The sequence below is a fragment of the Leptosomus discolor genome, chromosome 12 (genome assembly GCF_034619465.1).
Source record: "Leptosomus discolor isolate bLepDis1 chromosome 12, bLepDis1.hap2, whole genome shotgun sequence".
Lineage (NCBI taxonomy): Eukaryota > Metazoa > Chordata > Aves > Leptosomiformes > Leptosomidae > Leptosomus > Leptosomus discolor.
In genome coordinates, this window is record NC_141402.1 from 19,572,293 (window position 1) to 19,644,381 (window position 72,089).

At 41.0% G+C, this 72,089-nt stretch overlaps 1 protein-coding gene across 1 annotated transcript; it reads left to right on the forward strand.

The window, feature by feature from the left end:
• The first annotated feature begins 11,145 nt into the window (after positions 1-11,145).
• RCN1 (reticulocalbin 1) lies at positions 11,146-23,012 on the forward strand. The gene is made up of 6 exons (XM_086472130.1): positions 11,146-11,372; positions 16,397-16,590; positions 18,188-18,366; positions 18,906-18,966; positions 21,827-22,026; positions 22,905-23,012. The coding sequence occupies exons 1-6, from the start codon at positions 11,149-11,151 to the stop codon at positions 23,010-23,012; spliced, it is 966 nt and encodes a 321-aa protein (XP_086328256.1). The 5' UTR covers positions 11,146-11,148.
• The last annotated feature ends 49,077 nt before the right edge of the window (positions 23,013-72,089 follow it).

The following is a 72,089-nucleotide window of genomic DNA, read 5'->3' on the forward strand; positions in this document are numbered from 1 at the left end:
CTCTGTTTTCTTTCTAACAAGAAAGGACTTTCACTTCCCTCTGAACCACAGTAAGCACACATCAGGAAACGAGCATTTGCAAGGCTGAAATCTCAGCATCGAGCATTATTTAAATTTGTAGGGCTATTTAATGTTCATCACACACTTGATCCTAACAGTGCAAGTGCTTTTCTATCAGAACATTTTTTTTCCACTTCAACAAGGAAAACTGCCCCTCCAAATATAAGCACTGCTTGTTATTTTGAGGCAGTGAGGCAAAACATACAGCACATAGACCACATTTGGCTTGCTTAGCAGATGTCTACAGATCACTTGATGTTAATTTCAACATAAAAGCTATTATATTTCTGGCCTTGCCCTATTAGTTGTTAAATAATTATTTATGCTTGGCAGATAAATTCTAGGAACCTTGAATAAAGCCCATCAACCCTACTAAACTAACCATATTTGACACAAGAGTTTTCACTCATAGAAGACCCTAGATGTACTGTTGTTGCCTACATGATCCTGTTTCACGACCTAAAAGGTAATCCCATATTTATATTTAAAAATAAACTGCACATAATATGCGTTCCAACATTACTTCACAGGCAAAGAACTAAGTTGTCTGGTTCACTGACATTTACAACTGTGTACTATAGCTAGTTTCAGTTCATAACTCAGTTTATCTAAATAATCTCCTACTCACTTCAGAATTCTGGCACTAGTTAACATATTTTTCCATAGATGTTTTGGCTTTGCCCATCTAGTTTGCTATACTTGCGATCAGTTAGGATCTGGTGTGCTGCGGCCTTCATGGCTACCAAACAATAATTGGAAATGTAGACTTCTCTTAATTAACATATTGAAGCAGCAAACTCTTCCTACACGATTGCTATTTATACACACTCAAAACTGCAATTGTTGTGCATTCTGGTTGAACGGTTTGTAAATTCCAAATAGCCAATGTACAGCAAAACTCAGAAAAGGTATTGAGTGCAAGGCCGTGGATGAAAGTCTTTCAACCAAGTCTTTAGGCATTCATGTATTGTTGTCTGAAGAAATTTATTTGATGTGTTGTCCTTTGTGAGCATATTTAAGTGTAATTACACTTTTGTATCCTTAACAGACAAGTTAGAATTTAAAGATTCGGAAAAATAAGGAATTTGAATGTTTCACTGAGGAGAACTCATTCAATATGCCTATTTCTATTTCATCTGGCTGGTTAAAAGAGCACAGCTTCTCTATTATCGCAGTGATGTACATTATGTCTGCATTTAAGGTCGTGTGCAGTTTATGATTCGTTCGTGTGATAAGCTTAAATAAAAATTAGTGATTCAAAAAAGAGAAAAAGGAATTCATATTGCTTACAGTATACTGCACTTCCCGTCCCAAAAGCTGGGCAGTGTTGTTTTGTAATGTTGACAATTAAACCAAATTCACTAAAGTTACTAAAATGCTTTCAGCTCATTTCAGTGGACATTGGACAGACCTGTCTTGCAGTTGGCATGCCTCTATTTAAAGGTAGTTTAATTTCAGCAGGTAATTGTGCTAAATATTGTCCATAACAAAATGTCTAAGCTTAGAGGCAGTTTCCCCCTTTAACTTCCAAGCCAGCCCTGTTCTGCTTCTCCCAGGAAGCCAAACTGCCTGTTGAGGGCTGAGCGCTCATGTTTCTTCCCACTTACTTACACCCTAAACCACAGAGGTGTCAGCCTGCAGCACGTCTGCTGCAGCTTACTTTAGAAAGTAACTGCAAGCTATTTTCTCAGGCCCCAGTATTTGTCAAAACAAGTACCTTAATCCAGGCAGGAAAGCCACTGTCGGGTCTGAAGGCTGGGAGACAGAAGGAATCAGGAGGCAGCCACTGGAACACACATCGCACAGCCACGGTTGCTCTTGGCCATACCAACCTTTCAGAAATCTCCGCGGGAGTAACCAAGGAATCCACGTGGGTCTCAGGAAGTGAACTGTTACCAGGGCTTCTTGTGCCATTTCTCCCCTGGCACAACAGACACAAAATGGTCAGCCTTAATCAGAAGCTTGCCGGTTAATGACACCCTAAGAAAGAGCTAGGAAAGAAAGCTGAGTTTCCCCGTTCCCCTGGATACCTACTTTTCCAGGCTGCTCTGCAGCTACAGCCTTTATGCATCTCTCAGCCCTGTGATACATCTCATCTACACTTGACCTTCGCACATGGAGTTTTTAACCCTGGGTTAAAAATGATCAACAGATGAGAGCTGGGGATGCTGTTTCACTTCTGCACTCACGAAGCAGAGGTGGTGGCTAAAAGCAGCGTTTATTGTAGGGTTCTGTTTACAATTATTATTAATGACAAGCCAATTTCTCTCTGTTGATGTCTGCTGCATGTGATAACGCAACATTTCCTTGAACATCGTGTCATAAACTAGCGAAGGTGAGCAACTGGTGAGGCGGAAAAAGTGAGGAGAAGAGACAGTAAATAAAATCATGCACATCAAATATTATTTGTTAAACACACACGCTTTTTTGACATATGAATTTAATATTATTTCTTTTGCTTTCTGATAAAATATATCCACTGGTTAAATACAAAGTGCACAGCTGGCTAATACAGTAGTTTTTCACATGCTGGCCGGTTCCCTTAGTTTTGTCAGCTACAAACAAATAACATGGAGACTACGTAGCGCAGGGAGGAAGGCAACACCTGTGCTAGAGCAGGGAACCAGAATCATTAAACCCAACGTTAACCACACATGTAGCATTAAACCTAGGCAAATCTTTTCTCACGCACACATTTTTCCCTGTGTCGGAATGATACTGCAGCTCTGAGGGAAGCTTTGCTATGTCAGCAGTTTCTGTGATGAACTTTTAAGATCTTCAACTGAACGCCTGTGCTACGAATTTCATTAAGAACTGACACTGTTTCTAAGACATCCCTAGGTTACTTACAGCCTCTTCATTTTTAATCCAGTGTTAATAATACCTCGCTCTGTGAATAGAAATAATAAATCAAAACCATGGAGACGTACGCTTTAACAACAAGACCACAGGGAAATAAAAAAATATGCCAGTGATGATCCCCACTGCTCCCTGAACTTATTTAGGAAGAGGTCAGTTCAGCCCTGAAGAAGACATCCTAGCTGTGGAAAACGGAGGCTTTCTGGAGAATAACAGTCAAGTGTTTTGACTGGTTGTGATATTGGTCAGTCAAAGAAAGTGGCCTATAAACAGGGTTTCAGGAGCTCTAGCACTGCTGTTACTACAAATTTTATTTTGAAGAGAGTGTGTTTTTAACTTGCCAGGACCTCAGTTTGGTTATTCCTATAATTCCAAGGCATCTACTGTTCCCTTCAATGTGATATGGAGTCTAAGGAGAGGCCATCCTCAGGCAATCACATGCCGAATACAGAAATGACAAAGAAATGTCCATTGTATGTAAAGCAGGCAGACAGGCAAAAACTCCAGCAGACAATTAGGCTCAATAGTGTCTGGCAGATTATAAAAAGCCTGAGTTTATATATTTTTTCTGGTGCAGTTTGTTTTTCTTAGGTAGGCATGCTAGCAGATGTTTTTTTTAAAAACTCCCGTGTAAATCAAGGATGTCTGTAGCTCCAAGGGCTGTTGCAAGGTTCAACAACAAACTGGATTGCCTGCACATGGGTACCTTTCAAATTCCACTGCCACCAACAGCAACTCTTGGCAGCCTGGCACGGCTGAAAAGCGCTATCAGTGCTACCATTGGGTAAAGTATTGAATTGCCAATTCACAGAGAATTTAGAGGGGGAAAGACTAAACCTTACAATATGGGATTTGTAAGCAGACCTGTAAGAGTGGCAAACACCCCTGTACAGATACCTAGGGATACAGATTGGCAGCATTTTAATCTCCGATTAATTAACACTCTCCACATCTACTACCTCTAGCACAAATAAAGTTGCTCGGTGACTTCAATAATTTTGTTTCCTCTCCTGATCATGGTTCTGTTTGAGAAAGACCATGTTTTGACGATGAAGACAGTTCAGTGCTGGCCTAATGAGCAGCTCGAGTCGTGTTGGGAACGTTTTCCTTACAAACTGGGATCTGACTACATATGTGCCTTTGGCTGCCTGCACAGTCTTTCTCTGACTCTCTGCAAATCTCCAGCCTGTTTAATCAGGGTATTTCCTCTTTTAACGGCTGGGGCAGTGCAGCCTTCAGTAATCAGTAACTTCAGCACCGATTGCAGGACTAACACCCACAGTCCCACTATTTAACCACAAAGCAAAAAAAAACAGCAACAATTTCATTCTTTACCAGAAAAGCAAAACCTTTACTTAACCATTTTTTACCTGCTTTTTTTAATCTTTAACAAAAGACTCTAGTTACAGGTTAGAGGCTTATCTTATTTTCATACCTCCAGGGTTCCAAGGTTACGCAAGGACTAGTGTACATGCAGACCAGCATTCATACAGATGCTTTGGTTTCTTTTGCTTATGACCAAACAAGGGATAACTGTTACCAGCTTCCTCTCTGCTATTTCTTCATTTCAGTAACAATGCACTGGCCTCGATAAGTATTCAGCTACAGCATGTCTGCTTTGAAAAACAAAGCTGCTCTCCCATATCCTCTGTAAATGATTTGAGGAGGTTTATACCTCAGTCTAAATATCTGTGGCTACAATTCCACCCCCACATACTCACACTCTGTGTTTACAAATGCAAGAACTCGGGTTTAAGCACAACACGGCCCTGCAGTGTGTCCAAGTCTCTAGACTTTTATGCCCTACATACACTGTGGAATTTCCACTGTGCGTACAAAATTATTCATGACAGAGACACTGAAGGACCACTCTCCCCCTCCCTCTATGTGAATACCGATGAGAAAAATAGCAAGATGTTTTCTTTTCCTTCCTGATCATAGCGAGGAAAGGAAATGTAAAACCAACGCATATGGGGGAGGGGAAGGGAGAGTTGCTGCAAAATGTTGAAGACCAGGGGCGCGAGTACATACTTGTATTAACATCTTCCATCCCTGGAGCTGCAGTAATTTGCATGACATTATCTACCTGGGATGTTGCTATGGTTATCACCATACATAAGTAATTACCAGGGCAAATTGCACATACAGCGCACAGATTCATGCTGTCAGAAGCAAAGGATCTTTTTATACACTTCAAAATGTAAATGTCTGAAAAAACACTAATCACAAAGATTCCTGATAAAAGAAAAACTTTAAGACTGCTCTCAAGTGATCTAAAATTGTTGTTAACTACGCTTATTGACAATAGTACCTTAAGGGCCAACTCAGACTATGCCCAGGTGAGCCAGACACTGCACAGGCTCAGTAGAAAACAGGTAGAAACAGTAACCACTCGTAGTAACCAGAAACTCATCGGTAGAAACAGTAGAAAATCCCTGCCCAAAAGGTTTACAGCGCAATCAGATGAGAAAGGTAGAGAGCAAGAAAAGCGGTTTATCACACAGAGCAAACAAGGTTGTCAACCTCATGGTATTGGCATTATTATTTTGGGTAGATTATGTCAAGAAACTTGCTTTGGGCAAGCTAGGCACAAACAGATGAAAAGAAGAGAAGGAGGAGGTGTGACGCAGACCACGCTCATGCAAAAAAGAAGAAAAGGGACATGGTGTTGGGATGAAGCAGCTATTCAGGCCAGGCCAAAACAAAGTCTAATCAATGGCATTCTCTGAAAGTTCCCCCATTTCCCCTCCCGCAATGTTTCTGATGCTATTTGCAGGTGGGGATCTGACTGTGCTCTGATCTCCTCACTTCTAGTTTCCCACAGGAGCTGAGACAAAAGTTACCATCCCTCTACAGTTGTACACCCAAGCTGAAGACAGCAACTAACACCTAGCAGAATTTGGCTGAAAATACAAATACAGGGTATCTAATGCTAGATCATCCAAAATAAGTTAGACTAGAAAGCTCATTCTGAAATACTGCTACAACTACGTTTCCAATAAAATAGAGCAGCACTGTATACAAACAGCTTCTATTGGTGTCAGTGGAAATTTTTCAACAACTTTGATGAAGGTGCTCTGTGCCCTCAGGAAAAGACAAGGTTTTAAAAAGCAGTGCTGCTGCTATGATCTGAATAAAGCACATTAGGCTAACTGGAATGTAAACTATAAATCTGGAAAATATAAAATATATTTCTATAATTTAACTTGAGGTGACATACATTAGTCTTATATCCATCCAAACAAATCATTTGTTCCATGTACAGAGAAATACTATAATTTAGTTATTCTGGATTTACAGAGTATAGTAGAATTGAGGAGGATAAAAACCGTTCTGTCTTCCACTTGTAGCTTCTCTGAACAACAAGTTCTTGCAGACATTCATCTTTACCTCCTAATAACAAGAGTTCTCATCAAAGATCATCATTTTCCCTAACTGAGCTGCAGAATACATCTTTTCAGTGCTGAACTAGGCTCTAGTCCCAGACCCAGCCTTTCACAGTTCTCCCTGGGAAGCCGGTCAGCCTGCCATGCTGCCCCTAAGAACGATGGTACTTCTCTACACTTGCCACTGGTAAGTTCAGCTCACTTGTTTCAGCATCCAGCCCCAGAAAACCATCAGTCCCTGATAACGAAGTGCCACCATAAGAGCCTGGACTGCTGAGTTAAATCTACTCTCTCATTCCTCCAGGTTGCCTCAGGGGACTATTAATCATAGCTACAGGAAACTCTGAAATGTACTCGATTTGTTGATGAGGAACCCAGTGAGTGTATCAGTGCTTTACCTAGTTACGTAGGGATCTCTGTGTAAACGGAGCCAAGCTCCATGAGGTACTGCTTGTAAGCAGGAAATAAACAAATTAATTTTGCAAAGGAAAGAACAAGAAAAGTATCAATGCCAGGACAAGTGTGTCTTTGCGTGATGGTCAAGAATGCTGCACAGTTCGTAAAGATTTAGACAAGGAAGATTTCAAGCAGTTTTGCAGGATGACTTTTTAACCGAGGATATATTTGCACTCTAAGAACTGTTAGACGCTACATCACTCATACTTTCAGTATATCCTTTCAGTCCAAACTATGACCCAGTCTTTAGGCCTGAATCTCATTGTAGTTTCAATATGGACTTCAAATGTAAGTAAGATTACACAAAGGTCCTTACTTGGAAAGCTACACTATTACACCATCAAGTATTTTGACTATTTTAGCGGATGAGACTTGAAAAAACGTACTGATAGAGATAATATGCTCTGAGAAGAGTTTTGCTACTGAAAGCACGATGAGAACATGTACAAGCCAGCAGGCAATCAGAAAACATGGCATCCCTTAGGGATCATTTACATGGCCTCAGGAAAGGCACAGTTAATGATATCCAGAAATACTGACTAAAGATGCAAGATATAAGTGTACCCTCGTTAGGATAAATGCAGACTGAAGACAAAGTAGGATGTGAAACAAATTGTCTCGAGCTTTGTCCAGGTAACTACACCCACGTGATAACAGGCATATTGTAGCTCTAAGTATGTTTCAAACAAAATAGTTTGTTGACTGTAAGTTTATCAGTGAAAGGGAAAGTAAATATGTGAAGAGCAAAACGCAAGACAGAAAAAGTGAGATAAATATTGTTAGATTCAGGGGAAAAATGCTATAAACAGTAAGCAAAGCTCTTTGATTTGCACTGTTTTCCAGCCCATAAAACCCTAATATCTGCCAGCATTTCATTAAAAGCTTATAAACTACCCAGCATGCCTGCTGCTGCATAAATGTATTGCTAAAAAACATTATCGATGTTGCAGACCTGGTATTTTGCAATGTTTCAAAGAAACCTTATGTATATGAAACTCAGAGGCATTGCTGTAAGAAGTGTGGATTACAAAACCAGCACCTAAAATTCTAAACCTAATTAATATTAACCATTCACTAGCAGTAGGTTTCTCTCAGCAGAGGTGTTCATAGTAATACTAATAAAACAGAAAATACCAACATTTCAGAGAAAATTATTCAGTATTTTAAGAAACAAGTGTTGTGGATAAAGGATTTAAGAGGAAACTTCTACCATTTTGTGAATTGAGTAAAAGGAGCTGAAGGCATGACTTTCCACAGAGAATTGAGAGTTCAAGGTGTTTGATGAGTTCACGATAGCCCAACAGCAAAATCTGTAAACGTTAATCTGAGTGATACAAAAATATGGCAACAGTAAGACTGACCAGATCAACAACTGTTTTGACTGAACATGCAGTCTATTCTCAGCATTAAAATCTAACACTTCAGCTCTCTAAGCACAAGTAATTGCAATATCTTTCCTTTTCCACAAAAAGTCACATTGGATTAATCAAATTTTTATTGTTATTACCAATGGTCTCAAACCAAGTCTGGAGGGATCAGAACATTCGTAATTTCCCATCTTTCATAAGATCATCACATTTCAGGGCTCGCTCACACTTGGACCCAAACACAGGGCAAAATTAAAATGTTCCGATGGCCAGAACCCACATCCCCGAGGCAAGACCTCCCAACGCCTGGAGCTTTCAAATGAACGCTGACGGATGCACTTAGCCCACTCTGCATTACTCTTACACTGCAGCTTTTCTCACAGAAGCAACTCCAAATTGTTCTGACAACAGAACACATAGATTCATTTCCCACATCCCTCAAATAACTTCATATTCCTCTGCTACTAAGATCAAACACCAAGCTGATGTTTGATTACAACGCTGATGGGGTGAACGGAGAGTAAAACATACCTGTTACCCATGCAAATGACTTGACCTCTTAACTAGCAGCACACTCCAGCACCATGCGGATCGAGAAGTGGTGTGGTTTAACCCCAGGCAGCAACTAAGCCACACACAGCCGCTCACTCACTGTCCCCCGGTGGGATGGGGGAGAGAATCAGAAGAGTAAAAGCAAGAAAACTCATGGGCTCAGATAAAGACACTTTAATAAGCAAAAGCCGTGTGCCCAAGCAAAGCAAAGCAAGGAATTCATTCACCACTTCCCCTCGGCAGGCAGGGGTGCAGCCAGCCCCAGGAAAGCAGGGCTCCACCACGTGTGACGGTTACTTGGGAAGACGAACGCCATCACTGTGAATGTCCCTCCTTCCTCCTTCTCCCCCCAGCTTTCCATGCTGAGCATGACATCACGTGGTATGGAATATCCCTCTGGTCAGTTGGGGTCAGCTGTCCCTGCTGTGTTCCCCCCTCAACTTCTTGTGCACCCCCAGTCTGCTCGCGGTTGGGGTGGGGTGAGCAGCAGAAAAGGCCTTGGCTCTGGGCAAGCCCTGCTCAGCAGTAACTAAAACATCCCCGAGTTATCAACACCGTTTCCAGCACAAATCCAAAACATAGCCCCATACAAGCTACTAGGAAGAAAATTAACTCTACCCCAGCCAATACCGGCCTGAGAAGGTAAAAATTCACACCTCAGCACAGCCTCACCTCACCTCTGGAATAATATTATAGATGTAGCAATCAGGGACAGGAACATTAGAAGACTGAGACACAAAAGAGAGCTGTATCTGAGTTAGTGCATAAATAACAAGATTCCTGAATATGCAAAGGAAAACTCTGGTTTACAGGTATATGCTTAATACAAAAAACCCCAAACAATAAGAGCATTGCATCTCACTAGCTTTGTAAACTCAAACGCAGCTGGCATGATCAGCTGAACCATTTTCAAGCTGCCGTATGCATATCGCAGCTCTCACCAAAACAGCACTGACGCGCACCTAGAGGACAGTCTATCCAGGCCTAGAGCAAAGGGCAGCTCGTGTGACTGAAGGGAAAAGGGCTCAGTGTTTCATGCTGTCTAAACTCAAGTAACAAACCAACATATAGACTGTTTAAATGTTTGAAATCTGCTGCTGTCGCCAATGGTTCTGAAGCAAAAACACCCCTAGCCCTGCATGGCCCTTGTTCACGCTTTGTGTGAGTCACAGAAGGCAGGAAACAGCAACCGTGGAAGTCTCTGACACCACCTTTTTGCTGTCATTACAGCCAAGCCCTGTGCCAAGCACGGTTCAGCTACACATGAGGTTTAGGTCAAAAGGATGTCTACCAGGATACCAACAGTGGAAGGGAGGTAGTGGTCTGGTTCAGCGTCTTGCACGTCAGCAATTGTGGTACAGCCAAAGGCCACATCATAAATGCGGTTTATATACTCTGTGGGCCGGGCTGACAAATCAGGCACTGCAATTTGAAGCTAGCAGTACCCTCAGGTCCAAAGCGATGACAGAGAGACAAGCCCTGGTGGTGACACTTACCTGCATGGTCCGGCCATACAGTTTAAAACAGGGCCCCTCAGGAGTGGGATCATTAATGTATAACATGTTGCACACAACGATGGTCCTCCCTAGCAGTGAATTAAGGATATAACGGAGAAAAAGGGGTTATACTAGGTGCATGTTTCATTGAAAATGGCTAGAGGATTTTACAAACTTCAGCAAAACAAATTGTAACTTAAGGAAAAACTGAAACCTTTCTCCCTGCTAAATGTTTTGGGCTCGCTCTCCTGCAATTTTCAGGATCCTGAGTGCGCTTCCCGTGCAGCGATAGCGATGCTGTTATGATAAATATCCCCTGCGGGAGCGCTGACAACCTTTTGTTTCTACATTTGTTGGGTAACGCTCAAGACAGAGCCACAGGGTTTGTTTTTTTCCCACTTGTAGCCTTATTGTTACTTGCCTCGAAAAGAAAAAAAAAAAACAAACCCACAAACCATGGCTTTGTCCTTTCCTAACCAGCCTGGGAGGTCAGCGGGAACCACGAGCCCCGATGCGCGGGACGGACAAACCACACGGACCGAGAGAGGCAGAAACGAGCCGCTGTTCTGCGCTGACGCGGCTCCCAGCCGAGCGGGCTCGGCACGTCGGGGTGACGAGCGAGCGGCAGCGGGCTGGGAGCGCCCCGCTCCGCTCCCCGCTCCGCTCCCCGCTCCGCTCCCCGCTCCGCTCCCCGCTCCGCTCCCCGCTCCGCTCCCCGCTCCGCTCCCCGCTCCGCTCCCCGCGGGCCCCCGCCGCCCTCCCGCGGCCCTCGCCGCTCTGCAGACGTGGCGCCGGGCCGGGCCGCGCTGCCCAATCGCGTCCGCCCCCCGTGACCGGCCGGGGGAGGAGCGGGGCCGGGCCGGCCGCGGGTGCGAGGGGCGGGTGCGGGGTGCGGGGCCCGGCGCCGGGCAGCGGAGGGGTGCGGGTCGCCGCCGCCGCGTCGGGACTCTGGGAGCGGGGCGCCGGCGGGGCATGGCGGGCGGCGGGGCGGCGTGGTGCCTGGCGCTGGCGCTGGCGCTGCTGCCGCTGCCGGGCGGCCTGGGCAAGCCGACGGCGCGGCAGGAGCGGGCGCGGCCCGGCGCCGCGCAGCACGAGGACCGGCCGGGCTTCCAGTACGACCACGAAGCTTTCCTGGGCAAGGAGGAGGCGCGGAGCTTCGACCAGCTCAGCCCGGAGGAGAGCCGGGAAAGGCTGGGGTAAGGGGGGGGGGGGGGGGCGCTGCGCCCGGTCGCGACAGCTCGGCGGCCTGCGGAAACGTGGCAGGGGGAGGGCCCGGCGGGGCGGCCGCGGGAGGGGGCGGTGCGGGGCTGCCTTTCCCCGCGCCCGAGGGGCGGAGGAGGGGGCTCGGCTTAGCGGGGGAGAGGGGCTGGAGGACTTTGGGCGCCGCCTGCCTCGCTCCGGCTCCCCGGTAGCGCCCAGTAGCCCCGCGGAGCCGGCGGTACGCCGGCGGTCAGGCTTCGTCCGCTCCCCGCTGGTTTTGGAAACGAGCACCCGACGGTTCACCACCTCTGCGTTTTTCTCTCCTGCCTTTTCCTAGTCCTACAGCGATAAGCCTCGTGGAGCGAACTGCCGTATGTGGTGCTGTGCCTGGTGTTGGACAGACCTCACCTGCTGCTGGAGGGGTTTGCTGCTACAGCTCCTTACCTCTGGGTCATTTGCCGGGACCTCATTAGTGTGAATCGAGTTTGAACCGTTCCTTCTTTACAGCTCCATTTACAAGTCCACTTGAAGCCATCTTCCCGCAGCTTTTCCACTTGTGACGTCTTTGCCCACTCTCTTACAGCGTTGCTCGTGCTTCCATGCTGCTCTTTGTGCCAAGAACAGTCTGTGCAACAGTTGCCTTACTGTACTACTTCTACCTCCTTTACACCTACAGGAAGGCAGATCACTAATTAGAACTGAGTTTAACAGTAGTTAAAGAAAGATCCTTTTATGTAGTTACTAACAAGAAAATAGTTTAAAATACCTGCTTGTTCTAAAAGATAACGTTTGCCTTTGCTTCCCTTCCACGGGGAGTGGTAGTTACTCGTACGTCTGTCTAGTTCCATCATAATTCTTAGTGCAGTATCACTGTTATCTTACCAGCTAACCTCTTGATCGCTCTGGAAGCTGTCACAGTATCACAGAATGGTCAGGATTGGGAGGGACCTCTGGACACCATCTAGTCCAACCCCCCTGCCAAAGCAGGTTCTCCTAGAGCGTGTTGCACAGGACTACATCCAGGCAGGTTTTGAGTATCTCCAGGGAGGGAGACTCCACAACCTCCCTTGGCAGCATACTATTTAAGTATATCTCAGTGAGTAAACAGGTAAAGTGGTTGTCAGAAATGACTAATGTGATCCACATTGTTTCAAGAAGGAGCAAAAGAAACCATGTTCTCACTTAGTGTACGTGGTCTGTGACTTAGACTCTCATAAAGCCTCTCACTAAAATGAACAGGCCTTTTTAAAATTGTACGTACTTACACCAGTATGGACATTTCACTTGGGGGTATAATTTAACAGTAGAGCTGTTCTTAAACAGTTTTTACAAACGCTAACTCAGCAAGGGAAGAAGCTTAACTTTTCACGGTCTCACTGTGTGTACCTTGGAGAGGTGACAGTGGCACGTTAAGCTATAGCCACAGTCAATAACCTTTTAAATAGAGGCAACTAAAGTGTCCCTCTGAGGACCAAAGCCCACATTGTGGGGTAAGCACTGTGCAGAACATCGGAGATGTGGTTCCTGGGGGACCCTGTGGGAAAGTTTCGTAACTTTCAACATTTCCTAACCTTGTCATTTCAGATTGCATTCTGGGAGGTAGAGGAGAGAGAGAATTTTTAAAACATTTCACTTTTTGTTGTGGTTTAATAATCAGATATACTGAAAAAAAACAGTTTTGTTACAGGCAACTTGTGCAGTGAGTGAGGGTTACGCATAGTGTCACTTCACAGCAAGCGACTGGCTTTTAGGAAGAAGACAGATTTAATGAAAAGCTATTTTTAAATGCTTTCTAGGAAAAAACAGGAACGTCTATTCTGCTGTTCTAACCAAAGTGCATGCTGCTGCATTTGTAAGTCGTTTCACCTTGCTCAGGGAGGGTGGCAGCACATTGGTCATCCCAGTGGCCAATGCTGGGATTGGAATCCCAGGACCGGACAGCAGTCCTGCAAAGGTACTCTCACCTTCTCCCAGCAAAGAAAAAGGAGCTAGCTAATATACAGAAAAAGCCCTGCCAACTCAGCTACCTGCAGCCTCAGTGGAGGGGCAGCTGCGCAGGATGATCTTGGTTTGAGATCATGTCACATACCAGCCCATAATCCTGTCATGGCCGGGGAATGCACCTGCCCTTATGACAGATTCCATGACAGGGGCATCCCTTCTCCCTGTCCTCCTGCACTGGATCACCTGACAAGGGAAGAATCACCCGTTGCCCACCCACGCGTGGTACCACAACTTGCCTGGCTCTGGAGAAGCATGACGTAATCCTGGTGCAGCATCCAAGGGCGGCGTAGGACTGGAGATGGGCTAAGGAGGAGGGGAGCAGGGCTGCAGTCCTCTGAACCTTCTCCCTGCCATTTGTGATGTCATTTGCCTGTCGTTTTCAGAGAACATAGAGGATGGTTACAGATCCTCACAATATCAATGTTTCTGGTTTTTTTGTACACACCAAGGCCAGAGTTTATCAAGATACAGTTGTACACACATCAGGTGCAGAGGGGAAGCCTTCCTCTTTCAGCCACTTAATAGCCATGATTTACTTGCCCCAACTTCATTTCACCACCAGATGTCTTTGCAGACTGGCAGCTTAAATCTGGGTAGTAGCAGGTTGTGTGTACCAGTTACATGTGCCCGTTAGCTTTTTCATTATGAGGTGGAAAACTAATACTGACTGTAACCCCACCTCAGTTAAAGGGAGAAAGCTAAGCTTTCAGGTATCACACACTTGTGCGTGTAAATTCCTGTGTGCAGGCTGGCACTTTGTGTCTGTTAACGTGCTCCTTGAATTTTTGCTGTGTTCAGTAAAAGCGTTAAGGCTTTGCAGACTGATCAGTGTACAGTTAGCTCTGCTACAAAACTTAGAATGATCCTGAGCCATTTTACAGGTAATTATCACTATAAAAAGCGAGGTGCACAGTCCATACAATAGCTTCTTACCTATGCCTCTGGGAGCCTGTAGACAAGACTGTTTCTTTGTCCCCGTCTGCAACTGTGAATCAGAGTGAAATAGTGCACATGGATGCAATGGACCTCTAAAAACAGATGAAAAAGAAGAGGCATGAAACATTTTCTGGTAAAAGGTCCTGACTTCTTTCATGTTAAAAATACTGAAGAGCTACTAGCAGAATCATTTATTACAACTAATACATTTAACAATAGAAAGAAATACCAGCTAAACCAATTAAATTCGTTGTGGGGCAACTCTATTGATAAGTACAGTCCATCGTGCAGTGAAAGAGACCCTTGGCAATCAATTCGCTATGAGATTTATACAAAAGCGGAGAGGTTTTCCAGTCAGTTAATTCATACTTTACTAATTCAGAAAGCAAATTCAGCAGTCCCTTGCCGCCCCCCCCCCCCCCCCCCCCCCCAGATCAGAAATAGCATGTTCATAAATTCAGTTTGATACTATCGGACTCACAAGATCGCTGGAAATTCAGCAGAAGCTGCTGCTGTTATTTGACGTTACTTGACACTTTCATAGCTAAGGCTCAGGAAAAGACATCGCTTCACTAGTTGAGCCGTTCCAGTTGGCCAGGGTTGGTTTCTTTGCAGAGAACCGTGGTGAAAGAATACTTAAAAGTACAGAACTTACAGAACTTTTCCCTCTGTCCTTTGGCTGCCTAGAGATTTAAGGAGGTCACCTTTTGAATCTCAAGTCAGGATTTAGACAAGTCAACTCATGCCCTTACGGTGTCTTAGAAATGACATAGAACTAGTCCATAGGCATGGTGGTTGAGCCTATGGGGAATGGTCATTCAGATTATCTCGAGCTGGCCACTGGGTGGTCACAGAACTAGGTGCAGTGCAACTACAGACAGTTTGCTCCTGTACCTCACAAGCGGTGATGCAAGGGTTAAAACTGCTGATGTGCCTAAAGCCAACCTGGATTGCAAAAGAGGCGTGGTGCTAACTGCCCCGGTTCCAGGAACAGGGTACCTAGTTTTCCACAGGCCAGTGCTCAGAATATAGTAATGTTATGACAAGCTTACCTTCAAGATATGGGATTAAAGCTGCATTCTTATTTTAGATAAAGGTTTTTATCATCTGGTCTACCACTGTAGCTGGGACAGAAGGCACTTTTACGAGCTCAAACTCAAACTGGCAGCATTTAGCAATTAACAGGCATCCCTTGAGAGATCTATTGTGGAGAACCTAAATGGTAGAGAAAAGCATTGCCACTTCTTTTTTTTTTAACATAGTTTTTCGGGTTGGTTTTGTCTGCAGCTGCGTGCAGAACTTTTCAAAGCTGGACATTTCCCTGGGAGCACACCAGTACCTCTCACTCCTGCTGTTTTCTACAGGACTTGCGGCTTGCAGCTTCACACAAGACAGTGGCTTGTATCCCAAGTGCCAGCAATGACTGGAGGCCTGCTTCAGACTAACTATTGCTTTAGCAAGTAACAGGCATTCCTAGAAACACAAGTGATAGTACATTTCAGTGGGAAAGAAAGAAAAGAAGTAGGAGTGGAGGGACAGGAATGGAAGGGAAGTCTGTACGTGGTGCACATGCCCAGCATCACAAAGCCATATAACTCACTCCACCCTAGTGTCAGTCTGCTGGAAAGCCACCAGAGAAACCGCAGGTGTACATGAAATCTTAGATATTTGACCTGGTTGCCTGCAGCAAGCTCCACTACAGGCTTTCTCCCAAAGTGAAGTGAAGTGTCTCCTTCTCTGAGCCCAGCACAGCCACTCCCTATTGACGGTGAAGAACAGGTCCCCCTAAGTTAGTAGATACAACCTAGGAAATCCAGGTGTTACTGAGGTACTTTGTTCACTAATTTTGATCATGCGAGTTGCATTTCAATTATTCGTAGCAGTATTGAATAATGAAGAGAGACATATCCTTGTAAGATAATCTGCAAAACGCAGGAGAGCCTTAACCAATAGGACAGCTTTATAAGTTTTGGGCATTCCGTTTTTGTGGAAAGTCAGGGCCAGATAAAGATTGCTAAAATTGCACTGACATGCAGTTTGTTTTCTGTCAACACTTAAGGATGCTGGTCTCTTTTTACAGGAAGATTGTGGATAGAATAGATGACAACAAAGATGGCTATCTCACAACAGAAGAATTAAAGAACTGGATTAAACGGGTACAGAAACGCTATATCTATGAAAACGTGGCTAAAGTTTGGAAAGACTATGATCTAAACAAAGACAATAAAATTGCCTGGGAAGAATACAAACAAGCCACATATGGTTATTATCTCGGTAAGATAACATTTTCAGAGTATATGCTCAGAGACTATTGAGATTACAAGGTATGGTTTCATGCCTTGCAGTCAACAGGCGCTTGGTGTCACATTTAGGACTTTTGCAAAATCGCATCAAATTTTATAGGTGCTCAGAGGTCAAAAGCACTTCTTAGTTGTTTATTGCAGCCGTTTCCACATGGGTCACCAGCACGCAGAATGTTTTGTAGAGGATTATTAAATGCAGTGACAAAGCTGAATTCAAGTCTCCTCAAGTTAGAAATATATATTTTTTTTAACATTCAAAGTGGTACTTTAATTAAAAAGTAATATAAGGTGTAAATAACCAGTATTTAACTCAGTCTCTCTAAAAACTTAAGAATCTAGATGCTAAAAATTTAGACTGGGTCTGAGCTATAGCAAAATTATTGGTTAAAATAGTTCTTGCAGAATAACGTGTTTCAGACTGTGATCAACTGCAAATGGAAACTGTAACAAATCAGGCAAAAGAAACGTATTAAAACATATACCTGAATCTTTTTCTGCCCCCCCCATTCCTTTTCCTTTTTATAAGATAACGAAGGGAAAGGAGGAGAAGAGATTGCTTAAGCTAAAGGGCAATGCTGACAGAACAATCAATCAGTATTAATTGACCATTTATACTTGCTGGAAATGAGAAAACAATACCTACCTACCATAGAGGCAGTTTCTGGAGCAAGCTTCCAGTAGCAGTAATAATTCCAAAGTGTACCTTAGGTTAAAAATGAGCTTATTATGTTTGTGGAAGGAAATATTTGACACGCAATCCCTGCAGCAGTATCCCTGGGAGCCCTTCTCAGTCCTTTTTGCTCTCTGTAAGGCTCCCCAAGATCTGGAGAACAACTACAACTTGTGGTCTTGTGTTAATGCACACTTAAAATTCCCATCTGTGATTCCTGGCCTAGTCTTTTTCAGCTGTGTTTGTCTCCCAGCATGTGAATTGTGAAGTTGTTATGAGTATTTTTCACGTTTGAAGTCAATTTAGTGATCCTATTTTAAAAATTATATAAAATATCATTCGTTTTATGCCACTGAACACCCTGAAAAAATACCATTGTTTTAAACTGAAAATAATTGTTAGGTTCCCTGTAGCAGAGGCATAGAGTTAGATAATTTCAGTCAGTCTGCCACCTTCTGAAACCACTTCTCTTTGTTTTGCTTGGTTTTTGAAACTGAAAAGTTGTGTAGATCATACCGATTCCTGAGAAGAATAAAACTTGTGTGAATGAAATCTACCCCAAATACTGCCTAAGCAGTGCTTATAAAAGCAGATGGGAAAAAAAAAAATAAACCTGTGAAGGATAATACACGTTACTGCAAAATCCGTTATCCTGGATTGCAACAGAAGGCTTAATCAGACATTTATGTATACTACTAAGTCGCCTTTAAAAATCAAACCAAGTACTTGACGCCTGAATTTAAGACTTCACAGGAAAGAGAAGTTCCATTTTAACACAGCAGCTATTCTGGCAATAAGCCTTTGTATTTCTAGTCTCTAACAGCAAATTGGGGTGCCTTGTTGTGTTAATATGTTTTAAAAGGAGCATACTTCTGAGATCATCTTGATTAATTTGCAGAAAATCCAGCAGAATTCCAAGATGCAACTGAGCAGCACAGTTTTAAGAAAATGCTGCCCAGAGATGAAAGACGATTCAAAACCGCAGATCTAGATGGAGACTTAGCTGCCACTCGTGAAGAATTCACTGCTTTCCTTCACCCAGAGGAGTTTGAGCATATGAAAAACATCGTTGTCTTAGTAAGCAGAGAAAAACCAATGCCATTATTTTTACTTTTGTATTTTGGATGAGCTTTGAAGTACTTCTCTAACCTTTCCATGCCGGGTTTAGAAAGAGACACACACATAATAGCTAAGCAGGGAACAGAAAGGGATGCCTTTCAGGTAATTGACTTTATTTAGAGCTCTCAGTACAGGAAAGACTTGTTAAATGCACTTAGACAGCTCCTGAATGGAATCAAGAAACAGTCTTGGGGCATGGACTTACACCAAAATAAAAGGAAGGGTATGCTGACACGTGGCACCTAGGAGTTTGATGCAAGCTTGAATCTGCCCCTAATTTAAAACTTAAGCATGGTGTCCAGTTCCTTCATGCAGGGATTTTTTTCCATGTGAAAGTATATTCATTGCATAAACAGCAATCACACTGGAGTCAGTGAGAGTATATTTGCATGTGTACAAGGGCAGGTCAAGGCCTCAAAACGTTAAATGATCGAAGAGGCGAGTAGCCAGAATTCTCAGTTCTCTCTTGATTACTTTGATACAAAACTATTTTGCAGGAAACCTTAGAAGACATAGACAAAAATGAAGACGGTTTTGTGGATCAAGATGAGTACATTGGTAAGTGTTGAGATTTGTTTCTTACATAATCTACAGTCTGTTTGTCTGCCTTCTCTCAAATTTACAGCAGTATTAACAACCCAAAGATGAACATTCCTGTGCTCCAGCTCAACTATTTTAAACAAACCATCCAACCTACAAAGTTTAATTTCGTTTTAGGCAGATAGCAACATCACCAGCAAAAGGTTCCTCACACCTTACAGCATAAGATTCTCCTCTTATTCTTGTGTAATTTGGCTAAGAGGGTCTGGAATAATATTTATCATGACAGGAGTATTGTCTGTATACTTGACCACATAAACAGCTTTTTGAAATTCAGGAGGATCAGAAAGTGAATTAGTCTCTTCCCAAGTTTGAATGGTACTTGACTATGCAAAATAGCTGGGAAGCACCCATTGCAAAAAAGAAAATTCACCTTTTTTTCTACTTTCCTAGTTTAATTGGTAAGTAAAACCCCATACTTCTCTAATGGTGATGCCATTATGTTTCTTCTAGAAATAGAAGATGCATTAAAAATAAACTGTATAAAACCAGCGCTAAGATTTAAGATTCTCAAAGAAGGTGTGAAGCGTGTGAAAGTTGACAGTGCGTTACTTCAGTGGCAGAAAGAGAACAAAACGGGAAACGTCAACAGCAGATCGGTTGCAGTTAATTTGTACAAACTTCAGCCACACCAGGCAGTTAGCCGCCGCCTCGCACTTAGCCCTGTGAAGGCAAAAGGGAAGCAGGACTGGAGATCAGCAGTACACGATATGTTTTAGCCTTTTGAATCATTGTGATGATACCAAAAGCTAAGTTCTGCCACTGATGTTTTAAATCAAGAAAGTAGCACCAGGAAAGCATGAGTGCAAACTCAGATGAATCTTTCTGTTTCTAGTGGTGCTATAAAGATCGCTTCACAGCTAGTCAGAGGAACGATATACACACGTTAATTAATGGCAGGGGGGGTTCTATTCCTTGTAAATTATATTTAGCCTCAGAATGTGAATGCTATTCATTTATGACTGAAATAACAGAGCAGCATAATTTCCACAGTAATTTCAGTTCATTCAGTGACATTACCTACATATAATTATAAGGTAATTGTCAACATTTGTTACTGTGTGAGTGCTGGTTTTTCTTGTCTTCTATAGATAGGAACATAGAATGTTCTAGTCACGATCACCCCACATTGGCAAGGATGATAAAAATCAAATTGACAGGACATGTCAGTTTCTTCAGTTTCTTCAAATAAACAATATAATTTGCACTTTAAAAAATGAAAAAAGAAAGTGAATGTGTTGTCTCAAGTTTTCTTTATGAGTTGAGGAAAACTATGGTTAAAGTATTCCTACTTCCTTTTTTCAGATGCGATTTTTTATGGAGTGGGGTTAAAAAACAAACAGAAACCCAAATCTCGTCTTTGGTAATTTATAGGGAACAACAAAAAGAAGTCCAAAACTTTCAGTCTCTAGATCAGGTATTTGATGGGGAAATCTGCTGAAGGTTATAGAACCTTCCTTCCTCATATTTTGTCTTTTACAAAATTTGGTTTAGATTTTACACAAACGGTGAAGCAAAGTATCCCTAGTCACGTTAAGCAGAGAGAACTAAATTCTTACTGTGCAGAAACAGAGTATTTCAGGGACACTCTGGACAGTTCTACCAGTAGAATGCTTCAGCCTAGTGTACATGCTTACACTGCAGCGTCAGGGGAGGTTACTCCTAGATTTGCGGCCACCATTTATACTTCCTATAGATAACCAGCCAGCCTCTGGCCCTGAGACCGTCCATGTGGGGTGCACTTTTCCTTAGCACATCCTTGAAAACCAGACCAAAAGGCATAGGAGTAGCAGGCTTTAATTATAGAAATGTGGAAGGCTCGAGGAATAAGCAGTCCTGATGAGCAGCAGACAAATGATTTGCTATAGTGACCAGAAGAATAAAGTGGACACACTACCCAATGTTTGGAAGGCCTATGCTGTAAAGATCAGTTACAAATTACTTCTTTTAATAATCACTGCTACTCTCCCAACTCTGTTTATACAGACAGCCACTGCCACTTTGGCATTTTCCTACTGATGCTTCTTAAATGTAGCACAGGACTGACAGACAGAGGCGCTCACGTCTGTAACCTGTGCATCCTGTGTCACAAATGGTGTTCCCGCCCAAGGTGCCAATCTGTAACCCATTTGGATAAGTGCACTGCCTGCGGTTTCTTGCACAGAATGCGCCACTGATCATGACTTCGAGGTCTTTTTCTGTAGAAGAATACCTTCTACTGGAGTGTGCTACAGCACTGCATGGTTCAAAAAGGAGTCATCTACTAAGATGAATTTCTCTTACACGGAGCGCTCTAAAAGCAGGACAAAACCATTCAACTTCTGCTTAGCAATTTTTGTTTTCCTAAGTTTCACCTGTGCCTTTTTTCCCTTACCCACTCTTTGCTGGCTGGAGTCTGATCTTACCCACAAAGGCATTTGCTGGCAGGGACAAGATAAAATTGGGGTTCCTTTCTGCCCGTGTGACTGAGCCTAGCACTGAAGCTAAAGATCCTTAAAGCATTTTTTTCAATCTGAAGTTCACTGGATGACCACCTTTGAACACGTTCACCTCTCATGTTAGCCTCACCAACCGTGCACAGTTAGGATACAAGGGTGATGTAAGAATGGACAGAATCACCAGCAGGGAAGAAATGGGCCCGAGAGAAGATACATGCAGCTACTCTGTTTACACCCCACATTTCATTTTCTGTACAAAGAAACGCTGCAAAGAGTGAAAAGTTTAGTCGTCCTCTGAAGAACACTGTGCAAATGTCTTCAGTTTGTGCATCATTTGCAAATTAAATATGACTCGAGTGAAACCTTTGTTTCCTCTCCAGCTGACATGTTTGCGAATGAAGAGGGTGGACCAGAGCCTGACTGGGTGATTACAGAGCGTGAACAGTTTTCAGATTTTCGTGACCTCAACAAGGATGGAAAGATGGACAAAGAGGAGATTCAGCACTGGATTCTCCCACAAGACTATGATCATGCACTGGCTGAAGCCAGGCACTTAGTCTATGAATCCGATGTAGACAAGGTACTTAGTGTTCTAGTGCTTTTTCAAAAAGTTATATAAAGTGTTGTGGTGGTTTTAAACATACCGGCTTGCAAGAATTTATTCCTCATAACTTTTCTTATTAGTACACTTGAAACAGAGTTTTAGAGGCTAGAATTGCTAGTGCAATGTATCAATGCCAATGTCAGTTGGTAGGGTTAGAATCACAAAGTAAAAGTAGTAAAACACAGTTTATTAGCTCTAGAAGTCCCCTCAGCTTTCATTAGGTTAGATAAAAAGTTATTTATCATCTTAAACCTGGAAGTAGAAATACTCCTTTTCCTTTTAAGAGTGGTCATAGCTTTTGTATGCCAATTTAGACTGCAAGAGAAAAAAATATAAGATACAGTACGTAGGAGGTAGCAAAAAAACCCCAACCCATTTCTGTAATCAAACACGTGGGAGATTAATGGTTCAATAGATCCCAGATGGTGATCTTCAGAAGTGTAATGTGAGCAAAGCTGGAACCTGAAAAGCCAAAACGCTCTTACGCAGAGAGTGTGTAAGTTGCTAACAAAAGCAACCATCTTCAGAGTACACCAGAGGATTCTCATTTTTGCTGTCAGGAAGGCAAAACCAGACCACAGGCCAAAACTGTGTACTAGGTAGCCTGTATACGTTTGGCAGGGAGTTAATTACAGAGAACTTTCAATTAGCATTTTGACCCAGCTGAAGCCAGTGTGACTTCTGTTGTCTATTGAGGTCCAGATTTCACTCACCATGACAGCTACAATGATTCCTGAACCTGCAGTCTGCTGCTCTGAGGAGCTGTCTGTTTCCAAGGGCTCTTGTAAGTCTGTGCTGGTGTGTCTTTTAGCTTTGAAAATGTTCTCACAGAGGTTTTATTTTCCTCCCATCAGGATCAAAAACTTACAAAAGAGGAGGTTCTAGACAACTGGAATATGTTCGTTGGAAGTCAAGCTACTAACTACGGGGAAGACCTCACAAGAAATCATGATGAACTATGATACAGTATACCAACCAGCATGCCACAGACCTTTTCTCAACTTTACTGAAGTCGCCGTGTCCATTCCCTCCTTTTGGAGAAGATGGGCAAGGGACACACTCACAAACAAATGACTTGCATTAATATATTTTTAACATGCCAGCTTATTACCTCAGAAACAGCGTAGAAATAGCTTTTTACTCTTTTCACATGGTTAAATACAGTATCTAATTACTACGGGTTTATTTTGGAAAAACTAAAAAGGTAACTTTTCTTAATAGAGTAGAGCCTAACCTGGAAAAGGCACTTCTAAAAACATAATTGCAAGGATCTTTAATAGTGAAATATTTTCTTCAAATACCCACTTTTACTATAGCGAAATGCAGCTAGGATTAGAAAGAAACCTAATGTTTAAACAGACTTAAGTTATTTAGTCATCTTTTTTTAACAGCATATAACAATTTAGAGTTATGCTTTGACACTCCTATCCAGAGAAAAGGTTTGGCACAACAAGATCCACAACCCTTTTCTCCACACTGTTTTTCTCTCCCAGTTTGGGCCAGAGGTGCTGCAGAAAGTATCCAGCAGCCCTCTGGTTCATAGCTTTACAAGTGCAACATGTCTAACTGGCCCTTCTCTGTAACCCCCATCACAGTGCAGAGACAGCACACGTGGCCCCACACCCGGTGCCGGCATTCCTCAGCGAGGGTTGTAGAGTTCATAGTGACAGCTGCTCCTTCTGACAACAGAATAACACACAATTGTTTGTGGGCGGTTGGTTATGCTCTTTCCTGGGAGGAATTATGCCACATGGAGCATAATTTGTCTCACGCTTTTCGCACTTTACCCAAGCCATACTCTTGTTCACACAGTGTGAATGGCAGCAGTTCTGTGATGGAGAAAGAATGAGACATATCACCCCTCTGGGCCTTCTGTCTTCTCTGCCACGTAAGAGGACAGATTTATGTGGCTAAAGTTCTGATTTTGTATGTGTATTCGTATAAATACGTGTTACTGAAGCAACTACATGAAGACAGCTTTCCTTCCAAAGAAAGGGGTAAGCTTTCCACACAGGTGCTTTCTTTTTTACTGTATAATGTGAGCTGTTACATGTATATTTTTATATACCCAAGTTCGGTTAGTTTGGTTGTTTTTAAATGTACTGGTTTTAAAATAAGCACAATAAAACCAATTCTTCTTTTTGATACTATGAAGGTGCAATAACGCTAAAGATACTAGCATAGAGACATGATGTGAAAGCACGAACCAAACCTTTAAAGCCGGTAATTCCCAAAGCACTGGGTCATTGGCAGCTCCTGCAGCGCTGGGTGGTCATCTACAAAACAGCAGCTGGGTATAGGGCACCAACTGTTTCTTCTTCACCTCAAAAAAAAAAAAAAAAGAGAAAAAGCTAGAAGTAAGTCCTGTATACCTAGTTGCTATTGCTGTCACTAGAACTTGTTCTGGACACTAGGAGATTAGGGCTCCACCACAGCATTCACCTGAAGGTTCCTTGAAGGTTTGGCGTACAGCATCACACACTGGTGAACACACAACTCTCCGGAGAGGAGTTTTGAGACTCCCAGGTTGTGATACACGTGAGCAATTTAACAAACTTGTGAAAATCATAATGAGACACTGCAGAGCTGTGACCTCCATAAACGGTGTCATTTCTATAAGGTCATGTAAAAACTGTGGTGAAATATTTTACATCTTCCAATTGAAGATAATTAAATCTGGATACCAGAGTCTGGCAGAGATTACATGTTCTTGCTAGCAACATTATTAAGCTTTTGGTGCACACTTCTTATGACATTGCCAGCAATGTCTCTGAAAAGTCCCTACCTCTTCCACTACATACAGTAGGACAAATGTCATAAGACATAAGTGAGCTGGTTTTGCTTTTCCAGTAACCTCAAGTTAAATAAATGCCTAAATGCAATGTTATCTGAGAGGCAATAAAATTGTATCTTGGCACATGTGAAAGATTATCTGTTGTGTTTATGGCTTGGATTTGGAAAGGTTTATTGTATTCAATAATCCTAACAATCCTGAGAAGGTTTTTTTTTAGTAATCCTTTCATACTAAAATTTTAACATTTTTATATTTTAGTAACAGTATTGCAGTAGTCACGCTGCACTCAGATTATCTTCTGCTGTTTCAGGAAACAATACCTTAAAAGACCTCAAAAAAAAAAAAAGTCTTGTTTCCTGCAAGTGAAACGGCAGCTCAGACTGGATACTAAGCCAAGGATTTTCACTGAAGCCCAAGGGAAGGTTGTTTGCTAACTCTTGTTGAAATTCAGTGGGAGTTGGGTGCTGAGACACTAAGCATCGTTGCCTTCAGCTAAACATGACACTTCCAAACCCACTGCGTACTGTCCCAACAAAAAACTGCATCTGAGCTTTGACAAGCAATCACATTTTCTTCCACGTTACTCAATGAATTTGGAATAGAATTAGCGTCACATGGGGAAGAAGTCATGTTCTTGTGTTTGTTCTCGATTCCTATTAATGCTTGGAACATGTTAGGCATTTTCTAGTATAAAACTATACTCAACATGAGTAAGAATACTGAAATCAGAGGAGTAATTCATGCAAGCAGGAACTGGAAATTTAGATCCATAGTATTTTACAGTAGAATCTTTTATGAAAACAATGGGACTTGGGTAGACTATATCCAGCTATAAAAAAGGTGAACATGCCAATTAGAGTGAGGTTTAAAATAATCAAACTATTTATCAATAATGGGTAATGAGGTCATATTAAGATTAGGAGGTTTTTTATAAAGCAGAATATAGAAACATTTTATTAGAGAACATAAGCATCACTGATGTTACTTCACTCTAAAGGCCTCTTCTTTCTGCAGCTCCTCATAGTGTTTCACTTACCAACATTCAGTAATGCACAGTACATTTCGTGCACTAAATTTTCCTTTCAAGCTCAATGCACTAAGGAAGAGTAACTCCAAAAGAGACTAGGGCTTCTGGGTTTAAATTTAACACTATTTAAGGAACGGAAACCTTTGCTAGGGGATATAACTGTTAACATTGTGATTTTTCAAGCCTAAGGTTTCTAATGGGGTTTGACTGTTCCAGAGATAACATTTTTTTTCCTAGGTAACATATTTCAAGTCATATTATGAGCAAATGTTACAAAATTTTAGTGTAATGTGAAATACTGTAATGTCAGATAGCATTATTTATCTGCTTAATATGACTAAAGCCATTAATTGCTGGGAGCCATACTTCATCCCAGCAACATGAAAATCCATTTTGTGCCTATCTTGTCAGTTATTGCCGATTTTCTTAATGAATTGTGACGTAGTAAAATTCTGTTGGGAAACATGTTTATATATTTCCAACTGCAGATTCTGTATGGAAACTCTTATTACATAGATCCTCCATTAACTCAATGTTTTCGTTATGCCTGTGCCACAACACATCAAAGGTGCATTTTTCTTACTTAGATATCTGGAATAGCCATTATTATTGCACATGCAGTTTTAATTATTAGAATTTATGAAATGAACTAAGTGGCGAATGTTCATTGTCTTATATTTGCATTTAATGATTCAATCAGGTTAAATCTATCTCCTATTCCAATCAAAGTACTATGCGTAACTCCCTGAGGAAAGGACAATGCAGCCTGTCCTGATCTAATTACACTTACACAAGTATCTTAAAATAGTTGCATAATGCTTTGCTATTTGCAAGGCAGAAGTTGATCTTGATCCCAGTGAAGTTAATGGCAGAACTCCTAGTCCCTGTGTAGAGGGACTAAGGCCTTGATCACCCAAAGGCAAGCAGAACAATAGGATGGTGGGACTGGAAGTTAGAAATAACCTTATGATTATATTATCAGATCTGATCTCACTACTAAACACTAACTTTTAGGAAATTAGACTGATTCATACTCATGTAAGATAGTTAGGGCATAAGTCTAGTTCATGGAAGACGGCGTCTAATCTTTTACTGGTACGTTCAAGTAAACTTGGCCATTTTATTGAGCGATGGAGGCATCACTCCTAGACAGCAAGTTACTGTTAGCAAATGGAACTAGTTTCACAGGGTGACAGAAGGAGCCACAGAAAACATTTCAAGGCCAAAGATTTTGCAAAACCCGATCAGCTTGTAGTCAAACACTTGGAAGCATCCACCACTAATAAGCCGTGCCCTTCTCTTTTTGTCACTCTGATTTAGTGTGTGCTATATTCCATTCAATATGTCCAGCAAGGAGCATATTAACAGTGTTTGCTAATTACAAAGGAAGAATTTAGGATCATTTTCCACTGAAGTTTCAAGCACCAGTAAGACTGATGTCCCTCAAACTGAAGTGCTGTATAGATTATTCTAAACATGATGATTTCAAAGCAACCTCAGAAGAAAAAGTTACCAGCTTTCCCATAGTATGAAACAGTGTACAGAGGACATACATGTGTGTATGACACAACAGGCAATTTCACCCCTGCATTCTGTCTCTTCAGCAGGTGGGAGTGTCTCTTCACTATGCCAGTGACAAGAATACAGTTATCATGTATACGCATTACTATTCCTATTGATAATTAAGGGAAATCCATCTTCAGCACAAGTGTTGGCTCTGGTGCAGGCAGCAGAGTTCCAGAGCTCACTTTCATATACTGCATGTTTGTCATTTTCCTTTGTGGAAGAATTTATTTTGTAATCATAAGTGTCCAAGTGTGATCTGGTTGGCTAGCATTTGACATTTTATTGTTTGCTTAAGTGTTCTGTATTTGGCCTCACATTTGTGAAGCTGGCCACGTTTGTGGTCTGAAACCACCACATACCTGAAATTCCAGGACAGTTATATAGAGCAATTCATGGCATGATACTGAATCTGAATAGTAATTAAGGGTGACACACACATTAGAAACGACAATGTTTCATCATCTCAACAAGAATTTAGATATGCATCAAGATGCAGATTAGATCACAGTTAAGTGGGAAATCTTTTCTTTATATGGGAATAGCCTGACAACCTTTAAAATGAAAGTCCATTGAACCAATGGGTGTACAAAAACTGAATGAAAAATTAGTATCCCTTTTGAAGGCATACCTTAAAATCCTCAGTAAGGTTTCTTGGTGCTTTTGTGGATGGTGTCACAGAAACATGAGTTGATAATCCCATAGCGCATGCCACATTCTCAAATGGTTCTAGTACAGCGGTGCCCAAGAAACAGCCATCACTAAATATGCTGCATTCATGCCCAACAGATTTCTGAGGTTTGGGCAAAAACAAAGTGTAAAACCAAAGCTACTCAATAGGCTGCTTCAGCATGCACTATCTTCTCCCACCTAAGGCTGCTGTTGGGTTCTGAGGAAGTTTGATTGGGTGCATGATAACAATCGCTGTGTTGCTCAGCATAAATCCCACCACTATGATTCGAGTTTACAAGTTGGTATCAAGGCCACATTACCTAGGGAGAAAAAAAAAAAAGTTTAAAAAAATTGTTCTAATTGCCAATTATTGAACTCCCAAGAGCATGATGTTCTCGGGACATATCTTCTGTTTGGATAAAAGCCAGTGAATTTAAAGGAAGACAAAAAAAAAAAAGGTTTGTGTGTGTGTGTGCTTTTATTTTAACATTAGATCAACCATAAGATAACGAAGACATACCAAAAATAGTATTGACTAGACAGGTTCCCCCCAAATTACTCCCAAAGCACCCCCCCCTTAAATTCAGCTAAACTCAAGTTCTGCTGACATTGCTTTTCCTGCATCTCACATGGCCTCGGCTGTTGGGGCAAAGAAAAGGAAGGAATGCTAGTTGAGAAGGCATCAAATGAAGAAGTGCAAAAGAATTCAGATAGCTAAAACTTCCTGAAACCTTTAGTTGGTAACATTTAGATGAAACATTTTGAAAACATAGGGTGGATTTTCTTTTTAAAGGTGAATTCACAAGTGAATTCCACAGGCAGCAGAAATGAAGGGAAAAGAGTGGCTGGAGAGGTGTCCTAGAATCTAACAAAACCACAAGCTTCTCTCCTCCGTTCCTGCTCTTCATTTAGAATATTTTGCATCAATTCCTTTGCCCGAGTCTCCCTGTTCTTTCTTTGTCCTCAAGCTTTAAATTCAGTTAACAGTACGGACATAACATTTCTGGAAACCCCCAAACCTCCCCAAGTCACTGATCTCTTTGAAATGCTTTATGCTGGAGAAAGGATAGAAAAACTATTACATCTGCTCCAAACTGGATACAGTTAGATATAGTTAAACTAAGAAACCAAATGCAAGAGACTTAAAAAGAGTATTATTCCATTATTCCCATCTATATTAATAAACAAAACTATGTCTAACCTGGAACAGAGAGATTTAGGGTTATACCGAGTTAGAATGTTTGGTTTACTACAGAAACATCTAAAAGTTAACTCTGTACAAGAAAAGTATTTGTATACTTCTTGTAGAGTACAGAGTACTGTCTTCCTGGAGACAATAAATGCAGTAATTTATACTTGGGTTTAGTCAAACCACCACATGTTTCCTGCATGGGTCTTTCTTCAGTGTAGTTGCACAACTTAAAACTCTAGGCTACCTTCTTGGGCTAACAGTCAAACCCCATGACTTTATTCCAAGGCTGCCTACTCAATTTCTTAATAAAAACCTCTATGTCATATCAGCTCTACAACTGCATGTGCTGGGTGCAAAGTTTGGAAACTTTCAATCGTCACAAAAATGTTATGAAATTATTTCAGTATAAAAAGGACTTTCAAAAGCCTTGCTATCAACTAGCATTAGGTTTACAGAACAGTTATGTAGACATCTGAATGAATATAATTATTTCCTTGCCAAAAGAGGGAAAATAAATTAGCTTTACATATTTGCTACCCTAAAGCTTGTAAAAAGGAAGATTGCATACAAGATATTAAGACGGGTCCTCTGGGATAAGGAACTTGGGGATAAGGTAGGTTTTCCCTTAAATCAGACTGTATCTATAGTGCAGCTTTGCAGCGTATTCAGAGAATGTGATGTAAATACATGTTAGCTTAATAGTGGGAACCTAGGTCCAAACCAAAGACCAATAGAGACAAGTAGGGCCCCCTCAACCATGGCTTCAGAAGGTATAATTTTGGGTGCATAAAGAAGCCTGTGCAAATACCCTCCCTTTACGTTTCTGCATCCTTTCATAACATACAGAAACACAGCTGAAATAAAACAGGCAGGATGAAGAGCAATGAGAAACAACATGATGAAATACTGCCTTTAAAGTCTACTTTATTCAACTGGAAACAAAACACGTTAAAAGGTGATAATGCTCTAAAAGCTATTTAACTCACCAGCCAAATCAAACTGACCAAAATCTAATTTATTCCTTGTCTTGTTTAGCAGATGCTTAAAAGATCAATATAGTTGTCTCTGTAGATAGGCATGAAATATTAACCAGTCTGAGTGTTCTGAAGCTTTTTACAACATATTCAGCCTCATTAAACATTAAGCAGCCTTGAAATATAAATATAAAATAACTATCAGCTTCCTATCCTTCAGACACAGAACAAAGGTAGCTCAAATGTGGGAACCAGGAGGAAAAAATATTAAATGAACTGGGAATTCACAGAGAAGTTAAGTTAGGAAAGCTGTCAGTATAAATTGACTCAATCAGATACACTTTACCATAAGGAACGAGAACATTGCAATATCAGAAGAGTATCTGCTAAGGAACAAAACAGTAGTGTGACATTTATAGCATGAGAGATTCATAAAAATATGCTTCTGACCACAAATATATTCTTCTTAGGCCCAATCCTCATTTATACTACAGCTCCTTTCAATTCACCCCTCATATTTGCTTTAAGACCCTCTCCATAGGAGAACGAAGCCCACTTCTCTTTTCTCTGCCTTTCATTACTGTCTGGTATGTTAAAAATATCTGGGCAATATAGCAGAAAAGGGTTTCAGGTTCACTAAAGGGAAATGTCAGCTTTGCAAATCACTGAAAGTAACCGGACATAAACTGTCAAAATAAGTCAGCAGAACAGTGTGGTTATTGTCGGTACGTAACTCAAGTCTGCAATCTGAGATGTGGCTAAAGGTTATAGACAACATAGCAAGATGGTTCTACTATGATCAACTAATTTAGCTAAAAATGCTGTTTCATTTTAATATATGCAGCACATTTAATACCGTTCTCTCACATTTGTCTGCTTGCTTTATTATTACTGCATACCGATAGTGAAGAATAAAATTCAACCTCACACAGCGTTGCCTTTACCACTGCAGAGTCTGCCAGGGGTTACAGAGAAGCTTTTTACGTAGCTTTCTTATTGCTACTTCTTGTAGTATTGTCTAGTATCGACATTGGACCAAATATACCAGTGTTAGAATTTATTACAGCCACCTTCTCTTAATTTGGCAAGATGGTAACAGCAAGAAGTGAAACTGTGTAGGATTCATTCCCCCTGCAGAGATCCTAGATTTTGTAAGCAGTATACCGAGTTGTTAAGTTAGAACTATCAAATTCTCTTATACAACGTGATGGTAGGAATGCCGTCAATCAGTCATTGCAAAAACCGTAAGGAGTTGAGAATGAAACCAAGAAACTAATTCAGTACACCTAGAGGCAAAATATATCTATTATTTTTTTTATAGAGATATTTTTAAATTTTTGCAGCATAAGCAAGATATCAGTGGGCTCACATAAAGAATAAGTGTATCAGACACATTAAGAAATTATATTGAAATAGCATTTGACATTGGGCTATTTTTGCTGCATTCTCAGAATAGAACTGAAAAGATACTTTTGCATTCCAGTGCATGACATCATATTTTTTATACTTTCTCTATCTCTGTGCTACACTGTTAACAAGCATTAATGAAAACAGCAACAAATCCAATATTTTACACTTATTTGCATGCCAAATTTTCAGATGTGCTTTGTGGACAGGGTTACACCATCTCCAAAGATGCATTTTAAAATTAAATTTAAAAATACATTTAATGGGAAAAGATTACACACATTGTGAGCAAAGCCCAGTACCTTGCAGTTTAGTCAAAGGGGCAAGTCATGGCCTAACCATGACACAGGCTCAGGGCAAGCAAAGCTTTAGATTTTCTATACCCTCTTCAGTTCTGCATCATCCCACCAGCTCCCGGTAAAAGTCAGAACAACCTCAGATAAAGAACAGCCCTGCATTACCAGAAGCACACTTGTCCCTTCCCTGTTATGCCTTCTTGGGTTTGGTTTGGTTTGGTTTTTTGGGTTTTTTTGATGCACGGGTGATTCACAGAGCTGCCTCCTCGGTTCCTCTCAGCAGAGGCAGTTATGTAAGGAGTCGCTCACTTTTCTTACAGCCACGAAGGAGCACAATGAAGTCGTAACAAAACACATGGATGAGACTGTGTGTTGCAGACAGGACAGCACAAAATTCACGCAGCAACTTAAGGAGCATGTTGTGGTGCCTCGTGCACTTTTTAATCTGAGTGCTTTGTCGAAATTGCGGGTCCTGCCGGTTGTTTGAGAAGAAAGGTAATTTGACAGGAGTGTCAAGCGTTTCTATCATACCATGGTACAACACAGAAGAATCGAGCAAGGCAGTTTTCTTGCTGAGATTGCCACAGCAATTTTATCCAAAAATCCTCTCCTTTCAAAGGGTATGCTCATTCATGTGTCATCCTTGCATGTCACTAAGCTTCTGGCATATAGGAAACAAGCCAAACACTGGAGTTAGAAGGTCACCTAAGTGCTATGAAATTGGCATTGAGGCTTAGGGTAGAATGAGCAGGCACAAAGATGGGGATATATAGGCAGCAATAGTATTGCAAAGGGAGAGGAATTTTACCTGTCCAACTGCTCTCCAATCAAAACTAGAAAACTAACCTTTACACAGACGAAATCTGTTTCACTTTTTGTGCTCTGCTCCCCTTGAAAATTTAAGATGAAAAGCATTAGTGCCAAATTTACAACAAATACCTACTTGAGCAAGGTGTAACAGTTTGCTTTTATCAAGATTCACTTACGCTTCTCTTAGACATCCATCCAAACCCCATTTCTGGAGTGCAATCTTTGAGGTCTTGCAGATTCTTTTCATACGATGCTTCTGTCCATTCACACAGCTAAACCTTTCAACCAGACAGTCCTTCATTAATCATAACCTTATTACTACAATATCTTTTTCCTGGTAACAGACTTGCCCCTGCACATGCTCAGCTTAAAGCACTGCTGCAAGGCAGAGCCAACACTCCACTCTCTCCACTCCACCAAACTCCAAGTGACTCATCTTCACTTTCAAAGCTTTCCACAGCCTACAGCCCCCAATATCCCTGATCTCTCATCCACTGCTGGAAGTTCTATTCCTGTCATTCACCCGCAGCACGAATGGTTCATTTTCTTAAAGGGCAAATAGAAGCCAAAATTTTTGTGTACAATCCCATGCTGTTCCTCATATTTGAGAGGGTTTTCTAAATTTCCAGTTAGGTCACAATGTCCTCCTAAAGCTCTCCTCAGCCACATCTTCTAAAATATAATTGCCAACCAGCATGTTATGTTTTCTCTGTCAGCAAGATGAAATGGAGGGGAAGAAAGGAAGCTCTTTAACAGACCAAATGACATTTCAAAGAATGCAGAGGAAGAAACTTCTTAGGACTTCCACCAGTCCCATCTTGGGTGTTGAACACAGCCTTCATGCATTCCTCCTTTTGCTTCCACCCATGTGCTTTCCTTTTTCTTGTGCTGTAAATTCTTCGGCAACGTCTTTTGGTTCAGTGCTGATACAGACAGTGAAATCCTGCCTCATGACTTGGATTCCTAAGAGTTACAGTAATACAAGTAATAAAACAACCACAGTTTTAACTTTATTTGACTAAAATTCATACCTCAAGACCACCAAACCATGAAGAAATAGTACACAAGGGAGAGAGAAAACAATCACACAGAACAGAATGGCACACTGCAAATGCATCAACCCTCAGCTAGCATTAATTGGTATGGCTCAAAAAAAAAGAAAAAAAATCTTCTCTCTCTCTTTCAACATACCTATCCTCATTTAGACCCACAGGCACTGTTTAAAATGAATTCGGCTGTAAACAATCCCCCCAGATAAAAAGAAACACTGAGTAAGGCATCCATCCCTGCACAACTTTCTTACTGCTGTAGAGGACATGTGATTGATGTGTGTGCAGCAGCACATGGAAGACAGATGAGGAAGCAAATTCTTCAGCTGTTTGGATTAAAGCAGAATGAAAATGTTAACATATACGCAAATTTCTTTCACTAAGGCCTGTAAAGATGTCCTGGTACACTGTATCTTTCCATTGTCTCTAGAAGAATTGAAAACCTATTTAAGATCAAGACAACGACAGGTACACACATATCAGAGGGCAGTGAGAATGCCATCAAAACATGTCGATAGGAATATCTGCTGGTTTTGACTGGGATAGAGTTAATTTTTTCTATAGTAGCTTGTATGGGGCTATGTTTTGGATTTGTGCTGGAAACGGTGTTGATAACTCGGGGATGTTTTAGTTACTGCTGAGCAGGGCTTGCCCAGAGCCAAGGCCTTTTCTGCTGCTCACCCCACCCCAACCGCGAGCAGACTGGGGGTGCACAAGAAGTTGGGGGGGGAACGCAGCAGGGACAGCTGACCCCAACTGACCAGAGGGATATTCCATACCACGTGACGTCATGCTCAGCATGGAAAGCTGGGGGGAGAAGGAGGAAGGAGGGACATTCACAGTGATGGCGTTCGTCTTCCCAAGTAACCGTCACACGTGATGGAGCCCTGCTTTCCTGGGGCTGGCTGCACCCCTGCCTGCCGAGGGGAAGCGGTGAATGAATTCCTTGCTTTGCTTTGCTTGGGCACACGGCTTTTGCTTATTAAAGTGTCTTTATCTGAGCCCATGAGTTTTCTTGCTTTTACTCTTCTGATTCTCTCCCCCATCCCACCAGGGGACAGTGAGTGAGCGGCTGTGTGTGGCTTAGTTGCTGCCTGGGGTTAAACCACGACAGAGTACGAGCACTCTTTTGGAACATGCTAACAGAAATCTGCAATCTACTCAAAAGCTTTTGAAACTCCACTTACTATAGGTCACTGAAAAAACCCCTAGTTTCCGGAGCAGATCTTCTAATAGAATTAAACTTTTTTTCTTTAGGAGTTAAACGGCTGTTGGATACATATATAATTGGATACAAGAACACACGGAACATAGATGAACCACCAGCAGCGAAGTAATTTGATCACTTATTATCTTAAAATGTCTGATACTCTGCAGTAAGTTTGTTTTCAGAAGGCATTGTGCCAGATTTGCAAACAGGCTGGAAAAACCTAATTAGAACTAACTATTGTTGAGAAATGTTAATGTGGAATGGAAGTCATTTAAAGAATGGTAACAGAGTTTAAGATATAAGTTCATTCCAGTAAATCAGTGTCAAAATGACAAGAGAAGCCAACATGGCTCAAGACAGATATATGGAACAATATGTAAGACAAACAAAATAGCTTTTGAGCCCATCCACAGAATATGAGAAGTGAAAGGTTTGATTAAGTATTAAAAGTAAAAGGCTAAACCAAATGAAACAACCAAATGAAACAACAACAGTGAATCATAAAGCTCAAAATCTCTCAGTATGAGTGCGTTTTTTCAACTTATGTTTGTTTTTTTGTTTGTTTGGTGGTTTTTTTAATTAAATCAAGACAAAACCAAAGAATTAAGAATTCACTTTCCAGAATGAGAGTGGAAAAGATCAAACTAAAACACAAAGACTTGGAATATTTAAAGAATCCGTTTGCAATTATTCTAAGATATAATTATATGTGAAGCAACAAACCTGAAATACTCCTCTAAGGAGGTTTTAAGGCTTTTTCCAACCTCCGCTGCTTTCTTGTATCAATGCAAATTATGCACTGACAGCACTTAACAAGGGCAACTACTTTGACTCACATTCAGGCAAGTTGAATAAACAACCAAGGTGATCAGTGTGTGAAGTACCATAAATACATGACCAGCCTCACCTCTGCAGTAGCAGACATTTGAGGGGCAATTCCTTCCCTTGGTTTCTGCAGTTACTGCACCACAACTTCATTCAGCATCAGTGAAGGTAACAGCCCTTCTCCTCACAGGCTCTAATTATCAGTGGGTGATAACTGGGAGCTGTACGCAATTCCTGGTTGAAGTCCTTCAGAAGCTTTGGTGAAGCATGGGGCTATACCTCACTGCACACACCGTCCTTCCCCATCTCAGCCCCTGAGCGTTCCCAGCTTGTTGCCTCTGGTTGACATTAAGGCAGACAGCACAGGTGACACAGACCACGCCAACCCTTCACAATGACTGCTCTGCAACAGACTGCTCTGTTACTGGGGCAAAGTGGCTTTAGCACACCTATCTGGCTCCTTACCCCCTAATAATGATAAAAAGTGGAAAGGTGAAGCCTTCCATGGTAATTGAGCTCTACTGAATTAAAAGAAGTATGGTAACACTGGGGTTTTGCATGATTTGTCTAAATCAAAGAAAACTTTTGAGATAAACAAGTAAAAATGACCAGATCTTCTATAAATCTTCCTTAATCTTTCCTGCAAGACTTCTCATAATTTTGACTTTACATGTAAACAAGAGCAACATCCTAACGTCCTAAAAGACTTCACTTCACTATTGTGAGCTTTCTAACTTAGATTAGACAACTAATTGTCATAGCCTGATATAACCAGTCAAAAGAATTTACTGCTTGATTCACTGGTAATGTGACCCATGCCAGCTTTTTCTTGGTACAACTTAGTTTTCCCTATCAGCTCTGGTAGTAGCAGCTTCACATTGTGTCCCCCTATCTGAACAGCCCATGCAAGGGAGTGATTTATGTCCCTTTCTTCTCTTGTAAAAGGATGCACAGCTACTTATAACTGAGCCCTAAGGAAGCCCACATACTAGACATCAGAGATCCAAGAGAGAAAAAAAGTGGGAATAGAAATTGAGCGAAGTCTTCACTGACACTTTACAAGTTCATGTAGTTCAAGAGAGATCCCTGAAGACAAGAAAGAGACCATCGTAATGCCATTAGTTAAGGGAAAGCCTAGGGAAACTGAAAACGTATGTGGGGAAAGCTTAAAAATCATTTTAGAAAACCAAGTGAGGGAAACACTTTAAACAAGCACACTAGTGGTTCAATTAAGGGTTTCAGAGATGCCTGTAGGAGAAAATCTCCAAGGATATTACCACTAGGATAGACAAAGGGAGGCAATGGGAACCTGATGTGGAGATGTTCAGAATCATTTCTCCAAGTATCATATTGGAAGCTAAATGCATTAAAAAATTTAGAACAGCAAATGTATTCCAGAAGTATGTACAAAGTGCATTTGATAAGCTGTTTAATCATATATTGGTACAAACAGTGAGTTAGGCTGATGATTTTACAAACAGAAACAGCACTGAAATGCAAGGAAAAGGAAGCCTTGATTAATTAAGTGGGTAAGGGGAAGAACAGATCATTTACTTTTCAATAAAATAATTTGGACATTGCAAGTCCTCTTAGGAAGAAGTCTGATAGTTAATTTATCAAAAAATCCAGAATGAAGGCAAAACATAGAGGTAAAAAGTTATTAGGAAAGCTGCCTTAAATTATTAATCAAGAATTATACTTGGACTGACCAAGCACTTTCCAAGACAAGGAATACAACTCAGTGTAAACAACATGATTTAATTATACATTTTTTAATAAAAAAAAAATTTAGCAAGTATGGCAATGTTGGGTTTTTTTTTTGGGGGGTGGGTGGGGTGGGGGTGGAATTCAACAATAAACCAGGGAACAGAATTAAAAAGATAAGTAAACTTTATCATTTAGACCTTTCTTTTCCAAATCAGGGTTACATTTCCCCTGGAACCTCAATCTGTACACAGGTATTTTCCATCCATCAATTAGTGTGCATTTTGCAGCCCCAAATCTAAGCCCCACACTTAAGTGCCGATTTATTCAGCAGAGAAATCTAAGAGCTTCCATCTCTATCACCACTGGCACAAACTACTGAGCCACATACTCCCACATCCATTCTCCATGATCGCAGCTATATGGCCTTCATTTAAAATTAGGCCTACATTTGCTATTGCCTCGTTCACAGGGAACAGGAGGTTTTTACTGTAACTACAAGCCTTTTAGCTCTAGCTGCAGCCTCGTACTTTTCGCTTGGAGGAATCCAGTTTGATTTCCCATGTGTTGAACAAATATCAGAGGTCAAATAAAGGGAGAATATATGGCTCTATAGGAGCATAAAACCCGGGGAGGAAGGAGAGAGAATAAAAACCCAGCTACCACCACCATAAAGAGTAAATCAAAACAAGCCATTTAATGTGGTTTAAAAATACTGACTGCAAAAACTAATTTACCCAATATAAACCAAACTGAAATAAATATTTAAACGTTTACTACTCAACTTTTCTCAAAATAGTAATTGCACATAATCTTTTCCCAAATATTGGCTTTTGAGTAAGATGATGACCACTTTCTAAAACAGCTAAAAATTCAGTATGATCGAGCATAGTTTGATTGATTTGCAACTGCTGCAAAACAATACAGAATCACAGAGTCGTTTAGGTTGGAAAATACCTTTAAGATCATCTGCTGTAAACCTAGCACTGCCAAATCTACCACTAAACCATGTCACTAAGCACCACATTTACCCGTCTTTAAATACCTGCAGGGACAGCGACTCAACCACTTCCCTGGGCAGCCTGTTCCAATGATTGATAGCCCTTTCAGTGAGGAAATTTTTCCTAAAATCCAATGTAAACCCCCCCGGTGCAACTCGAGGCCTTTTCCTCGTCTTACTGCTTGTTACTTGGGAGAAGAGACTGACCCCCACCTCGCTACAACCTCCTCTCAGGTAGCTGTAGAGAGCGATAAGGTCTCCCCTCAGCCTCCTTTTCTCCAGACTAAACAACCCCATTTCCCCCAGTCGCTCCTTATAAGGCTTGTGCTCTAGATCCTTCACCAGCTTGGTTGCTCTTCTCTGGACATGCTCCAGCACCTCAATGTCCTTCTTGTAGTGAAGCGCCCAAAACCAAACACAGCATTCAAGGGGCAGCTTCACCAGTGCCAAGTACAGGGGCACGATCACTCCCTACTCCTGCTGGACATGCTATTTCTGATACAGGCCAGGACGCTGTTGGCCTTTTTGGCCACCAGGGCACTCTGATGGCTAATATTCAGCCAGCTGTTGACCAACACTCCCAGGTCCTTTTCTGCAGGGCAGCTTTCCAGCCACTCATCCCCAAGGCTGTAGTGCTGCATGGGGTTGTTGTGGCTCCAGTGCAGGACCCAGCACTTGGCCTTGTAGAACCTCATACGATTGGCCTCGGCCCATCGATCCAGCCTGTCCAGATCCCTCTGTAGAGCTTTTCTACCCTCAAGCAGATCCACACTCCCACCCAGCTTGGTGTCATCTGCAAACTTACTGAGGGTGCACTCTATCAATGATCTTGATGAGGGGATCAAGATATTAAACAGAACTGCCCCCAAAACTGAGCCCTGCGGAACACCACTTGTGACTGGCTGCCAGCTGGGTTGAACTCCATTCACCACCACTCTTTGGGCCTGGCCATCCAGCCAGTTTTTTACCCTACTAAGAGTACACCCATCCAAGCCATAAGCAGCCAGTTTCTCCAGGGGAATGCTGTGGGAAACAGTGCCAGAGGCTTTACTAAAGTCTAGGTAGACAGCATCCATACTCTTTCCCTTGTCTACTAAGCAGTTACCTTGTCATAGAAGGAGATAAGGTTAGTCAAACAGGACCTGCCTTTCATAAATCCATGCTGGCTGGGCCTGATCACTTGATCATCCTGGACATACCACATCATGGCACTCGAGATGATCTGCTCCATAACTTTCCCCAGGACCAAGGTCAGACTGACAGCCCAGTAATTTCCTGGATCCTCCTTCTGGTCCTTCTTGTAGATGGGCATCACATTTGCTAACCTCCAGTCAACTGGGACCTCCCCAGGTAGCCAGGACTGCTAGTAAATGGTTGAAAGTGGCTTGGTGAGCATTTCCACTAGCTCCCTCAGTACCCATGGGTGGATCCCATAACACACAACAATCCCTACACCTCTTCTCCTCTGCCTCTTCATTTAGGGGTCATATTCATAAATGGAGCCCATCGGCTTGACTCACGTTGGCAGAGGTAGGAGGGACAAGGAACAGCAGAGGATTGTGCTCTTCATATTCCCCTGGCTGGTCTGGTTATCCTGCACTCTCTACGGTCTTTGGCAGTGACTACAGCCTGCAAAATAATGGCCTCAACAGCTTCTTAGGCCACTCGCTGTTATAATCTGTATAATAAGTATTAGTTTAGCTTTTCATATGGAAAGTTAATCCCCTAATAACATTTCAAATTACTGAACAGTGTTTGGAAAAAATCATAGCTACCATTCAGAAACCTGTGCTGCAATCAGCTACACAAGATATACAGCATTCTGTAATTAGTGCACACCTTTCAGACTTGGCTAATTACCTCTTATGAATTAAAATTGTTCCCCCCCCACTAGCCACTATACTTGAGAGAAAAAAAATAAAAAGGATGACAAAAAGATAAGCTCTATACTTCTAAGGCAGCCAAAAATTCAGTAAGATAATGTCACTGATTTGGCTATTTCCCGGTGAACATCGGGTTATTCAACCTAGGTGAATTTAATGATTCTGGACAGGTTGTGTGATGAGTTTTCATATAAATCACTTATAATTGCAAACATAAAAATTAAAAATCAGTCTGAAGAGAGAGATAACAGTATTAATGATGGAAAGCAGTAATCTACAGATAGTGGTGTTGCCATTTTAATCAAGGCCATTCTGATGAGAAGCTTCTGAACCTCATGGGGACAGCATTAGGATGAAGAGGCTACAGTGTCTAACCTGGAAGAGTTTTTAAGTGAATACATGTGATTAACAAACTTGTTTCTGGTACACTGACACAAAAACTTCAGAGTTTTTCTCTCTAATACAATGTTCTTCCACATTTCTCAGAAAGACCAAGCTCAACTTGGCTTTCCATACCTCCTCAGTATGTTACCAGCTGGCTGTTACCCCTGTGCTGAGCCATAGATTAGGAGATTTTCTTGCATTAGTATACCAGGACAACATTTTGAATGATGCAGAGCGGTTCAGGTTCCAAATTCTCTGGGTAGAGTCCACCTTTTTTAAATCCTCTGAGTGCTGATCAGATCAACGATGCCATAACCTGCTCACAAAAGCACTTGGAACAACATGGATCAGGGGGACACCTGTGCTCCAGCTTGACAGCAGCCCTCAGTTCTCCAGTTCAGTCAGTGGAAAGAGTGTCCTGTGGCACAGGCTGTCAGCCCACCGTGTCTGCCTGCCCTTCCTTCCCATTCTTTCAAGCACAAAGACCTCTCTCATTTGTAGGTGTTAAAACACAAGAGATGGCACACCTCCAGCCCTGCCTTGCAGCTCCACAGTCCTCCTGAAAGTTCTCATTGCACAACCCATGCAGGGCGAGTATGACAAAGAGCACAAAAGGACATCTGACTCCAGAGCACTTCTGTTAATCAGGATAGCAGCTGAGCAATACATAACGTTTACCTTCGCACTGAAAAAGGGAGGGGGGTTCTCCTTGCCTTACCTGCCAAGAGCCGGCAGCAAAGGGCTACACATGCAGCAAGAAGAGGACACGTGTCCTCTGATCTCGTGTAAACATGTTTCATTACCTTCTAGCAGGAAACAGTCTTATTCATGGATCTCATCTAATGAAGAAATCCTACACTTTTGAAAATAAGTGCATCTTAATTTATCACCTCTTCAGAGTATTTGGAAGGTTTTGTCCCTTTTGTTTCAGACCCAAGTTTTTACAAATATTAACTCTGTCAAAAGGAAAAATTGAAAGCCATACTACAGACTTTCAGAATTAGAGATGACTTGAATTTACATCTAGGAGGCAAACTCATCTTCTCGTTCCTGTATGCATTTTGGAGCCAACACTAAACCCAGGGTTTTTCTGACCATAATTTAGGTAAGATTGAACTTTTCTGACATTAGCCATTTTTATCAGATTTTGGCTCCAGATGAAAGAAACCTTGCAGGTACAATCAAGTAACCAAATGACTAACTGCCAACCTTTGTGCCTGCTAATTATTTCTGGCCACAGTCTTCTGTGTATAATGGAGCACAGACACAATATGATGGCTTTTCTTCCCCCCACCCCCAATTTTTTTTTTTTTAATTTGGCTTCTAGGTCAACATTTTGAGAAGCCAACACTTGCTTTGCTGAAAGTCAAGGGATAATCAGGCTGGAACACCTTGGGATGTTTTGTTCAGGTACTCAGTATTTGCAGCTCCCAATGACTTCTCGAAATAAGAGCAACCGTAATTAAAAAAAACAGGTCTGAACTGCTTCAAAATTAATCACTTCAAAAACCTGGGAACTATTAAATAAATACGGACATGATATTGGAAGGTGGGGAGGGTGGGGGAAGGAGTTTCATCCCTGCACAGAAAAAATCACAAACTTCTTGTCCCAAGCCATTGTATTTTATTTTATTTTTAACTTCGTCCTACTTGCCATGGGACAGAGATATTGAAATCTTTCCATGGTATCACATTAATATAAAATCATTCTGCTTTTTTCTTCATGTGATAGTGAAGTGTAGTCACGTTAGCACATTTCATTGTAAGTTAGTAAAAATGAACATTAATATGACCTGATACTAATCCACCATGACAGAAAATTCCTAATACGATAAAACTTTCATATCATATTAGTAGAAAAAAGTCAGTTCCTGCCTGTTCCAGGTCACTTTCAATGTTGCCTTTGAGCATAAAGTAATGGCAAGCATTTGTCTGTCTGCAAAAAGGGTCCCTAGCACTGTTCAATGGCAAAATAAAATTTATATTCAAATGTGCCTTTTTTTTTCCTATATGTGACTTAGCCCATTGCAGGGGAGCCCTCAAATACATCATATCAATTAGCCTTCATTTCTAAGCTTTAACTCTGAGTTACTCAGAGTGCCTCTTGTAATGAAGAACAACCCCTTTTTAAATGGTTGTTTCTTTATGTTATAATACAACAGCTGCAAAAATAAATATTGAGCCCAACATCATGACTCTCCTCATTCTCATGACCAGTCTTTAAAAGGAAACAGTCAACCATGGGCAGCATGTTCACTGACTCCTTCAAAGCAAATTCCTGGTGGACAAATACTGAGGGTTTTTTTTTCCTGCAAGAACTCAGCAGAGGCCTGGATGAAGCAGAACCAACTCACAGCTGGCTTCAGAACAGCGTGCAGCCAGCTTTCAATGGGGCAGCTTGGGGAGGCTTTGTAGACCAACACGCATACCAGTCACACTTGCTCGTTTGAATATCACCATCAGTTCTTCAAGTTGTAGGTACTACACTACCATTTACAAAAGCCAGCACGTTTGCCGTCTCCGGGATACTTTTGCTTGTTTGGACCAGGGTTTAATGAACAATCATCCTTTCTGTAAGACGTAAGAGGTAAATCTAATCTAAAATATTTAAGTAAGATGATCAGATATCACTAAGTAAGATATCAGACATAAATAAGAAAGTGTTTCTCAGGACTTTTTGGGCATTTCCCATAAAATGATAAAAGATTTGAAAGAAATACAACAAACTTACTACAAAGCTTTGTGAAATCTCTGGTCAGGCTAAGTCTAAATGATAATTAAATCCATTTCCTTTGTCCCTGGTGACCCAAGTGAGGAACACTCATATCATTCTGTCACCTGGTGTAAACCAGAGGAGCTCAATTTAAATCCAGATCTTGATGCCTATTTCCAACAAATTAATGCCTGGTTGTCTTGGTGTAGTCGCTTTTCCATTGCACTCTTATTAGCCTGGACTGTAAGGACAGCAGTGTGATCAGGTAATGCTAAAAGTTGCAAATACTGAACTTACACAGGCTGCATAATTTGCAGTTAAAGTTAGTGTTACAAAGAATTTAATTTTTCAACACAAAGATTTAATTTTATCAACAGAAACACATCCAAACAACAACAAAAAAGAATCTACTCATTTTACTTTTCCTCCAGAAAACGAGAGGAACAAAAGGTTCACAACTTAAACTGCTGTGGAACAGTACTGAAAACAAATAATGCAATGGATCAGCTTAGTCTAGAGAGTATCCCACAAATCAAAGAGTCTACTACTCATTTCAGTTTGATCTTTAACTCTGATTATTGGATACACTTCTGTGTTGAATATGCTAAAAAAGCTCCAAAACTTTTAAGTAACTTCATAGCTGTACTTCAAGAGGAAAAAGAAGAAGAAAAAAAAAAGTGGTTCTGGTGAGGAACAGCCAGGTTACTACGACAAACAAAAAAGAAACCCACAAAAGAAAAAAAAAAAAAGGAGTAATTTTCAGTTACATTATTGTCTGTGAAACATTACAAGTGCAAAATGTAATTACCTTAATGCTATTTTTGATATCATATCAGCAAATTACACTGAGTCCCTACTGTGACACTTATATCAGGGTAAGAATTATCCTGTTGTGAGTGTCGATCCCAGGGGAAAATGAGGCAGCATAAATGGCTGTGATTCTTGAGCAATTAGCTGCTCCAAGGCTGCAGATACTCTTATTTAAAAGATACTTATGGAATGTTTAACCTGTAAACATCTTGAACGTTTACCTCCTATTTGTTTTTTCAGTAATTAAGCCTCCAGGGGATCATCCTATGTAACAAGCATTTCTTCCTTATTTTGCCACCCATTTTTCTTTTTAATCATGATAAAATCCCTTTCAGCTATTAAGATACACACTGTGAAATTTGGAATTTTGTAATAACTGTGTCTTTCCATTAGTACTAATACCCTAATGCCACAGGACAACCATGTAGTGTGCTGAAGGATTATGTAACTTCATGTTGAGCAAAAAGAAATTACATTTCAATCACCTTTGGGAGTTAGTTTTTTGGTTTCCAAAGTTCTTTAAGAATTATTGAAGGAATACAGAAATATTGATCATTACAACTAGTTTCAGTGCTTAAGATTTACTCTCGAGTCAGACACTGGCCTGAAAGAGCCAAAAGTACAGACAACTGGATAAGGCAAAGACTATGTTAACACATGATGATAAAAAGCAAAGGATACAAACCAATTCTGCAGTAGAGCATCAAAAGTATGTGCAGCTCCTCAAGGAAATTTTATACACACAGCAAGAGCAAAGGGATATCATATTACTGCAACAAAACCGTTTCAGCATCAAATTATTCAACAATATCTATATCCCTACTTTAAATTTTTAAGTTTATAAGCCTATACGCTGCAGTAAAATTCTGGATGAATGTAGACCTTGTATTTTTCCATTAATCTATACAGGTAAAAGCCAGCCAGCCCTATAACTGAAAGTAAAAGTACACCTTAAAATTAAAAAAAGGTGTGCACTTTCTCTAAGCACAAATGGGAAAGTGAACACATCTTGAAAAATAATCCAGAAATCTCTCTTCCAGGCATAAGCAATAACTTTTTGTAACATTAAGATATAGGGAAAATACAACTGCATAAAATCATCATCTTATAATTAGGTACTTCAAACCATAAATGAAGTCTTTCTCCTTGTAAAAAGAAATCAGTTTTGTGACATACAAAACATCAGTTCAACATCTCCAAATTTCTGATATAGTATAATTCTACGAAAAGTCATTCTTTTAAACTAAACTAAATTACAACTGTTACTACACTTCCATCATTTTAATGCGCCACTGAAGCAAACTGAAAATATATGCTTTGATAAACATGGAAATTATTGATTTGTTAAATGCTTTCTGTGACACATACAAGACACAATATTATCCATATACATGCTAAGTTATTCTACTATATTTCTTTTACCATGAGTTCCTTCCTTAACTTACAGTTGGCATACCACTAAACTTTTCTCCTCCCTAATAACTACTGATTTTTCTCATATAATTAACTCTTTAGCGGGTGTTCTGTTTGAAAATAGCAACAAAGGAGTTTTCTTTACAGTAGCTAAAGGGCCTTGAAACACACTAGCAAATGCAATAAGCTGTTCCAGCTGTTGGGAATTTTAAATCCAGGCTTTGGGCTGTTGTTATCAATTGCACGTGTGTCACTACAGCGGCCACAGAGCTCTGTGCTGCTTACGTGAAACACACTGTAGGAGGATAAAACTGCCTTGCACCATGTTGGTGAGCACTGGGCGTACACACAAAACTTATTTTTTCTCCTGGCAGGACAAGGGTGTTAAAAGCACAAAGTATTTGAAAACAGCAGAAATACAAAATTATGCATGGTTGTGACACCTGCTGAAACATTTCTGCATTCATTCTTACACTTGCCAACTGCACCAAACTCTCATGGGTCCTATATAATGCAATAAGAAGTTATGAAGCATAACAGATTTTTCTCAATACCAAGAAGACCATGAAAACAGGTAGCTTTCTCCGCACTATATTTTTCCACTAAGTATCTGAATAAAAGTGTTCATATTAATCCGTAGGAATTTTGACATTACTAGCAATAAACTATAGGTTCAAATTCTCATTTAGTTATCAGTGGAGTTAACTTGGCCTACACTGGCAGAAGAAAAAGGATGATTAGGTGAAGAATGACTCATTGTAATACAATCCTTTGAAACAGTGCATGCCTGCAAATATCAATAATACTGCCAATTACCCTTAAAGTACCAAGAGTTGTTTAAAATCCACCTGAGAAGAATAGATAATAACAAATACTTGAGAACTATCCAAACATCAACAGTATATTAATAAAAAATATGGAAAATCGTCACAAGTATACACAAAATATGTACATCTTCCTGGCAGTTTAAATTGCCTGAAAATATCTGTGATGAAGATGCACATCTTAACTTTGTTAAATTAGAAAGAATACAGATCCATCGCATGTATCTCCCAGGTCACTGATGACTCCTCCGTCGCATGAAACAAGGACAATCAAGAAATACGTACCAGTGTGCCCTTCCTGGTCACTAAGACAATGTTCCTCACATTTAATCTGCATTAATAAGATCTGTGACTCTGAGATTGATAATTCTGAAAATAAATTCACTAAATACCCATTAAATTAAAACACTATCATTGCAGAAACCTGTAAGACAAAAAGCATTAGGATGCAGCAACCAACAGCTGGATTTTAGCTGTCAAGATTTTAGAAGGCAATGTCTTTATTCCTTCATAATTACTGCTAAGTGCTACATAGACAGAAGATTTTTTGGAGAGAATATAGCTGGTCTTTCTCTTGCTGCTTGATGTTTCCTTTCTGTGTATCACTCCATTATCTTCCATTATGCTCTTCTGCTATAGAATCTCTATTTTTAGATGAGACTGAAATTAAAAGGGGAAGAGTGCATTTCATGCGAATCGCTCATCCACAATCACCAATATAGATGTAACAGCAGCAGAAGGAAACAGTGCCAACATCAGGAGAACTGGTCCCATCTTCAAGATTTGTTGTGAAACAGGATACAGTTTAAAAAAATAAAGACAAACAAGAGACCCCACACACGTTCCTTTAGCAGTCAAATCTTTCATTCTCATTTTCTTACCCCTGAAAATGATGCAGGCAGTATTACTTACATAAAGTATTTTGATGCAGTCACTCTCCCAGATCATCCAAACTTGCTGCCTCAGAGTTTCTCTTCACAAGAAAGCTTTGTAATCAAATTGAGATTTTAACCATTTTTCCCTTTTGGGAGCTACATCATAAATCCAAATGTAAATATAGTATTTTCTATAGCTACTTATATGTAATGAACCTTGCATGCTAGGGGGACATTCAAATTAAAGGGACAAATCTTGTGAGAAACAGAATACTTTTGAATATCTCATGACACTCCTTTTTATGACACAGTCTGCTTGAAAACAAGATCATTAGGTAGTGCTTCTAAAGCATTATAAATTTAGCAGTAACAAAGGTGTGCATTAAAACTAAATACTTTGTAGCAAACTGTAAGAGATCTAAAGTAAAACTTAATTAGCTTAACTAAACAATGCTTTCTTTGTCTATATCACACATTTCAAATTAATATATCGAGAAAAACGTGTTTGTGCAAAATACTGAGATGACCTTAAAATTAGCTTTATGATGGATAAAAAAAAAAAAAGTCATATAAAGCAACTGTAGCGGAGGGTAATTTAGAAAAGAGAAATATATTTCTATACAAAGCTGAGTATAGATATTTATCAGATGCATAAATGGTCTAAAGATATTAAGAAAAATAATGAAAAATTACTCTTTCATTGTCATATACTTCTTGCAAATACGTGCTGGGATAATGCTTCAGCTATAATAAAACTGCTCATTATCTGGAGATGCAGTAACATGAGAACAAACATCATTTATATTACTGAGAGAAATCCTGTGGAAGCAGTGAAGGACTACAGGAAGAGACATTTCTTTTGGTAGTTGGTCTTTATGTAGGTTGATTAAAATAGAATGACTAAAATCATTTAATTAGAAACCGTATGGGAGTTCTTTGCAAAAGAACAACACATGTATTTTTTCAAATTCACAATACCCAGCCTGGTAGTAATACAAAATCATTTTGTGAGCAGAGGGAAAGGAAATCAGGAGAGGATATTTGTGCTGCAAATATTTGATTTATTGTTTACCATACAGGCAGAATATTTAATGTATTATTTAGGATGTGCTGTTCTCCAGTTCTCACTGGTTATCTGGTGATCCTAATGGGATTGCTCTGTTCCCACTGCTCCATATATACACACTGGGTGCAGCAGCTCCCAGTGTCACACTCCAGGTTATTAATGTCAGTCTAATGCTAAAACGGTACCAGTCTAATTCTTGAAAAAGGCAATGAGTGTAATTTCTCGAGATATGTGGATTTTTTTTCTGCAAATAAGACTTCAAATGTAGATGTGCATGATAGTAAAAAAAAAACCAAACTGTTTAATAACAATACTTTCCTCCATTTAAAGTCTTATAAGCGTTCTGTATCATCTACAGTTGTCTTACACTATACTAAGAAAGTATAATTTTCTTTAAGTGATGAGTATAAGAGCAGCAAGATGTGAAGCAATTTACCTGAGGACAGACGGTAACTAGCCTGAGCTGAGCTCAGAGCTGAAGAATTCCTGGGTGCTATTACTGCACTTCTCTCCATAATCTTGTGCTGCCTCTGCTGTAATAATCTCCCGGCAGCATTTGTATTAATCATTTGCGCTGCCGTAGCATCCAAACAGCCCAGTCAGGCCTGTTACCGCAGTTAATGTATGTATACAGAAAGAAAAAGGAGTTTCAACATCAGGAATATCTCACACCATAAAACAATTTCTTTTTTTTTTTTTTAATTAAAAAGACAACAAAGTGAGAGAAAGGGCAATAATCTAAACTGCAAAACGAACAGCACATGACAAGCATGTCTGTTACTTCACCTTCTGATACAACACACAGCACAATAAATGCTGGTTTTACTGCACTACTCATCTAGACTTACTTTGAGAAACTTTGCTAATTTAAAGTTCTTCCTTTTTTTTTGTGCAATGTAAAGTAATTTTAACTTTGTTACATGCAAAGTTACAGGAATAAAAACAGTTGAATATTCTGTTTTGTATAAAATAACAGTTTTCTTATTTCCTGGCAGCACCGTTTTGTCGTTTTGTTTTCAGATTTTATTAGAACTCAGTTTTTATGATACAATATTTTTATACATATCCATATCAATTTAGTGTTCAGAAAACATTCTATGTATTTTTTCAGATCTATCAGCATTATTTGTCAGTCAGAACCACTACAATATCTTGCTCTTGGACTCCCACATGTTCACACTGAAAATTAAAGACAGATCCACACTACGTAAGACAGGTAAGTATAATATTTTTTTTGTATTTGTAAAATAATATCGTCTACTCTCAGCCGAACTACAGCTAGCATCTGTGAGTATGCACGTGGTGGGAGCATGAAGGTCCTCCATGACAGCGTGATACTAAGGGAACATATCTGGCATATATGGGGTCGGCTCCACACCTGCCCTCCTGGCTAGGCAGTCCTGGGGACAGAGGACTTCGAGTCACTCGCTGATCGTTAGAATGTCAAATATCGAGCTTTTTTATTGAATTAAGTTTCATGTTGCAAGTGGCAGACGGGTCACCAAACGAAATACTAGGAAGTGAGCCAGTTGTCTGGTTAGACACAACTTAAGAATGGAAGTGACTGAAAACGGGGTAACAGCAGCAGCACAGAAGGTTGTCCTGGCACTGAAACCAGCACCTCCTCCATTCAAAGGTGGTGAACTAAGCAGATGGGAGGTGTGGGTGGGTGGTGCAGACACAGACTTGGGACAGATTGGAAAACTATCACCTCCGAGTTTCTGTATGGTGAGGTTGCCTTTCTTTAAAGAGCAGGAGGAATATCTAACACCTTACAATTGAGACACAGCAAACACAAAAGTAACAGCAGAAAAAGGATAAGAGATAGCGACCAAGCATTACGGTTTTGTAATGAAGATGGAAATCTCTAGCACTATTACAGAAGTGGGAGCCAGGACTTGCATGTTAACAAGGGAGAAAAAAAAAAATAACAAAGGACTGAAATATAGAATAATTCAAGTTACAAGGCTTGGCCTAAGGAAAAATGTATACAGCTGATGGTTTAAGAAAAATTGCTATCTAACTCTGTTCATTGAACCCTAAATTAGTCATGTAAAGCTAACAGGAGTATTGCAAAAATCAGAATAATTTTTAAGGTTCTAGTCTTTTTCTAGCAGCAAAACAAACAAACAAAAATATTGCTACCTGGCAACACCTCTTACTTCTCCTGCATCAACAAGCAAAGGGGAGCTACCCAAAAGTAAAGTTCTGGGATTTTGGGACACTGAAGATTTTCATATGCAACACACGAAGCTTGTGAGACTGAAAAAAAATACTTCGTTTAAGAGGTCTTGCTGTCATTTTCGTCATGAATTTGAAGGAGTTCGCATATAACATTCAGACCAAAGCTAGGTCCAAGTATTCAAATCTAACCTGAGACTCTGCTCCTGGTTTCTCCAGTTCACGCACCTTGCTCTGCCAGAGCTGGGGAAGGGAAGGAGTACGCAAAAAGCTCCAAGTCTGCCTCTTACTCACACTCAGACCATCTTCTTCAGCTGCATAGCTCAGCCCAGAACTGACAGATATTCTGACCCGAACTGGACAGAGTTCACTGAGCACGATTCTGCCTGGCAATGTCCGTTGTCAGGCTTCATTCTGCTTTCACCTCTTTCTGGGACATTTAAGAGTTGCAGGGAATTCCCCTCGGCAACAGCTGGGGAGGAGCTCTTCCTCCCAACACCCTGAGGAACAGGGGCCAAATTGGCTGCGTTTCATCGCTGAAAAAAGAAACAGCCTTAGAGCAGATGGCAGGCAGCAAAGAGCGGTGTTGGAAACAATCTTTCAAGGCAATTCAATCCAAAAATCACAATTCCACGCAGCTTCCAAGTGAGACCCCAGCTACCTGAAAAATCCTGAGCACCCTAGCAAAGAAATTTCTGATCCTTAAAAGAAATAACGGTAAAGATGTAACATCTATTATTGTTAAAAGCAAAGGTGCATCAATACGGATTAATGCTTGGGTACCACCAGCAGAGATGCAATAGAAAGAGACAACCACAACACCGACACATTTCTCCCCTCTACACGGGTATCAAAAGTAGCAGCCAGCCTGATCTCCAGCAACGACCTGACCTCGTAGCAAAAAAGCGCTCACTGAGATCACTCTGAGGGAACACATTTTGCCACAGGACTGGAAGTATCGCATCCTCCTTGCTGGCCATAGCTCACTCTAGACTACAACATTTTGTGTCAAACAGTATATATAGTAATATAACTATCATAATGGATACTGAACTGATTAGTTTCGCACCATGCTAAATTGGCTTAGTCTAAGATTTAAATTTAGAGTAGAAACTAATGGCATTCAAAGAATTTATTGCCCAATTTTACTCAACATAGCTCATGCTGCTGTTATATGCTAAGTATCATCATCATCATCAATGTGCCCCCTTGCCCATTCTGCCAATTAAAATCACCCCCAAAAGTACAACATCAAAAAGATTATGTTTTCTTTAAGCTGACCTTTAAAACTGAAGTTTACAGTGCGCTGGTAAGAACTTAACATCTTCATTTACATAATTTTCTTCTAAATTACAAGTCATGTTTTATCAGAACAGAGTAAGCCAGAGGACATGAGGAAGCCATGAGCCAGCAGCAAAACATTCAAACCCCAACAGGCTAAAAAGTTCTCACGAACAGGTTATACAATGCAAGAAAACAACTAAAAAAAAATCATCTGCTATTGAATCACACATGACCCCTTTCCCTCGGGGGTTGCCAATCATCATCTGCTCTTTCTCAACATTTTAAATGAATATCCACATAAGATGGAAAATAAAAGTTAACAAGTGTTGAATTGCTAGTATTGTTCATAGCCATCTGGAATGATATGGCAGCACAACTTCTTGAACAAGAAAGGTTGTTGCCTTCACTTGCTGCATGGAAGAACATATGAACTGAAAGTTGTCGAGTCCACTTCTAGCCCCAGCAGCATCACAGAAAATTAACATCAATCCAGAAGGAACACTATGATGACCACTGGATTCAAAGTGGTCTGGCTAGAGGAAAGTTTCCCTCAACACGTGTTAACATCCAGCGTCCGTCAAATATATTATTGTTCCTTGACAAATGTGTGAAAATACAGAGTGGGCCCCCAGAACAGTCCAAATCTGGAAAGTATGTCATTCATTAAAACAAGTTTGCAGACATTTCTTGGGTGAAATTGTAGTAAAGGCCTGTATGCAAGAATCATGTCACATTTTCAAGGCCACATACTAGACTTCCAGTAACTTAGAAGTACACTTCTGATGGGAAGCACTTTCAAAATTCTTAGACAGAAAATATAGGGCTACTTTTATATGGCCTGTGATGCTGATTACTCTCATTTAAAACACCTTTGCACAAAAACCAAACAGAAATGAGAAAGTGATTGGTATGCCTCCCAAAACACGTTACATGATAAGCTAGGGAAAAAGATTTTTTTTTTCCTCCATATCAACTAAATAATAGTCATAGCTATTACAATTTTTACATGTTTGATTTATGAAGCAGACAAGGTCCTGCTAGCATATCGTGCATGCTTAATAAAACATATACATGCCTTCTAAGCCAGGATGTACACTAGAAAGAGGCAAGTTTTCTGAGCAAACCAAGTCAGGTGTTCTAGAGAAAGCACTGGAAACCAGGTTTCTATGTTATGCCTCGGCTAAATCCGGGTGCAATACTCCAACTCTTCTTTGGACTGCCCTTTTGTTAAATTAGACACAAAGACTTAACGAAGGAGGAAAAAAAATTAAATAATAAAATGTTATACTTAATACCCCATTTCCTTTAAAATACTATCATTCAAGATTAAAATATTTAAAAAAAAAAAAGCCTTTCTACAATTCCCACTGGCTGACTGCTCATCAGGCTATTATTAAGCCGATTGTTTCTCTCAGACTACCTAGTCTCCTGTCAAGTGTTAGGTTCTCACACCTTGACTAACTGCAGGCAGGAAACAACAGGTAACAACTCAAGTCCACGCTGAGCCGTGTTGACTTCTGCCAGCCCAGAGCACCCGTGCAGCCACTCCTCTCTCCCTGCACATGCAGACATCCCGGCGATAGCTGTCTTTCAGCGAAGGCACAGTTCTGCGGCCAATGAGCCTTCCAAGTATTATTTAGGTGCCATCTCCAAAATCCTCACACCCTTCTGGCAAACGACTATCAGTGACAATCAAACTCATTTACATTACAAAGCTGCTCTTAAGAGATTACCGAAATCCTCCTGATTTCATTTATTTAATTTGGCAAGCAGATTGTGCTGATGCAAAGTTTTCCTATCTGGATGAACTCTTACTGTATGCAAAACAAGGTACTGAACATACTCACAGAACTAGTTTAATTTTTTGTAACTGGGCTGGTGCTGTCAAAGAGATGCACGAAGGAAAGAAAAAAGAAATGCTGCAAATTTGTGACCTCATGGCTAGGTTTGGTGAGCAGAGCTGCAGAACACCAACTCCTTGAGCACAGAAGTAAAGCATCTGTGTACCATCATCTGTGCCAGTGCTGTAGTCCTGATTTCAAGCAGCCCCATAGTAACAGGAAAAAAGGAAAATCACATTTTGTATTAATATTTACCCCTACTTCTTAGGTACTTGCATCATTTGCACAGCTATCCTGTTGGATAAAATCCTCAACGTAGATATGATCACAGTTGAAGATAAGAAATAAAAACACTCTGCTGGTCCACTACACTAGATGTCTCCTGCATAGTCAGTCTAACCTCATTCAGAATGGTAAAGCACATTTATCAGCCCTCTGAGCACTGCTGTGAAAGCTTACCATGTAAAAATGTCATTTGCCTTTTGTGGCGACAGCTATAAACGTGAGCTATGAGTTTCAGCAGGAAGTAGCGTTTCGTAGCACGGCTAGACCTCCTCCTCTCCTGCCACCAGCCAACGTAAACGTTAGCTGTGTTTACTGGAGAGGACTGCTCTGTAAAAGGGTACAGAAGGCAAGAAGTCACCTCTCAGCTTTCACTGTGGAGGATGCAATTGCAGTAGCCCTGCCCCTGGCTCGTCTGCCCAGCAGTAGATTCAACAGACCTGGCTTGCACAGATGGGGAAACATGAAATACATTTGAAAAACACTAGGAAACAATTTACTGCAGAAAGGTAGAAATATGCTGCAACAGAGACAGTGCTTGTCAGCTGTGGCCTCGCAAAGGCAGACTTTGACATTCTCTCAAACACAATGCGCTCCTCCACAGTTGTGCACAGAAGAGGAGATAATTAGGGAAAATACCTATTTGACCTGTGGCTCAGACAAGAGTAACTCACTCTGCTCATCTTATAAAATTACATACATGCAATCCATCCAAGATTAGGAAATTTCACTCGCATACACCCACATGCACAGGAGGTGTAATATTAACTCTGTTTTGGAAAGGTAAACAGAAGAACACAAGGCTCAAACAGACTGATAAATAAATCTGAATTATTACAAAGGCGTATTATAGGATTTCATACCCATTTTAAACATTTATAAAGTACAGATATACATAGGTACTTATACAGCCAAGATATACTTTGAAAGCAGGTATTATACACGACCCACACAAGTAACAAGGCTCCCCCTCTTCAGGGCAACCTATTTCTTTTATGGTGCAATACTGCTTTGGGAATTTAATCTGATACTTTTCCTAGCCTCCTTCCATCACTCCTCTACCTTCACGTAGCATTTCTAGTTTTTGAAGAATGCAGAAACATTTTCTAGATAAGGCACTCCAGTATGAAGACAATCATTTATTAGCCTTTATGCTTGCAAGGGCTGGCTTTTGACCAGCCGCCCTGTAACAATAACGGGGCAGTTTGGGCAACAGATAATTAATTCTCTGTTGTTGAAACACAAAGCACTACCAGTTAAACCAGACACAGAGAAGGTTCACAGCCTGAGCTTTACCAAAGCGTCATAAGAGTTGAGATCTCACCGGTGCCAAACTCAGCAGGAAGGGCTCAGTGGCCTCACCTCACCCCCACCTGAAAGGCGGCTGCAGCCCCTCTGCACCGCACAGGAGCAGGGGCACTCGGACTTTCCTGTGCCGACCTGCCATGCATGTAGCTCACTAACGGCTGCCCAGGCTTCAGTCACCACAGGCACAACCAAATAAAGTCTTCCCAAATTCCGACACCTTCTTTCTCCCACAAGGAAAGGGCGGGTTATTCATGAAAAATGTGCTACAAAAGCTTGAATTTTTCCAGTGATGTTAAGGATCTGCAGTTATAATCCACATACTGTCCCAACCTCCAGACTCTTATATACAAGCACATGTTACTATACTTCAAGTGCTGAGAATGTATATTTTTTTATTTGTTGGGTTTTTTTGGTTCTGTATTGATGTTTTTATTTCTTATTTTTTTAGAAGAAGAAACGATAGCTCTATTTGGCTGCAAGCACACAGCTACTAATTAAATCTGCCAAAGGCACTCTGGAGTTTTGTTTTTGTTGTTTTCTGAGTAAACAGGGAGTCGATGTGCACTGTACTGGCCCTGCCAGGGAGCCGCATAGCCCTCGCTTTCAAGGGTGGAGTAAACACCTTAAGAAGAAGAAATGCTTGTATGACACAATCCTCAAAGCTCTTAATATAATGCTCACATCAGCAGCACTGTGGCTTTTTAATTTAAAGCATGTATGCCTTTGAGAATTACCATTATCTCATTTTTTTGCACTCTACCTATTATACAATTCTTTTCGGAGATCTTAACGTGACTGTCATGGCTTCTGAAAAGCAGCAATCGCTACCCCCAGCCGCCACCAGCCCTTTAAAAGGGCCCAGAGGGGAAAGCTGGCACATCAATTGTTACAGCTTTCAATGCATCTTTTTAAAGAGGAAGAGTTAAGTGTTATTTTATATATTTTTTATGCATAATTTCAGTTATTTCCCAGTAAACATATATCCCAGGGCTCTAGCATTTCACCACAGAAGTTTAATTGAAAAGAGGGGTTGAATGCAAGGGGGGGGCGTGGGAAGGTGGGGGCTGTTCAGCCCGCGGAGGGAGCGGGCGGGGGAGGGCGGGCCCCGCGGAGGGGGGAGGTGACAGCCCTAAACCCCCCCCCCCGCGGGGCTGCTGCGAGCGCAGCGCCACGGCGCCCCCTGGCGGCGCGTTGAGCGGGGCGCGGAGGGGCGCGGAGGGGCGCGGAGGGGCGCGGAGGGGCGCGGAGGGGCGCGGAGGGGCGCGGAGGGGCGCGGCCGTCAGCCAGGCGGGCGGCCCGGGGGGGGGGGAGGGGCGGGGAGCGCTGGCCTCTCTTGATGACTACACAATGAGGAGTGATATATTTTAATTTAAACACCATAAACCTATTGAGTGCTTAATTAACTTTAACCGTCTTTAGGGGAATGAAGCCAATTTGAGGGGGTCAAAAGGAGTTGTTTCAGTATCAAACAGTTTTACATAGTCAATCCATTCATTCGGCCTACAGCTACTGATTAACACACAAAATTAACATGTTAGTAAAAATTCATATTCAGGTCTCTAGGGAAATTAAGATGCACATGCACAGAGCATGATTAGCACAACTATTGTTTTCCCCCAACAATATAATTTAATGGGTTTTCAGAATTACAGAAAGAGAGACTCGGTGCTGGTTTGAATTGATTATTTACCACAAAGCTTTGAAATATAGAGAAGATGGAAAACATCCTGAGCCAAGAGGCCAGCGACAGAGAAAAACAGGAGCAAAGCAAGTCCCCGCTGCAGAAGGGTACGGCTGGAGCCAGGGAGCAGGCCAGCGTCAGGCCCTCGTGTAGCTCACAGCGCAGCCTCCCTTGCCACCCAATCCGCCTCCCAAGAGCTCTTCCCTTAGCTTTTGCCTTGGGACATCTTCCTCTCATCCTCCTCTCCTTCCCTTTCGTGTCTCCATGTTATTTTTCCATTGTGTCATTTGTTTTAGTAAGAGAACAAACAGCTCAAAGCTTCTTCCTATACCTCAAAATACTGCACATGCCAATTACTTTCCAGAAATAAGAGGATTAGGAAGGGCGCCAAACAGACAAAGCGAAGGTGAATAAAAGTGGTGATCTTTTAAAAACATACAGCTGGCAAGCCAAACAAAAATATCACGGCCTGGAGGAGAGGGCTTAAGTAATACTGAAAGAAAACAAGAAATCCTCAGAAACTTCAGTAGTTTTTAGATTGGGCCCTCGCACACGGGTGTCCCCTCCCCCCATGGTGTCCCACACATCCTACAGGGCAAATCGTCATTTCTGAGACAGAGAGACACTGGGAGAGATACCAGCCATGTAGTCACACCCGGAGGTGAGTCAATATGAGGCCACCAAAGCCTGAAGTCAACAGCAGGGGCAGGAAGGCAAAGAGTAGCAAACGTCTGATGTCTCGCGTCACCGAACGATCAGTAGGCCTCATGTTCAGCAGGTCAAAAAAAAAAAAAAAATAGTCATATGGGTTCAGATCAGCCATTAAGGGTAAGAAAAGACCCCTTCTCCCTCTTATCTCTACATGTATTCAAGGTCTACACAAAGATAGATTAACTGCCAAACTAATAAAGATCTTATGCCTGGTGAATGGTTCCCTAGCATTCTAGGTTTCATGTATTAATTGGTTTATGACTGTAAAGTCAGAAAGACAGGGAATTTTCTCATCATAAATGAAGGTGACCGTACATACAGCTGGTTAGAAGTCTAGCTACTACCTCCATGTACTATGTTTGAGATACCAGACCTCAGGTCCCACAGAGCTCCAGTCTGTGGTGCAAGAGAAGCTGATAGCTGCAGCGCCTGTGGATACCAACAACATCCACAGTCATGGGGAGAGTCTGGAGGAGGAACCGGTAGTCTTTCATGAGATAACCAGGACAAAAAAGGTGCCCAGAAAGACCGTGCAATCTCGTAATTTTTTTTCAAAACTCAACTGCCCAAAGTCCTGTGCAACCTGATACAACTTTTGAGTTAGCTCAGCCTCCAGCAAGAGGTGGGACTAGATGATTTCCAGAGACCCCTTCCCGCCTACGTTATTCTTAATTAAATCAAGCATTCCAATAGAGTGCCTCCTGATGTTCAGAAGGCAGGAGACAGCACCAGGATGCTGTGGAACAACGGCACCTAGCCATGGCACAGACAGCAGAACTTGGATCCCAGCTTGTGGTGAGAGCCTGGAGTTCAGGAAAAGCCATTCTGTACAAACTGGGAACATGTCCCCCCTAAACATAACATAATAAAATGCTGTCATGTTCCATAATCCACGAAGATTACTTAAATTCACAACTATTATGATCCAAGAATCTCTAAATCCTTAAGCAAAGTCTGTTAGAATTAGAACCCCAAGTGCCAGAACAAGAACATAGGTATCTACTTACTTGGTATTGCAGAAGCATTTGGAAAGGAGAGCAAAACAAAGCCTAATAAAAATTAACATACAATTAGTTGGGTCAGAACACTCACCTTAACAGGACTTACAGTTCTGCTTCCACAGTTTAGCATCAGGGCACACAATTCCAACTGCCTAGGTATCTTCGCACAAGTCTAATTTGAACACCTAACAGAATGGAATTATCATGATGGCTAACAACAGTTATGAATCAATATTTAAACGATCACTTTTGGAAGAAGGACTAATGAGAAGGATAGCATCATCCCATTCATACTTGCATGTGATTTCCATTCTACACCTGATATTAGAATAGTTTTCCAAGTAGAAAATTTTAAAGATCGAGGAGTTTGAAAGGCATCTGGGGTCTGTAGATCAGAAAACAGCGTTAAAGCAAGATACTGGGGGGGTAGTGGAACAGAAGGGGATGGGAAAAACTAGCTCTGTGTCTCATAAGAGTACAGGTTAGAAACTAATGTTCGGTTTACCATAAATGGTTTTCACAAAAACTACGGTGAGCACTTAAAAGTGGAAAGTTGGTAGCTATCTTTGACTCAGCCCTTGCTGGAAGGACTGCAAGGGAATGACAGCTCAGCAGCAATCGTAGTTAAGGTTGACCTCCTTGCAGAGCACTATATGTAATAGCAATCACAGAATGAGCAACACAACTAGTATGCAAAGTTTGTGAACTCTGTGTGTAGATTCTCAAGCTCATACAATACTCTTAAGTGGATATGCACTGGTACATGGAATATAGGTGAACTTTGGTAACACAACTCTGCAAGTGTACAAAAAGTTGTGAAGTACTTTTTGCTAGCTGGTAAAAAATATATTTAGAAAAAACCCACTGAATTTATTTCAGATTACATGATGTCTGGCAATTATTTAACTTTATATAAATGGGGGGCAGTGGGGGGACACACATGTGCAGGAGCTAAGTACATTCACAACTTGCATCACTAATTCAACTTGAAGTGCATGAACACACTTGACACCTCCAAACTCTGTGTATGTTTTCCACTGAAACCACACAGGCACTTACCAGTGGCGTATGACAGGACATAAGCATATGTGCTTATTCATTTTATAGAGGTTTACAGTAGTATATTCTGGAAGGCTATGTGGTTTTGGAGTTCCAAAAAGAGCACTCCTTTATTTTGTGTACATGATGAAAATAGTACTTGATGCGATGACATTTTTCTATGAACTTTTTTATAGCACAAGTGATAGTCTGAGGTTCATTTAAAAACTGAAGAGCAAAAGCTTTTCCTATTATGATCTTTTCAAGCAGAAAAAGTGAAGAGTTATGGCAAGTTGATGCCACTTCTAAGATGTTTAACACAAGTATCATAATTGTCACTTAATGGGTCAGGAAACAAAGACAGACTTGTCTCGGTGGTGTTGTCTGTTCTCTATAGATCACACTTATTTTCCTTTCATATTTAGGAAATGTAATTATGTCTAATTCAAATTACAAGAGAGAATAATTACACAAAGCCATTTTTTTCTTTATAGTTAATCCTCTGAATATTTTATTTGCCAAGACATATAATTTTCCAAAAAGAAAACATTAACTTATGTGGCCCATATGGAATTTATTTAATTAGAAGATATTCCAATATGGTTCCCTGCAATTTATTATGTTAATTAGTTAGATTATGTGTGAAACATTTTATAATGAGCCCATTCCTTTTTTTATGTATTTTTTAAAAAATCCTTCTAATTAACCGTTTTTCTGCAGTTGTATGAGGTGGCTGGGCTTTGTAATTTGAACAAGACATATAATTTATATCAACGTTGACTTACTGAAGATTTTGAGAGCCTTAAACTGCGTATTTTGTGAGGCTGCAATCTCCTTACTAAAATAAAACACAATAATGGGATAATATTGTATATTTGATATCATAACTGAATCCTATACTGCTTTGGGAGTAAATACTATGTTCTTGACAATTATGTGAGAAAAAAAAAAAAAAGGAAAAGGCCTCCGATAGCTCTTCAACTAGAAGGGCAGAAAAGGATTAAAAGAAAGCCTCTAACAATCTGCATGTGCAAATCTCTTTTGGAAATGGGCCAACAAGCTAGATCAACATGAATTTCTGCAAGAAAGAAAGTTACTGTTTGTTTCCTACAAGTCAACTACAAGTTACTACTGCTGTGTGATCAGAGAAATAGATTGTCGACTGTAAAATCCCTTCCATGACATCTTCTACAGGGTATGTTTTGCAACAGTCCTGGGGTACTGTCTCACTTGAAACTTTATTCTGTACATACAATTCTCCTTTCCTTACTAGAACGAGGGATGCCCTCTCTTGTCCTGTTGCAGTAGGGACCGATGCCGACAAAAATATATGTAAAAAAGAAGGCAGCCTTTATTAAGTTATAAAAGGCCAAGGTGGCTGAGATCGCAGCAGAAAAAAACATACCCTTTTATATCCTTTCTTCTCTGTCCACCGGTTCATGTGCTAAGGCTGCTAAAATGATTTGCTCAGTACCTCTGTCCATTCACCTCTATTCACATACTGATAGGCTGGAGCTCCTACTGTATTTCCCACTTCATTCTCTTGCCAAATTTCTGCCCTGTGGTATTCACTTGTTTAGTCTCTCCTTGTTCAGTCTCTAATCACCTTCTCAAGCCTGTTTACAACACTCTTCATCCACTTCTTTCATCTTCTCATGGGTATACTGGGATGCTGTCGAGGCCAATTTCATCTTCCTCAGTCAGGCTATCCCTGACAATGTCCAAGTTTCCAACAGCAAAAGGTGAGCACCTTTAGGTAGATACCAAGGGTTTTGTGCTGACACAGCCTTATGTCTTAGGGCTGGAAACAAGTTTCCAGGAGCATGCTGGGACTCCATTCTGCATTTAGCTGGGAATTCAGGTCCAGATCTTTAATCTTCAAGGACACCATCTGTATTTGTAGGTGGATGCAGTATTGACAGAACATCCTTTTCAGCTATAGATGCTAAACCTCAAGACAGACCCACATGCTACTATGCTCCCGTTACTGAATTCAGCCAAAGAAGTCTACATCATAAACATGGGGTGTGTTTGTTAGGTGGTATTTCTTCTCATATTCAGGCAGGGGAGACAAGGAGGGGGTGTCACCCTCTATGTCAATGCCTAGTTGGAGTGCATGGAGCTCTGCTTGGGGATGGATGAGGAGCCAACCAAGAGCTTATGGGCCAGGATTAAAGGGAGGGCAGGGACAGGTGGCATTATAGTGGGGGTCTGCTACAGGCCACCCAAAGAGGAAGACCAAGCAGATGAGGCCCTCTGTAGACAGATAGGAAAAGCCTCACGATCCCAAGCCCTTGTCCACATAGGGGAATTCAACCACCCCAATATCTGTTGAAGGGACAACACAGCAGGACATAAACAATCCAGGAGGTTCCTGGAATACGTTGATAACAACTTCCTTCTCCAAGTGACAGAGGATCCAGTGAGGAGAGGTGCTATGCTGGATGTTGTTCTCACTAACAAGGAGAGGGGGATACAAAGATTTGCTACACTGACCATGAAGTGATGGTGTTCGACACCCTTAGGGCAGCAAGGAGTGCACACAGCAAGCTCACTACCCTGGGCTTCAGGAGAGCAGACTTTGGCCTCTTCAGGGACCTGCTTGGTAGAGTACCATGGGACATAGCTCTGGAGGGAAGAGGGGCCCAAGAAAACTGGTTAATATTCAAGCTCAGGAGCAATGAATCGCCACAAAAAGGAAGTCAGGAAAAAAATGCCAGGAGGCCTGCATGGATGAACATGGAGCTCCTGAACAAACTCAAACACAAAAAGGAAGCCTACAGAGGGTGTAAGCAAGAACATGTAGCCTTGGAGGAGTACAGAGACATTGTCCAAGCAGCCAGGTTCAGAAAGCTAAAGCCCTGATAGAATTAAATCTGGCCAGAAACATAAAGGGCAACAAGAAAAGCTTCTGTAGGTACTTTAACGATAAAAGGAAGACTAGGGAAAAACATGTTCTATCTCTAGAAGAAAGTGGGAGATCTGGTTACCTAGAATATGGAGAAGGCTGAGGTACTCAATGACTTTTTGGCCTCTGTCTTCACCAGCAAGTGTTCCAGTCACACCAGTCAAGTCATGGAAGGCAAAGGCAGGGACTGGCAGAACGAAGAATTGCCAGTGCAGAGGAAGATCAGGTTCAAGACCATCTAAGAAACCTGAAGGCGCACAAGTCCGTGGGACCTGGTAAGATGCATCCATGAGTCCTGAAGGAACTGGCAGATGAAGTTTCTAAGCATCATATTTGAGAAGCCATGGCAGTCTGATGAAGTTCCCATTGACTGGAAAAGGGGAAACATAACCCTCATTTTAAAAAGGGGGAAAAAAGGAAGACTAGGGGAACTACAGGCCTGTCAGTCTCACCTCTATGCCCGGGCAAGATCATGGAGCAGATCCTCCTGGAAACAATGCTAGGTCACATGGAAAGCAAGAAGGTGATTGGTGACAGCCAACATGGCTTCACTAAGGGCAAATAGCACCCGACAAATTTTGTGGCCTTCTATGACAGGGTTACAGCACTGGTGGCTGAGGGAAGAGCAGTCGATGTCATCTACCTGGGCTTGTTCAAAACATTCGACACTGTCCCACATGACATCCTTGTCTCTTATTTAGAGGTGGATTTGATGGACGGACCACTCAGTGGATAAGGAGTTGGCTGAGTGGTTGCACCCAAAGAGTTGAGGTCAATGGCTCAATGTCAGAGTGGAGACCAGTGATAAGTGGCATTCCTCGGGTTGGTATTGGGACCAATGCTATTTAACATCATCTTTGTTAGCGACACAGACAGTGGGATTGAGTGCACCCTCAACAAGTTTGGCAATGACCCAAACTGTGTGGTACAGTCAACATGTTGGAGGGAAGGGAAGCCATCCAGAGGGACCTTGACAGGCTTGAGTAGTGGGCCCATGCAAACCTCATGAAGTTCAACAAGGCCAAGTGCAAGGTCCTGCACCTGGGCCAGGGCAATCCCAAGCACAAACACAGGCTGGGCGGAGAATGGATTGAGAGCAGCCCTGCAGAGAAGGATTTGGGGTGTTGGTTGACAAGAAGTTCAACATGACCCAGCAGCATGCACTTGCATTCCAGAAAGCCAATCGCATCCTGGGCTGCATCAAGAGAAGTGTGGCCAGCAGGTCAAGGGAGGTGATTCTGCCCCTCTGCTCCGCTCTGATGAGACTCCATCTGGAATACTGCATTCAGCTCTGGGGCCCCCAGCATAAGGAGGACATGGGCCTGTTGAAGCAAGTCCAGAGGAGGGCCATGAAGATGATCAAGGGATGGATGAGGAGCCTACGAAGAGCTTATGGGTCAGGATTAAAGGAGCACCACTCCTATAAAGACAGGCTAAGAGAACTGGGGTTGTTCAGCCTGGAGAAGAGAAGGCTCCAGGAAGACTTTATAGCCAACTTCCAGTTCCTAAAGGGAACTTACAAGAAAGCTGGAGAGGGACTTTTTTACAAGGGCACATAGTGATAGAACAAAGAGTGACAATTTTAAACTGAAAGAGGGTAGATTCAGATTAGATACAAGGAAGAAGTTCTTCAATGTGAGGGCGGTGAGACACTGGAGCAGATTGCCCAGAAAAGCTGTGGCTGCCCCCTCCCTGGCAGTGTTCAAGGCCAGGTTGGATGGGGCTTTGCGGAACCTGGTCCAATGGAAAGCATGCCTGCCCATGGCAGGGGTTTGGAACTACATGATCTTTAAGGCCACTTCCAACACAAACTGTTCTATGATTCATTCTGTAAATGCAGGAAACATCAACTATAAAATAACAAACACAAATAATTTTAAATATTTACATTCTTTCATTTTAACGAAGGACTCACACGCTTACTCACTCACTTCTGAAAGACAACTCTGTGAAGGAACTGTCCGGTCTAAGTTCCTTCAGTAAATATCCTGAAGTATCACAATAAATTTGCTTGGCTAAAAACCTCTGTATTAGTCAAACCATGTTTTTTGTATTTGGTTTTTGTGGTTTGTTTGTTTTGTTGGTTTGGGGTTTTTTTGGGGTTTTGGTTTTTTTGGGTTTGTTTTTTTTTTTTTTAAACTGCAGTTTTGCAGAATAAACATCCTAAATGTTACCGTGGCAAGAAGGAGCCATATCTGACTGTCCCTTGGATCACAGTAAGGCACTAACCAGCACAAGGAAGGATGACTGTCTAAATTGTCAGCACTACTTCCTCAGAGATCTCCCACAATGACGCTCATTTGCAAGTCACAGCTGAGAGCACACCATGGTCTAATAGTTTAGTTCTCAGTGTAAGTTCTTAGAATGTCATTAAAGGGTATCTTACAGTGAGCCTTTAAAGCGCCTTATCTTGCTTTAATGCTCTTTAGAGAAGAATTAAATAGGAGTAATACATTCACAATGAAGTTTATATGAACAGTTCAAGAATGCCTGCATCGTGCTCCAATTTTTTGAAATTTTTTTTTTTGCAGAGAGCAAAATAGTGGCCAGATATAGATCATATAAAACGTGTTCAGTTTCCACCACTAAATATCTCTGTATATCACACTTGTCTCGGCACTTCCTTAATCACATTAACAACCAACTAGTCTGTGGCCTGTGCCTGCCTTTCCCATCAACACAGCACGCACTAGCAGAGCGGGGATTACAGTCTGTGTCATGCTATGACTGGCAGAAGTTGAAACACTCAAAACAATTCTTGAATCTTTTTGTGGTAGTTGCCAGATGCAACTCTAACAACTACACAGTCTTAAGCTGCAGTACTGTATAATCCTTGACAAGTCTTTCCTGAAAAAAATCTGTGCACAGGGTTTCTCAGTCCTTAGATCCAAGCCTTTCAGTACTGCAATAGTTTAAAATTAAGTGATTGGCGATGAACAAACATCCTTTCCACATGTATTGTGCACTTTAACACACCACTGACAGCTTTAAAAACTCATGCAATAAAATCATTGCCTAGCTGTATATTTAAAACAATTAAGTCATCATTAATTGGGTAAATGCCATAATAGGCTTTTAGAAATTACAAAAGAATCCTTTTCCGCAACGTACATATATGTGATATTTGTCTAACTAGGTGATCTGCTTATTATGCACTAATTTAACACTTTCTTAAAATATGTAGCAACAAAATGCACAAAGGAACAAAGTTACCTTATGTAATTATTTGACACCGTAAGTTTCAAAATCCTGACATGCCAAGCTAACTAAAAACACATTAGTGCCACCACAGGCCCTCCCAATTCACTTGGCACCAAAGGGTTAATCTCACACATTTAACACCCTACCTCAAACGAAAATAACAGCAGCAAGAAGCAAGCTCTGATGGTAGCCTTAGCAAGACCATGCTACTTCTTCAGAACACAACGGTAAAAAAGCCATGCAAATGGAGATGAATGGAGCACAAGCCACCAAGGTAATTAAAAATGTATTTTCCATCTCCTAGTAATTGAATTGTGTACAAGCTGCAAGTTAATGAGGTCATCTACCCTTGAGCACTGACAGGAAAGCAGGAATAATTATCTTTCAATTTTTTCTTATGTAGCAATTAATTTTAACCATTCGCCTACACTCCACTCCCACTTCCCTCGTTCCAGTCAGTCAAAGTCATAGCTAAGCCGAATTGACAAGCAATTGATACGGTAGCGGCACGGAGCCGCCGAGGCGGGCAAGGTAATCAAGGGGCTGCAGCTGTTGAGGGCTAAGCGCTTCCAGGTGAATGTCACCTGAGATTTTGCATTCTGCCACTCGGAGGACTTGGGACACACAGTAGTGCCTGACAGCACATCTGGTGCCAGGTGGGCAGGGAGGGGACATTGCTGATTCGGGAAGGGAACAGAAGGATGGACAAGGATTGATGAATGGATAAGATTTGAACCAAAAGTGTCTTTTTTTTTTTTTTAGGGCTCATCTACTATCACCTAGTACTGCACACTACATTTGGTAGCTATGAAAAATGTCATGCCTTGGCTTTTAATTCAAAAAACACAAAACCCAATTAGACTCAAACCCTTATGATGCCTCCTGTAACTATCTGACATGGACTTTGAGTAACCCTACACTGAAAAGGAGCTAAACATGTGCACAAGCAGATTTGTAAGAGTGGGACACAAAGCGCAGTTTGGCACTTTGACCTGTGGACTGAGGCCTTGCAAGCTCTGTGCAGATGCCCACATTTATAATTGCAATGGCAATCTCTGTGGTTCTTCCTTTGACCTGCACCATCTTTCAACAGCTAAAACAAGCAGTTCTGTTCACAAAAACAATGAGTGGCTAGGGGTCTTTTAACAATGACAACACCACCGATGCAACAAGTGTACTTAACTCATTTGACTAAAATGGTTAAGATCAAAGGGAGGAGGCCTAAGTGTTCGGTTATTCATACGACTCCTACACTTCCTCCCTCAGTTAAGACTATAAACGTTATCAGCACACTGCATGCTAGATGGAGCACATGAAGATGGCCACGTGAGGCCATACCACAATGTCATTTTTGTCCCACTTGCCCTCAAGCTAAATTTCTTCTACAATTTGTAATTATTCTTTTTGGCTAACATTTTTTAGGAAGAAGCCCTTTCCCAACAGCAAGAATTCAGATTCAGACACTCTTACATTCATGAATTCTGACAATGAGTGTGTCTTACTCACCTGGCTGAGCAGAGCAGGAAGCCTGCCTGTCAGGTGAAACTCATTCACATTTGCAAAATGTATTAAAAAAGCCTTTCTTAAATGTACTACTATAGCTTCAGAGAAACACCACAAAAATGGTAGAAATTATTCTATGTCAGCAGTGGTGTAAACAGAGAAGAAATCTCAAACCTTTGCCTCGGACTCCAAGTCCACAGTCCAGCTGCCTGCTCCTTTTACCCTTACTAGCATTCAAGGGGGTTTGTACCGTTGGTTTGTTTTTTAAAGTTGATTCTACATATTTCAGAAGTTTCCAACAAATACAGTTCTTTTTGGATAAGCATAATTTTCAAAGCAAAACTTGGTAGAAAATGTAACAGAATCACAGAAGTTAGTCCCTAGTGCTCTACTTCATTAGAAATGCAAATAGTGGTTATTGCATGGGTGAAAGTTAGTAGATAACACCTGGAAAAGTGGTACATATAAAGGTCACCTCAGCTTCAGTACAAAATTAGCATCAGGAATGAAATCAAAGGCAAGCAAATGCCAACATGTAGACACTGGAGGGAAAAGGAGTCGTCACCTTCTTTTGAACACATAAAGAATATAACAACACATGACAGTGCAGTAATATAGTAATAGCAGTAATTTCTATACATTTATTTTATCACCTCACTTTTTATGCACTTTGCAACAGTCTCCTACTTTTCTTCCCATTGATGCTGCTTTTCACAATCTAAAAGCTGTTGAGCTAAATATAAATAGACCAGAAAGTGGAAAATCATTTGTTTCTCCTGAAATGAAGATAAATTTTTGCTTCTAGCAGGACACTTCAGGATTCTGATTTCTCATGTCATGGAAGATGTCTGATGCATACCTGTAGCATATGCACAGAGCAACGCTTTCACAAATATCAGCAAAAGGAATTTTTTACCAGAAAAAGTCATGCCTTTTGCTTTTTCCTTCACTACAGAGCAATGCCCAAGAGACTAGAAATTGAATCAGTGTCTACTCTAAGAAATCACAAGTGAAAACAAGGGCACCAACTCCCCTTTAGCCAAGCAGAAATTAATATTCTTGGGTAATCACAAAATAAAACCCAAAACTTTTGCTCAGAATTGAAAAAAAACAATAAACCTGAACATTTTTCTCAGGATTGAAAAAAAAAAATAACCCACAAAACAAAAATTCAGCTTCCCCCACCAAGCCCCAGTAGTTTAACTGCAGCTAAGTGCAAACCTGGGACAGTTATGAACGCTGATGACAAGTCCAGATGAAAAGCAATCAGTTGCAGTATTACAGAGAAAAGCACATCCGTAAAGCCAGTGTTCATCTCTCATAATTAAATTCATTTGAAAATGCTACACACATGGACATGATGGAAAGACATGGATTGTACTACAAAGACAAAATCATTCTCAGTGGTTAGTTAAATGTTGTCAGTCAATCCTAACCATTTCACAGCCAGCTTTCTGTAATGGCAGATTAAACTTGGCAGACTTGATGGGGCGTAATAAACTTCATGTAGTTACCACTCCTCTTTTTGTAAAGCTGGGGCATGTTCCTCCCTTTAGGTTTACTCCAGAAAGCCTAGATAAAACAAGAAGATCAGTTTCCATGTCCTCTGGAGGTTCTCCTGCTCTCATTAGAAGGGAAAGTTCAAATACACGTGCATGAAATGAGGAAGCTGCTTTGTCCTCCCTCCTGCCTCTGAAGCGCAAAAGGACAGAGGAACAAAGTGCTTACTCAAACAGCACCAGTGATCAAAGAGCAAAGACAAGGCTTAAATAAAAGGTTAACATTATATAGCTTCTTTTCTGAAGACCTACGATGTTCTGCTGGGTTAGATAAATGATCCATCCTGGGAAGCACCCTGTCTCCCGCAAAGGGAAAAAGGAGACGCTATTTCATAAGAGCAGGCAACCTTGATCATTTTCTATGTTTTGTTTTTCTTGCACCTCCCAGCATCCAAAACTGTTGTCTTGGCTTATTTCTTGTGTTTATACATTATAACATCTGTGTGAATTTTGTATCCACTTTCTGTTAATCCAAGTCTCCAGATTTGGATTAATCATCCTTTTTACTTTTCTCCCCTTCCTGCGATGTAGATCTGGGGGAAATGAACATATGAAGAACCAGCCCAAGAATCATCACTCTCTAGCTCTAAAAGCAAAAGCCTTTCTTGAATCACACCAGGGCTAACTGCTGTGGGTTAACCACAAGAAAGGGAACCACCTCTACCTTAACACACGTTACACTCCATAACAGTAAATATGTGTTACCTGACCACCCAAAAAACTCTGATCAGGAGAATTCATGCAGCAAATGTGAGTAGAAAAAAGCAGGTTAAACACTTTCTCTTCAAAAACCAGAAACCTAAAGCTTAGCTACCATTCTGAAATAAACCACAACCAGAACACAAAGTAAGAAACTACATAAAATGTTTAAGTCTAGAAAAGCAGACTGAAAAATGTAATTGTTTTGCTTCACAATCAGAAGCCTCTAGCACACAAATTAAATTGAAATCTCTGCTTGGATGCTGAAGTACAAAGGAACTCATGTTCCCACTGCAAGCAAGATACGTTGTCACAGACGCACAGGAACATTTACACCTTACTACAATTTTGTATAAATACAACCTATTATTTTCAATAATGATCTGCAGAGGAGAGCTGATACGATTTAATCCTGCAGAAAGTCTGAAGGCATCAACAAAAGCCATTCTAAACACCAACGTTACGCAAATCAAGACTTCAAATTTGTGCTTAAATTTGATAACCAAAGTGGCAGTTTGAAAGGTAGAACTTTTCACATGTCCATCTCTGGCTTCTTTAAAGTGCAACAAATTTGGTCTAGCATAAGTTTTACAGTGTGAACTGAGAACATTGCACAACATCACAGTCTTTGCCTACACTGCATTCCTTATTCAATTTGCTTTCTATTACTGTGAAAACACTAAAAAGAAGCAACCTGGCAGAACCTGTTCTATCCATTACCTTCTCTTAAGGCAATAGCTAAGAGCCCCAGCCCTGCAAAAGGATGTGCATCCCTAAACTGTACTGTGCCAACCTGCAAGGGAATATAGTCCCACTCCAGAAGCACTCCCGACCTAAGCTTTAAAATTCAACGTTGCGATTTTCATTTACAGTACTTCATTCCTGCTATAATCACTGCTAATAACTTTTAACTGGATACAGGTCAAATCCTGCACAAACTTTTTCTTGTGAAGAGTCCCAGAGAGATCAACATAATCACTTGCTAGACTAATGCATCTCCTGTAAGTACTTATAGAATATAACTGTCTTTCTAATCCTAAAATAGCTTTACATAATAAGCATATGCAGTCATTAAAGATTTTAGGTTGTACCATTAAACAGTTCTGTTTTTCTAAAAATCCCACCTACCCAGGTGTTACTTATCAGGCATCCATTTAATTATCGTACTCTGTTGCCTTGCTCTGGCTTTGTGATAAACTGTGCACGGGTGTACTGCACACACCCTTCTGGGCACTTTCTGTCCCCCCCACTTCTCAAAGGGTCATAGGGGGCATCTACACGAAATAGATTGTCACAGGAAATTTCACACAAATAGGGAAATGCATTTGTTTAAATAAGCCCGAGATCTTAAAAGGACTTTGATCACTCTCACTAAACAGTGTGTCAATTTACCACACAAACTCACCCGTATTGGGGGTCCAGGGCAGTCTACACAACAGCTCTGAGAGATCCAGGTACAAAAAGTTTTGTGAGGTATAATTCACAGTATTGAACTTACCTCCAGAGCAGGGGATCAATTTCAATTATCATAACATTTACTGAGGATCCTTGACAAACCTGGTGGTTCTCTCCAGCTGTTACACTACCAGATCAAGGTTACACTGTAGGATTGCTCTAAGCCCTCACAGAACAGGTTGTTGACTGTGCAATTCCGTAATAATAATTTAAAAACCCCAACAATTTGCATTCTTTGTTGTGAGTGTTATTTTTGTTTCAAAAGCACTATCATTTGAGGGTATTTCCATTCAGCAGCTGACTCAGCATTAATTTCTCATCCACCTCTCTCGTAACCACACACGAAAATTAGAGAATATGCAAAAGTGAATACAGCAAAAATGGAAGATTTTCAATAGGTGTCCAGGCAGCAATCTACAAAACCAGCATGAATTTCTGCTCAGAGCAATTGGGGAAACTCTGCTTCCTCCAGATGCCAAAATACTTTATTTCTGAGGCATCGTCTGAAAGAAGAAAGGCGATTTTAGTTTCTAATATAGAGGTACAGGTTACCTACTGAGTTCAAAAACTAGGACTTGTATCAACAGTCAAGATACGTTGCTCATCACAAATTATGCTCTGCAATTCTGATCAATAGAAATTACATATTTCATGCTTTCATCGTGTTCACATTCAAATAAGAGATTTCACAATCAAGTATTTAATGGAACAAAAGTCTAGAACTTTTTTTCTTTTAAAGAAACATTTTTATGTGATACTTAGAGTATTCATATAGTTTGCTGCTTTTCCAAAACATGATTCTATTTTATGACTATTAAAACGTAAACCCTGAATAACACATAGCATACTTGAATTAGTTTTTACAGTGAACTCCAGAAGAGAAGACAGAAAACTCA

Excerpts from the sequence above, each read along its gene's own strand:
- RCN1 (XM_086472130.1), top strand. The coding sequence starts at position 11,149 with ATGGCGGGCGGCGGGGCGGCGTGGTGCCTGGCGCTGGCGCTGGCGCTG. Across the intron at positions 16,591-18,187 it reads CACATATGGTTATTATCTCG|AAAATCCAGCAGAATTCCAA; the intron begins GTAAGATAACAT and ends ATTAATTTGCAG. Across the intron at positions 18,967-21,826 it reads GGATCAAGATGAGTACATTG|CTGACATGTTTGCGAATGAA; the intron begins GTAAGTGTTGAG and ends TTTCCTCTCCAG.